Source organism: Jaculus jaculus, chromosome 2, assembly GCF_020740685.1.
Source record: "Jaculus jaculus isolate mJacJac1 chromosome 2, mJacJac1.mat.Y.cur, whole genome shotgun sequence".
NCBI classification, from domain to species: domain Eukaryota; kingdom Metazoa; phylum Chordata; class Mammalia; order Rodentia; family Dipodidae; genus Jaculus; species Jaculus jaculus.
In genome coordinates, this window is record NC_059103.1 from 19,611,591 (window position 1) to 19,683,679 (window position 72,089).

General features: G+C 41.7%; 2 protein-coding genes and 1 pseudogene across 2 annotated transcripts; all 3 read left to right on the forward strand.

The window, feature by feature from the left end:
- The first annotated feature begins 1,333 nt into the window (after nucleotides 1-1,333).
- Nucleotides 1,334-31,185, forward strand: Znf479 (zinc finger protein 479). The gene is given in 8 exon segments (XM_045143489.1): nucleotides 1,334-1,550; nucleotides 4,622-4,717; nucleotides 8,493-9,698; nucleotides 19,704-19,846; nucleotides 27,099-27,225; nucleotides 27,596-27,691; nucleotides 29,570-30,733; nucleotides 30,736-31,185. Coding segments are annotated over 8 exon segments (3,147 nt in total). The 5' UTR covers nucleotides 1,334-1,351; the 3' UTR covers nucleotides 30,852-31,185.
- A 28,149-nt stretch (nucleotides 31,186-59,334) lies between these two features.
- LOC123458595 lies at nucleotides 59,335-59,715 on the forward strand (annotated as a pseudogene).
- Nucleotides 59,716-59,982: 267 nt separating this feature from the next.
- On the forward strand, nucleotides 59,983-70,922 carry LOC101598003 (zinc finger protein 58-like). The gene is made up of 5 exons (XM_045143490.1): nucleotides 59,983-60,001; nucleotides 60,555-60,742; nucleotides 62,052-62,178; nucleotides 62,865-62,960; nucleotides 68,421-70,922. Exons 1-5 carry the CDS (start codon nucleotides 59,983-59,985, stop codon nucleotides 69,938-69,940), a joined length of 1,950 nt encoding a protein of 649 aa, XP_044999425.1. The 3' UTR covers nucleotides 69,941-70,922.
- The last annotated feature ends 1,167 nt before the right edge of the window (nucleotides 70,923-72,089 follow it).

The following is a 72,089-nucleotide window of genomic DNA, read 5'->3' on the forward strand; positions in this document are numbered from 1 at the left end:
TGAAGGCAGGCTAGTTTCTTCTGCCATTATGGAACTTCCCCTGGATCTGGAAGCTTCAATGAATATCCCTTCCTCCAAAACTGTGTCTGGTCTGGAAGTTCATCTCAGTGAACCTGAAACTGTCTGCTACAGTGTGTGTATTTGTTCCTTTTTTATTGTTATTGTTTTTGTCCCCCAGAGCTTCCAGCCACTGCAATGGGACTCTGACACCAGTCACTTTGTGCGTCTGGCTTATATGGGATCGGAGGAGTTGAATATGGGTCCATAGTCTTCCCAGGCAAGTGCCTTAGCCACTGAGTCCTCTCTCCAGCCTCTTTTTTTTTTTTTTTTTGAGGTAGGGTCTTTTGCCCCCCTGCTAGGCCTCATCCAGATTTTTATTATTCTTTTTAACTCAGTGATAATCCTGAACCATGAGGCATGGTGCCACCCCCATCCAAGACTGCACCCTTGAGCCCTAACCCTAACCCTTTAATCCCAGGACTCAGGAAGCTGAGGTAGGAGGATCACTTTGCATTCAAGGCCACCCTGAGGCTACATACCGAATTCCAAGTCAGCCTGGTCTAGATAAGAGATCCTACCTTGAAAAAACAAAACTTAAAAAAAAAAAGATTGGCCTTCTCTTCTCAATTAAACCTCTCAGGAGCCAGCATGGTGGCTCATGCCTTTAATATTAGCAGTCTGGAGGCTGGGGTATGAGTTTTTCCATGAGTTCATGGCTAGTCTAGGGTAGAGTTAGACCTTGCCTAAAAAAAAAAAATGTTTATTACCTTTAAATATCTGCACTCTGGAGGATGAGGTAGAAAGATGGACAGGAGGGCCGGAGAGATGCCTTAGCAGTTAGTGCACTTGCCTGCAAAGTCTAAGGACCCAAGTTCAATTCCCCAGGACCCACGTAAGCCAGATGCACAAGGTAGCAAATGTGTCTGGAGTCCTTTGTAATGGCTAGAGGCCCTGGTGCGCCCATTTTTTCTCTCTCCCTACCTATTTCTCTCTCTCAAATAAATAAAAATAAGGAAAAAGATAGGCATGAATTCCATCCCAGGCTTGGGCTTCTGGGTTTCAGGTTAGCCTTGGATTAAGACTTTATTTGGGAGATAGGTGCTGGAAAATAATCATAACTGCGAAACAACGTTAAGAGTAAATAAACCCAAAGGCTTCATTCCCCAAACAGGAAGACCAGCCTCAAAATGGGCTCACCCAAGACCTGTCACTCTGGCCTTGTTCAGCCTTCCATTGGTTACATACGATGTCACTCATGGCCTCAGGTGGGCGGAGCCAAGGCGCTGTCCAATCAGGCACAGAAGAATGAGTATTGTCCACTGAGGAGCACGAGCAAAGCTGCGAAGGCGGGATGAGCCCCGATGGTCTCTGCGAGTGGTGTAACCGTGATGAAGTCCGTTATAAATTCCGCGTCCACCCGCTCGCTGTGGTGCGGGCTGGTAGGAATTCCCTGAGGAAGTGGAGACGGGAGGAACACAAGTTCCGCGTGCAGGCGGGACCCGTCAGCGGTGACCGTGGCCGACGCCGGCACCGCCCGCAGCCCGGCCATGGTGAGTCCCGCGTGGAGGCCGCGGAGCGTCCCGGCTGGGCCGCGGCCCCGCAGCTCGTCCTTCGGTCCCGAGCTCCCCGGCCCTCCTTCCCCCGAGCTTCGTGCGCGGCGGGCGGGCGTTCCTCGGGGCTGGGCCCGGCCCGCAGGCCGCCGTGCAGAGCTGAGCCGCGGCTCCTGCCGCCTCCGTGTCCCCCGCGGCTCCGCTCGCTCGCTGCTCGCCCGTGGGGAAACTTTTCGCGCCTCTGTCCGCGCTGCTCCAGCGCCGACCCGGGGCGCGGTGGGTTTGGGTTGCGCTTCCCCTGGCGGACTTCCCGAGCCCGGTGCCCAGCGCAGCCACGTCTGTCTCGTTGCTGGCGTCGTGGACGTCAGCTCCCGGGTTCTGTGCTGGGGGAGAGCTGGCTGCGAGCTCGGGGTCCCGGAGTCTGGCAGGAATCTTTCACGTGCTCTGTCTTCGGGCTCTCCTCGGGTTTCCTTATCTTGGCTACTGAATTTGAAGCAGAGTTACAGTGTAAAGCCCAACATTTCACTTCTCCACACGAATGGCACTTTTTGCATTATTTTATTGCCTCTTCTTCACTTTTAAAATTAAAAAGGGGGCGTGGCTACAGAGATGGTGTAGAGGTTAAGGTTCATCTCTGCGAAGACTTAAGGACCAGGTTTGAGTCCCCAGTACCCATGTAAGCCAGATGCTTAAGGTAGCCTATATGTCTGGAGTTCATCTGCAGTAACTAGAGGCCCTGGAGCACCATTCATTCTTTCTTTCTCCCTCCCTCATATATTAATGAATAAAAATATATTTTTAAAAAAGATTGCTGATGAATTCTTCCTTTGCTGTTCTGTCTCTTGTATATTCAAAGATTGCCCCTCAGTGCTTTGGTATGACTGGGGGAGTAGTACATATTCCGCAATTGAGGATCATATTAGGATTACTCAATCCAGATGTGCATGTTAATTACATTTCTTACTAATGGTTGCTTCCATTAAAAGTTGAGAAGTCTCTTAATTCATTCTGATTTTCTCATCATAGTATGAGTGTAATACTAAAAATATACATTTGTGTGTTGATACTTCATTTTTTTTTTTTTTTTTTAAAGAATGAGCAGGCCATGTCCTCTTGCTACTGCAGAGGAACTCCAGATGCATGAACCACTTTGTGCATCTAGCTTACATGGGTCCTGGGGAATTGAACCTCTTTGCAAGCAAGTGTCTTAACCGCTAAGCCATCTCTCTAGCCCATTACCTTAATTTTACATGTAAAGTGAATAAATTGACATCTATCCTGGTCACCTTCTTCCCTCAACTTAAGATACTGTATTAGGGGCTGGAGTGATGACTTAGAAGTTAAGGCATATTTGCTTATAATGCCAAAGGACCCATGTTCGATTCTCCAGGACCCATGTAAGCCAGATGCCCAAGGGGGCTCATGTGTCTGGAGTTCATTTGCAGTGGCTGGAGGCCCTGGCGTGCACATTCTCTCCCTCTCTCTCTCTGCCTCTTTCCCTCAAATAAAATATATGTGTACGTGTGTGTGTGTGTGTGTATATAAAAGATATTGTATGAGAGGATAATATGTTAAAACTTTCTTAGGCTGGGCATGGTGGCGCACGCCTTTAATCCCAGCACTCGGGAGGCAGAGGTAGGAGGATTGCCATGAGTTTGAGGCCACCCTGAGACTCCATAGTGAATTCCAGGTCAGCCTGGGCTAGAGTGAGACCTTACCTTGAAAAATAAAAAAAGTTAAAAAAAAAAAAACTTTCATAGGGGTCCCTATAAGCCAGATGCACAAGATGGCACATGCATCTAGAGTTCATTTGCAGTGGCTGGTGCTCCCATTCTCTCTCTCACTCTCAAATGACAAAAATAAATTTAAAAAAATTCTTAGCTGGTCATGGGGGCTCTCACCTTTAATCCCAGCACTTTGGAGGCAGAGGTAGGAGGATCTCTTTGAGTTTAAGTCCAACCTAAGACTACATAGTAAATTCCAGGTCAGCCTGGGCTAGGGTTAGACACTACCTCAAGAACAACAAATTTCTTTCTAGGCGTGGTGGCCAACGCCTTTAATCCCAACACTTGGAGGATCCCTTTGCATTCAACGCCATCCTGAGACTACATAGTAAATTCCTGGTCAGCCTGGACTAGAGCGTGTCCTGACCTTAAAAAACAAAAAAAAACAAAAAAAACTTGAATGCTTATTGTACTCATGTGCATCACAGTCAGGTCTCCTAACTCATTTCATTGTCTGAAGTTAAATACTGTGCCTGTTATCACATGGTCAGTCTGGTATCCATTTTTATTTCAGGATCTGTTGTCATTCAAGGATGTGTCCGTTGATTTCTCTCCAGAGGAGCTGGAATGCCTAGACCCTTCTCAGTGGAATTTGTATAGGGATGTGATGTTGGAGAACTACAGAAACCTTGTCTTTCTGGGTGAGGATCTCTGCCCTACAGATTCTTTTTTGTGTGTTTGTTAGATTTTTGAAGGCAGGATCTCACTCTAGCCCAGTCTGACCTGGAACATACTGTGTAGCTCCAGGCAGGCCTCGAACTCACAGTGATCCTAACTCAGCCTCCCAGGGCTAGGATTAAAGGTGTGTGCCACCATGCCTGGTGACCTATAGAATTCTTAATTTCCTTCCTTTGAGAATATCTGTGGAGAGTTGCTCCTTTGAATGAAGGCATTTCATATTCCTACACTTGAGGAAAAATATTTGGGAATTGATTCATTGGACAAGATCACTTTAATTGCTTTTCTTCTTTGCAGTCTTCTTGGGGAAGTATCCTTCTTTCACTCTAGTGGTAATTTTAGAAGTTCATTGGCATCATGTAATGTTGAAAGTCCATTTTCTCCTCTCTCGCTTTCATTTGGTCCCATGTGTAGATAATGTGTAGGATCTCCAAATTGAAAATTCTTCACAAATGTTCTAATGTGTACATCTGAAAATGATTGGAGAATTGGTTTCTGCAGTCTTCTATAATACATCCTCTTCTCCCCTAACACCATGCTAGCATAAGCATATTAGTAGCTATTGGGTGAACCCCAAGCACGCATTATTTTCCTTTTTGTAATCAACAGGTCTTGCTGTGTGTAAGCCATACCTGGTCACATTTTTGGAGCAATCAAAACAGCCTTGGAGTGCGAGGAGAAAAGAGCCTGGAATACTATACTCAGGTAGGTAGGAATGAACAGATCACAGGATGCATGTGAGAGGTTTAAAGATTAGGGAGGAAACTAGGTTTTAAAATGTGTATGGGAGATTCTGGCTCCATGGAAACGATTTTTTTTTTCAGAGCTTACATTTACCCTTTTGCTGTCAGAGAAGGACATCTCACCCTCGGTGTTTATTATGTATATATATCGGCTAAGCCCCATCCTTCCAATTCACTGATGTCCTAGCACGCAGATAGTGACAGAGAAAGTTCTTTGTATGGTGGTTTTGCATGGTCTGCAGATTTTTCTATGCTTTGTGAATGACAGATTTATCCACAGTTCTAAAAGCTTTGTAAGTACTGTTCCTTTCCTTTGGTGCTTATATTCTTTTGTTGTTGTTTGTTTTTGTTTTTTTCGAGAAAAGGTCTCACTGTAGCTCAGCCTGATCTGGAATTCACTGTGTAGTCTCAGGGTGGCCTTGAACTCACGGCAGTCCTCCTACCTGTGTCCTGAGTGCTGGGATTAAAGGCTTGTGCCACCACGCCCAGTTGTGTTTACATTCTTTATGCCACCTCTTCCTCAATGGTCCCTGACCTTAAAGGGTATATAAGGGATGTGTTCTTTACTGCTGAACACTCCACTGTCATGTCTTATCCTTTTGTGAGTTTTGCATCACCCCAGTGATCACCACCATCAAATAAGAGAAGCTTCTCTTTCTTACCAACTGAAAGTAGCATTAATATGTGGTCATAAACATAGGTATTTATAGGGCAATTTAGTGGGCTTTAGATCTTGATTTAGCAAGACAGTAGTAGCATGCCATACTTCCTGGCTTTGTGACCTCCCCAAGTAAAGGCATTGACTTAAAATTTCAATACCAGGAAGAAATTTCATGTAGTGAAACAGGCCTCAGAGAGCACTTGGCTTACTCTATAATTTACTTGCCACTATTGCACCTGATTGTACATTTGGCCTCTCTGACTAGTTGTAAAGCTTTCAGGATCCACTGCTGATTAATACGGTTTATGACTTCTTCTGAAACAAGCTACATAGGTCTTTCCAGCTCCCTGACACCTAGTCAAAAGGCAAGAGGTGGACTGGAGAGAGGGCTTAGTGGTTAAGCACTTGCTTGTGAAGCCTAAGGACCCTGGTTTAAGGCTTGATTCTCCAGGATCTATGTAAGCCAGATGCACAAGGGGCTGCACACGTCTGGAGTTCGTTTGCAGTGCCTGGAGGCCCTGGTGCACCCATTCTCTCTTTCTTCCCCCCCCCCACTTTTCTGTCAAATAAATAAATAAAAATAATAATAATAAAGGCAAGAGGCCTCTAGCTCAGCTCATTTGATTTTTTTTTTTGTTTTTTTTTTTTTTGTTTTTAAGGTAGGGTCTTACTCTAGCCCCAGGCTGACCTGGAATTCACTATGTAGTCTCAGGGTGGCTTTGAACTCATAGTGATCATCCTACCTCTGCCTCCTGAGTGCTGGGATTAGAGGCTTGTGCCATCACACCTGGCTCAAGTTTGATTTTTCACTGCCTTGCAGCCCAAGTTTGTGGAGTTTTCAGCAATAGGGTCTTACCATCTAGTTCTGGTGGGCATGCTGTAGTTTTGGCAATAGCTTGTAACGTTTGGCAGGCATAAGGGGTTGCCTAGTAAACAAGGTTCTGGAAGATCTCCTACCCCTGGAACTTGAATTATTCTAATAACAATCTATGGCTTCTGAGCACAGCATTAGCCACTTCCATAAGATATTTCTACCCAAATTTCCATATGGCTTACTCATACATCTTAAATTTTTGTTGTTGTTGCTGTTTTTTTTTTTTTTATTTTTGGTTTTTCAAGGTAGGGTCTCACTCTAGCCCATGCTGACCTGGAATTCACTATGTAGTCTTAGGGTGGTCTTGAACTCACGGTGATCCTCCTACCTCTTCCTCCCCAGTTCTGGGATTAAAGGTGTATATCACCACACTCAGCTTTGCTTTTTTTTTTTTTAAGAGAGAAAAATGTGGGGAGAGAATTGGTGTGCCAGAGCCTCAGCCACTGAAATTGAACTCAAGATGCTTGCACCACCTAGTGGGCATATGCGTGCCTCACCTTTGTGCAACTGGCTTATGTGTGATCTGGAGAGTTGAACAGCGGTCTTAAGGCTTCACATTCAAGTGCCTTAACCACCAAGCCATCTCTCCAGCCCTTAAATTTTAAAAAATATATATTTTTTATTTATTTGAGAAACAGAGGCAGATAGAGAATGGCTCTGCCAAGGCCTCGAGCCACTGCAAACCAACTTCAGATGCATGTTCTACCTTGTGCATAAGGCTGATGTGGGTACTGGGTAGTGGAATGTGAGTCCTTGGACTTCTCAGGCAAATGCTTTAGCGCCAAGCCATTTCTCCAGCCCCACATCTTAACTTTTGATCAACCCTCCTCCAAAATTCTCTTCTCATCCATTCCCTTACCTTTTACCATTTATCTCCATTATTCTGTCCCTCTACTTGCATATCAACTATACCTTCCCCTTAAGCCCTTCCTTGTTTTACCCTCCTCATAGCCCCTTTCTAGCTTCCTTGTCCCTGCAATTGACTTTTTGCTTTTTATTTTTATTTTTTTCAAGGTTTGTCCCACTCTAGCCCAGGCCGACCCGGATCTCACCCTGGATGAGATCTCACCTAGTCTGACCTTGAATTCACAGCAATACCCCCTACCTTTGCCTACTGAGTGTTAGGATTAATGGTGTACATCACCATACCTGGCTCAGAGTACACATTTCTTACTGTGATTGATCTGAGTTTCTCTTTGACAGACTTTAACCTACTGTCAGCAAATGAGTTTTCCATGACTTAGAACACACAAATTCAGTAAATACTCAGGGAGTTTTGTTTTTGAGACGCTGTCTGTCACTGAATGCTAGGCTCTCCAGTCACGTGACATGTAACAAAACTTGATTTGAACTCTTTGTGATACTCCTGTCTCATCCTCACAAGTGTTGGGATTAAAGGTGTGATAGAATACTTGTTCCACTTTTAGTATTTTCTAGCTACAATGTAGATACAAATGCTAGAAAATATAATATATGTATTAAAACTGTTCATGAACCCTCTTGGGTTTTATCTATTTATTTATTTGTTTTTATGTGGTAGGGTCTCGCTCTAATCCTGGCTGACATGGAACTCACTGTGTAGTCTCAGAGTGGCCTGGAATTTACAGTGATCCTTCTACCTCTGTCTCCCAAGTGCTGGGATTAAAGGCATGCACCACCATGCCTGGCAGAGAGCTCTTGGTTTTTACTCTAAATAATTTTTTTTACTCTAAATAATTAGAAGGATATTTATTTTGGAGATAAGGAGTCAAAGTAATAAAATTCAAAACACTAAAATATGTTCATTATTTCTAGAGCACCTTTCCAAATATAACAAATCTGCCAATTACTTTAATCGTTGATGAAAACTAAGCATTCCTAACAATGTCAATATATTTTTTAAATTTTTATTTAATTATTTGAGAATGACAGACACAGAGAGAAAGGCAGAGAGAGAGAGAGAAAGAGAATGGGTGTGCCAAGGCCTCCAGCCTTGAATGAACTCCAGATGCATGCTCCCCTTTGTGCATCTGGCTAACATTGGTCCTGGAGAATTGAGCCTTGAACTGGGGTTCTTAGGCTTCATAGGCAAGCACTTAACAGCTAAACCATCTCCAGCCCAATATCAGTATTTGAGAGAATATTGTAGATAAGACATTCTTAGCATAATGAAATTCACAACATTAATCTTGTTTCAAATTGCATTGTATTCTTTTTTTCCAGCAAACTTTGGCAAATACAGCAAATCTGCAACAGACTTGGAACCTCCAAAAGCATCCAAAAATGTTGGCATCCATATTCAAGAGATGCCTTACAAATATAAAGAATGTAGAAAAGATTTTATCAGTGACTCATCCTCAAACCAACATCAGCAGGCTGGTAAAGCAGATAAGCCCTACAGATGTAAAGAATGTGGCAAAGATTTTAAATATCACTCAGTCTTAAGTATACACCAAGTGGTTCATACTGGAGCAAAACCATACAAATGTGAAGAATGTGGCAAAAGCTTCAAAACTGATGGGAACCTTAGACAACACCATCTAATTCATACAGGAGAGAGACCGTACAAATGTGACGAGTGTGGCAAAGGCTTCAGTAGGCCCATAAAACTTAAAGAACATCACCTCATTCACACTGGAGAGAGACCATACAAATGCCAGGAATGTGACAAAGCTTTCAGGAGTAATACAAAACTTAATCAACATCGTATACTTCATACAGTAAATAACCCATACAAATGTGAAGAGTGTGGCAAAACTTTCAGGAGTAACACAAACCTTAACCAGCATCGTTTAATTCATACAGGGGAGAAACCATACAAATGTAAAGTATGTGGCAAAGCTTTCAGATCTCGTCCAAACCTTATCACACATGAAAAAATTCATACTGGACCAAAACCATACAAATGCAATGAATGTGACAATGCCTTTAAGTGTTCTGTACACTTGATTCAACATTTGAAAATTCACTGGGAAGGACTTCCCTATAGATGCAACCAGTGTGGAAAACGCTTTAAGTATTACTCACGCCTTAATGATCATCAGATTATTCATACTGGAGAGAGACCCTATATATGTAAAGAATGTGGCAAAGACTTTCGTCGTTCTTCATGTCTTAATAAACATCAGATGCTTCATACTAGAGAGACACCCTATAGATGTGAGGAATGTGGCAAAGCCTGTTACTGTTCTTCCCATCTTAAACGACATCAGAAGATCCATGTTGAGGGACGCTACCATTGTCAAGCATGTGACAAAGCCTTTAATAATCGGTCAACCCTTCTTGTACACCAGAAAACTCATACTGAAGCAAAACCCTATAGCTGTCTGGAGTGTGGCAAAGCATATTTCTGTTCTTCCCAGCTTAAACGTCATCAGAAAATTCATACTGGAAAGATACCCCATGCTTGTAAAGAGTGGCAAATTCTTTAATAATTGCTCAATCTTTAATGTCTACCAGAGAACCATACTGGAGAGAAATTCTGTAGTTTGTATGGAATGTGGCCAAGCCCATTACTATTGTTCTCAGATTAAATGACATCAAATAATTCAAATTGGGTTAAGACTATACCTGTAAAAAATGTTGAAAGGGTTTTGTTGCTTCTTCAAGCCTTAAGCAGCACTAGATGATTCTTACTTGAGCAAAACTCTACCAGTGTGAAGAAAGGCAAAGCCTTCAATAGTAGTTCAACCCTTACTCAATGCATGAGAAAATCCCTGTACATACAAAGAAAATATCAAAACCTTTAACATTGCACAGCATTTACCAGAGTCTTAATCAGTACATGAGGAAAACACTACAAATATAAGGACTGTGAGAGAACTTTCAAGACTTAACAATTACTAGACACCTAACAGTCCATAGTGGAGAGGGACCTACAATCCAGTCATGCCTCCTCTCCCAGAACAGCCAAAGGATATACGTGAAGTCCTTTTACACAGTACAGAAGGTTGAAAAGTTGAAACTCCGCTCTTAATATATATGAAATAATTTGTTTACAAGTGAAACCCCATAGCTACATACAGAACGTCAAAGCACTGAGTTGCTTATAATTTACACAACATCATTAGTGAGGTGGAAAGAACTAGAATGTTATAGTTCTTGGATATCTCTTGAAGGATCCTCCTACTGTTTTCTTAACAGACCATAGAATGCGTTTTAAAATACTGTGCACATTTTGTGTGAGTTTTCTTTAATTAATAAAAGTGAATAGGTTAGGTGTGGTGGTTCACACCTTTAGTTCCAGCACTTGGGAGGCAGAGGTAGGAGGATCACTGTGAGTTTGAAACCAGCCTGGGACTACAGAATTGAGTTTCAGGTCAGCCTGGGCTATATTGAAAATCTACACTGAAAAAAACAAATAAAGTAATGGTTCTTATGTGTCATCAGTAGTATACTTTGACTGTCAAAGACATTAAACCTCCTTCCTAAAGGATATAGGTAATGAATCATAATACACATATGGGAAGTAATGACTAATCCACTTGAAATAGGTTGGAACACATTCTTGTATGTGATGTTTGAAGTTGTCACTCCTTTTTGTACTTACACCACAATAAGGGTTATAGATGTATAATAATGTACCACAGCCTCCTGAAATACGATCATACACTTGTTTCCTCCCATGTCAACCCTTTGGTCCCACAAAGCTCACGTAAATTTGGTATTCTTTTACACTGACTAGTATAGTCAACTACTATAGCATAAGGTTAGCCATTTGGAGCAGAATTGTAAGAGCACTCTGTGTTTTAACTTCACCAGAGATTAAGCACACCTATCTACTTGTATGCAAATTTGTCTGGTCTTTAACAAAGGGTCAATTTATATGTCCACCAGACAGCTATTTTAAATAGCTTTTCCTCTTACAGATACTGTTATTTGAGAGATGGAAACAGAATGGGTGCACCAGAGCCTCTTGTCACTGCAAGTGAATTCCAGAGTTATGGGCCACTTTATGTATCTGGTTTCATGTGGCTGTTGGTGAATCTCACCCAGCCTGGTAGGCTTTGTAAGCAAACACCTTTAACCAGAACTGTCAGCCTGGCTCTGAAAAGCTGTATTTAATACTAATACAGGGCTGGAGGGATGGTTTAGCAGTTAAGGTGTTTGCCTGCAAAGCTAAAGGACTCGGGTTCAATTCCCTAGGACTCATGTTAGCCAGATGCACAAGGGAACACACATATCTGGAGTTCATTTGCAGTGTCTGGAGGCCCTGGCACACCCATTCTTTCCCTCTTTGTCAAATAAATAATAATGCATATTTGGTTTGAAACTGTTTTGTTTTTTTTTTTTTTTTTTTTTTTTTTTTTGGTTTTGCCTTGTAGGGACTCAATCTAGCCTAGGCTGACCTGGAATTCACTATGTAGTCTCAGGGTGGCCTTGAATTCATGGAGATTCTTCTACCTCCGCTTCTTGAGTGTTGGGATTAAAGTGAATCACCACACCTGCCTGCATTCCTTTTTATATACCTATCATCCCAACTCAAAAATTTCTCATGTGAAAAGGTTCCAGGGTGATAAACCAAGGGGGAAAAAAAGTTGGGTGTAGTGGTTGTATTAGTCAGGGTTCTCTAGAGGAACAGAATTACTAGAATGAATTATTTTATAAAGGGAATTTATTGGATTAGCTTACAGTAGTCCAATAGCAGTTGCAGGCCTGAGAATCACCGAACCTGGTAGCTGCTCAGTCCACGTGGCCAGATGCCTCAGCAGTCCCGACCGGCACTGCAGATGGTGCCGGAAAACCTGGAGGCTTCCTGAGGAGCCGGAAAGCCTGGAGGCTTCCTGAGGAGCCGCTGGGTTTCGATCCACGTGGGTCTTCATTTGATGCTGGTCTTCAGTCCGCACTGGTCTTTAATCCATGCTAGAAGGTAGGGAGCAGCTCCGGCAGCCAAGTGGAAGGAAGGAAGGAAAAAAAAAAAAGGGAACTCTTCTACCCAGAGCTTCCTTATATCAAGTCCCTCTCTGAGCGGGGCCGCCCACTCTGGGGGAAGGGCTCACCCTGGGAGAAAGACCTCCTCCTTTAGTTGATCCTTCCTAGAAGCAGCCTGTGGATTACTAAACAGATCAAATTGACAACACCTTAACTATCACAGTGGTATACGTGTTTAATCCCAGCACTCTGGAGACAAACCAAACCTCAAAAAAAAAGAAAGAAAAAATGCTGGAGAGCTGGCTTAGTGGTTAATGTGCTTGCCTGCAAAGCCTAAGGACCCATCTTCAACTCTCCAGATCCCACATAGGCCAGATGCAGAGCTGACACAAGCACACAAGATTGCACACATACAGGCAAGGTGGTGGTGGTGCACATGTATGGAGTTCAATTACAGTGGCTGGAAGCCCTGGCGCACCTATTCTCTATCCCCCCCACCACCAAAGAAAAGAAAAAAAACTCCAGAAATAACTTTGGATACTCTACACACAAACATTGTACTGCATTATAATTAAACACTTAAAAATATAGAATAGAAGCTGGGTGTGGTGGTGTACGTCTTTAATCCCAGCACTTGGGAAGCAGAGATACACACACACACACACACACACACAATAGCTGGGAATGGTGGCACGTGCCTTTAATCCCAGCACCTGGGAGGCAGAGGTAGGAGGACTGCTGTGAGTTCGAGGCTACCCTAAGACTCTTGTGAATTCCAGATCAGCCTGGGCTAGAGAGAGACCCTACCTCAAAAAACAAACAACAACCTCAATATAAATCTTAAAAAAAAAAAAAAAAAAACTATTTGAGAGAGAATGAATAGGTGCACTAGGGCCTTCAGCCGCTGCAAATGAACTCCAGATGCATGCATGACCTTGTGCATCCGGCGCTCATGGATCCTGGGGAATCAAACCTTGGTCCTTTGGCTTTGCAGGCAAGTGCCTTAACTACTAAGCTATCTCTCCAGCTCTATTATTATTACTCTCATTATTGGGTTTTTGTTCAAGGTACGGTCTTCCTGACCTGGAATTTACTATATAGTCTCAGGCCGGTCTCAAACTCACAGGGATCCTCCTACTTCGGCATGAGTTCTGTGACTAAGGGTGTGTACCACCATAGCCGGCCAAATCTTTATCTATTTTATATGTGTGTTCACATTTATTCACTGTAGGTGGTTTTCCTCCTGTTTTTGTTTGTTTGTTTTTAGGTAGGGTCTTGCTGTAGTCCACACTTACCTGGAATTTCATTATGTAGTCCCAGGCTGGTCTCCAACTCACAACAGTCCTACCTCAGCCTCCTGAGTACTGGGATTAAAGGCATGTGCTACCACACCTAGCCTAGATATCTTATTCAAAAAAAGTAGAACTTGTTAGAATGGATAATTCTAGGGCTAATGTTGGATAATGTAAGATGAACTTACTGTATAAAGTCAGAATTTGAGAACACTTTGAAAAAAAAACTGATAAAATACGTAAAACACATACACGGAGAGAAAGACCTCTCAGTTTGTGCAAACAGCCCAGAAAATGTAATCAGAGTAGCACTGGATTGTAATTCAAACAGTAAAAAGTCTCTATAGTTCCCCACTGTTGTAAAAATATGAAATAAGTGATATACAAGAGTAATTGGAGATAGTGCAGAGGAATTCCCAATCTTTTTTTTTTTTTTTTTAAGATTTATATTTATTTATTTGAGAGTGACAGAGAGAGAGAAAGGCAGATAGAAAGTGAGACAGAGAATGGGCACGTCAGGGCTTCCAGCCACTGCAAATGAATTCCAGACACGTGCACCCCCTTGTGCAACTGGCTAATGTGGGTCCTGGGGTATTGAGCCTGGAACTGGGATCCTTAGGCTTCACAGGCAAGCGCTTAACCACTACACCATCTCTCCAGCCCCAAATTCCCAATCTTTAATGTAGATTAAAAGCTCATCATTTGGACACCACAGTAAAAAATTATTGTAGGTTGAATGTGAGAAACTACATCATTCCTCTAAATATATGTAGCAGTTGTTCGTGTTATTGGCAGAAAACATCCAACCAAGAGCAGCTTGTGGGGTGGGGGAAGGTTTATTTTGGCTTACAGACTCTAGGGGAAGCTCCACAATGACAGGGGAAAACGATGGCATAAGCAGCGGGTGGACATCACCTCTTGGCCAACATCAGATCGACAACATCAGCAGTAGAGTGTGCCAAACACTGGCAAGGGGAAACTGGCTACAATACCCATAAACCTGTCCCAAAAAATGTACTGCCTCCAGGAGGTGTTAATTCCCAAATGTCCATCAGCTGGGAACCTAGCATTCAGATCACCTAAGTTTATGGTGGACACCTGAATCAAACCACCACATTCTGCCCCTGGCCTCCATAAATTGATAACTATCCATGTTGTAAAATGCAATGCAAGGGCTGGAGAAATGGCTTAGTGTTTAAGGTGCTTGCCTGTGAAGACAAACATAAGCCAGATGCACAAGGGGGCACATGCATCTAGAGTTCATTTGCAGTGGCTGGAAAGCCAGGCAAGCCCATTCTCTCTCCCTGCCTATTTCTCTGTCTCTCAAATAAAGAAAAATAAGAACATATTTAAAATGCCATGCATTCAGTCCAACTTTAAATGTCCCTGCAGCTTTTATCGATCCTAATGTTCAAACATCCCCATAATCCAACGTCTTGTAACTGAGCCATAATACCAAAAGATCCCCCCCAAAAACCCATAATGGCACAACATAAACATTCATACTGCAAAAGATGGCACTGGCCATAGCAAAGAAATAGTCAACCAATACAAGATTTAAATAGGGCAAACATCAGGGCTGGAGAGATGGCTTAGCGGTTAAGTGCTTGCCTGTGAAGCCTAAGGACCCTGGTTCGAGGCTCGGTTCCCCAGGTCCCACGTTAGCCAGATGCACAAGGGGGCGCATGCGTCTGGAGTTCGTTTGCAGTGGCTGGAAGCCCTGGCGTGCCCATTCTCTCTCTCTCTCCCTCTATCTGTCTTTCTCTCTGTGTCTGTCCCTCTCAAATAAATAAATTAAAAATTTAAAAAAAAAATAGGGCAAACATCAAACTCTGTAGCTCAAAGTTCAACAACTCTAGTCAGTGACAAATCTCCAAGCCCAATATTTCTAACCACAAAGTCTCTGGAGTTCCAAATCTGCCTCTCCAGCTAGGCTACTCACAGTCCTGCAAAACTTCGTCTTGGGCTGGCATCTCTCCTCAGCAGCCATCTCATGGTCCCGACATCTCCACTGTGTCTCCACTGCAACCCACAGTTCATCCTCACAGCTCCATTAGCTCTCCATGCAGGCAATCCATCAAATGTTGTACACATTGCCATGGCTGTTTCAAAAACACAAGACTGTGCTGCAAATTCAATGATTCTCTCTTTCCTGCATAATAAATTTTCAGGACATGGGCATAACAGCAAGCCTCTCACACAAGCTGCTTCTGGACTAGTCCAGGCAAAGCACTTTCTCACCCTTATAAGCCAAATTTCACAGTCCATAGTTCTTATTGCATTCATGCCTTTTGACTCTGACCAGAATGGTCCATCAAGCTGTACTTACAACACTGCAAGGAATCTCTTAGGCCATGATTTCAAATTCATCCACATTCTCCTGCAAAGCAGTCCCAGAAAGCCAAAGCCACAAAGTCAGGTTACTAGCAGCAACAATCCCACTCCTCTGGTACCAGCTTTACAGTTGCAGTCAGGTTCACATTGCTGGCATAAATCACCAACATAATATGGACAACATCAGGAGACTGTACCAAGAGTGTGGCAAGGGGGAAATGGCCATAATATCCATAAGCCAGCCCCCCAACAATACACTGCCTCCAGGAAGCATTAATTCCCAAGTCTCCATCAGCTGTGAACCTAGCATTCAGAACACTTAAGTTTATGGGAGACACCGAACTCAAACCACCATAGTATACAGCAGTAACTTTTTACTGTAGTCCATTTACATACCTTACTTGGAAGTCCAAGAAACTGTATCCCAACCAATGTTGATCAAATCAGTTATTTTAGGCTTATACCTTCTATGACTTTCCCATATCCTTTTTGGTCCCTTTCTGTCCTTCACTTAGAAACCTCACTCTCATCTGAACTGGAGTTGAGTGTATCCACCCCACATTCTGCTCCATGCATCAGTATTTGAAAAAAACAAAACCTGTCATGCTGACACTAAACTAATTTTATAGTCATCAAAATATTTTTTAAGTTTGTTTTTATTTATTTATGTGAGAGAAAGAGGGAAAGAGAGAAAGAGTGAGAATGGGCATGCCAGAACCTCTACCCTCTGCAAATGAACTCCAGACACATGCACCACCTGTGCATTTGGCTTATGTGGGTTCTGGTGAATTGAGCATGGGTCCTGAGGCTTTGCAGACAAGTGCCTAAACTGCCAAGCCATCTCTCCAGCCCCCAAATATGTATATTGGTTTTTTGAGGTAGGGTATCACTCTAGTCCAGGCTGACCTGGAATTCACTATGTAGTGTCAGGGCAGCCTCAAACTCATGGTGATCCTCCTTCCTCTGCCTCCCACGTGCTGGGATTAAAGGCTTGCGCCACCATGCCTGGCTCAATTGTTTTTGTTTTGTTTTGTTTTACAAGGTAGGGTCTCACTCTAGCTCAGGCTGTCCTGGAATTCACTATGTTGTCTCAGGGTGGCCTTGAACTCACAGCAATCCTCCTACCTCTGCCTCCCAAGTGCTGGGATTAAAGGCATGTGCCACCACATCTGGCTTTTTCAATTTTTTTTTTAATGGGCATACCAGGGCCTCTAGCCACTGCAAACAAACTCAAGACACTTGTGCCACCTTGTACATTTGACTTATGTGGATACTGCGGAATTGAACCTCAATCCTTAGGTTTCACAGGCAAGTGCCTTAATGCTAAACTATCTCTCCAGCTCCCAAAAAATATATTTTTAAGGTCTTATTTTTATTTATTTATTAGAGACAGAGAGGGAGAGAGAGAGACAATTGGTATGCCAGGGCCTATAGCCACTACAAATGAACTCCAAGTGCATGTGCATTGTCCATCTGGCTTACGTGAGACCTGGAGAATCAAAACTGGGTCCTTAGGCTTCACAAGCAAGTGCCTTAACTGCTAAGCCATCTCTCCAGCCCTCTGTCCAAATATTTTTAAACATATTAATTTATTTGCAAGGAGGAAGAGACAGAAGAGAGACAGACAGGGAGTGAGAGGGTGGCCTCCAGATGCATGCATCTCTTTGTGCATCTGTCTTTATGTGGGTACTGAGGAATCAAACCCAGGCCATTAGGTTTTGCAAGTAAGTTCCTTAACCACTGAGCAGTTTCTCCAGCCCTCATCAAAATATTTTGAATATGTTTTATTATATTAAATTTCACTAATATCTTTTTTCTATAATCTTTCTTGATTTTCAAAATTAAATTTATGTTTTATTGACAGCTTCCATAATTATACACAATAACCCATAGTAATTCCCTCCCTCCCCCCACTTTCCTCTTTGAAACTCTTCTCTCCATCATGCTCCTTGCCCCTCTCAATCAGTCTCTCTCTCTCTTATTTTATTTTTTTGCTCTGTGGATTCCATTTTTTTAAATTTAGTTAATTTTTTTTATTGAGAAACTTCATAGACATAGACAACCTCTGTAGACAATAACTCATCGTAATTCCCTCCTTCCACTCACTTTCCCCTTTGAAACTCCATTCTCCATCATATGCCCTATACCTCTCAACCAATCTCTATTTTGATATCATCATCTTTGCCTCCTATTATGATGGTCTTGTGTAGGTAGTGCCAGGTACTGCGAGGTCATGGATATCCAGGCCATTTTGTGTCTGGAGGAGCACATTGTAAGTAGTCTTACCCTTCCTTTGGCTCTTATATTCTTTCTGCCACCTCTTCCACAACAGACCCTGAGCCTTAGAAGATGTGATAGAGATATTTCAGTGTGAGCACTCTGTCACTTCTTCTCAGCACCACGGTACCTTCTGAGTCATCCCAAAGTCATTGCCATCTGCAAAGAGAGGCTTCTCTGACCAAAAGTGTAAGTAGCATTGATATATGGGTATAAAGATTAAGAAAAGTGCTTACAGTGCAGTTTGGTGAACAAAGTATATACATTTAGCCAGACAGCAGCAGATGTTACACCCCTAGGGCTCATGACTGCTCCTGTTTGTGGTTTTCAGTATCAGGATGGAGTGGGCCTCTAGTCCAATTAGAGAGCAGTTGGTTTTCTGCATAACAGACATGTCACTATTGCACCTGTTGGCTCATTTGGCCTGGCTAGCCAAATTTAAGGCTTGCAGTGTCCACTGTTGAGTATCTCCACTAGTGATTTCTCTCTCTCCCATTGAATTGCATGCAGCATAACTTTTTCTAGCATTCTGTCAGCTGGTCTCCATGGAGGAGGTTTTCAGCTCAGCTCCAGCAGGATTTCTCAGTGACCTTGCAGCCCAAGTATGTGTAGTATTCAGCAATAGGGTCTTACCATCTATTCCTGGTGGGAAACCAAGTGCCTTGGTTATGGCCTGTAATGTTTTGGGATCATCAGTGACCTCCCTGGCAACAATTCACTGGAAGGTATCCTATCCCTGCTATTAAAATTTTTCTAGAAACAATCCAGGGCTTCTGGGTGTTCCATTGTCCAAAACAGTAGGTTTCCATATGACTTATTTATATTATTTTTGATTTTATTAGCCCTCCCTCCACCTTTCCTTTATTCATTTTTCCCCTGACCTCACTTTTCACTTCCATTAATCTGTTCTTTTACTTACATACATACAGTACCATCCTATTAAGGCCCCCCTCCCTCCCTTTCTATTACCTTTTATCCCCTTTCTTACTGGCCTCTGCTACTGAGTTTTATTCCTGCTCACATAGAACTCCAATCATTTGTAGCTAGGATACACATATGAGAGAGAACATGTGACATTTGGCTTTCTGTACCTGGGTTACTGTGGTTGATTCATTTGTCACCATAAACTTAGTTGTTCTAAATGCTAGGTTCCCAGCTGATGGAGATTTGAGAATTAACACCTCCAGGAGGCAGTGTATTGTTGGGGTGGGCTTATAGGTGTTATAGCCAGTTTCCCTTTGCCAGTGTTTGGCACACTCTACTGCTGATGTTGTCTACCTTATGTTGGCCAAGAGGTGATGTCCACCCTCTGCTCATGTCATCATTTTCCCTGACATCGTGGAGCTTCCCCTTGAGCTTGTAAGCCAAAATAAACCTCTTTTTCCCACAAGCTGCTCTTGTTTGAGATAAAAATTTGATGGTAAATTTATGATAATTCCAGCTACATATTTATTTGTGAATAGCAAATATCTATGCACTTAGTTTATAGGTTACTATGGTTTATAAAATCACCATTAAGTGTAAATATGGCAGGTAGCTCTGTTTCTCCAAACTGTTGCTCCCATAAATGTCCCGTAGGCCTGACTCAGCCTTGGGTTGGTACCTTGCACCGTCGCTCAGAGCCTGTTGGCGGCGCTGCGCGCTGTGCGCTGACGCGCAGGCGCAGAGCGGCGGGGCGGGCTCTGCAGTCGCGGGCTTTGGGCGCCGCCCAGACGGAGCCGGTGCGCCGGGAGTCCCGCCTCCCGCTGCGGCCTGTCAGCGGTGACCGCGGCCGACGCCGGCACCGCCCGCAGCCCGGCCATGGTGAGTCCCGCGTGGAGGCCGCGGAGCGTCCCGGCTGGGCCGCGGCCCCGCAGCTCGTCCTTCGGTCCCGAGGGCGCTGCGCCCCGGGCTCCCCGGCCCTCCTTCCCCCGAGCTTCGTGCGCGGCGGGCGGGCGGGCGTTCCTCGGGGCTGGGCCCGGCCCTCAGGCCGCGGTGCAGAGCTGAGCTGCGGCCCCTGCCGCCTCCCAGTCCCCCGCGGCTCCGCACGCTCGCTGCTCGCGGCCTCTCCTCGGGGCCCAATAAAAAGGACCGACCCAGCCTTAATTGCGATTTCTGGTCCATATGCTAAGTTAGCTGTTATTTCAAGAACCTTCGTACAATTTTTTTTTATTTTGTTTTATTTGCAAGCAGAGAGAGACAGAGATTATAGACGCCCTCTAGTCACCACCAGTGAACTCCAAATGCATGTGCCACTTCGTGCATCTTGCTTTCCGTGGGTCATGGAACTCAAACTCAGTTCTTTAGGGCTTAAAGGCAAGCTTTTGAATTTATTGGCTTATCTGTCTTGATTCCAGTGGGTATAAATGTGTGATAGCACTACGTTGTCTTTTGTCTTGGAGAGGCTTGTGCATGGTTAGTCCCTACTCCCACTCAGTTTTAGGGGAATGAAGGTGCAATTCTAGTGGCTGGGGAGGTGGATCGTTTTTACATAGCTTTCTGCTCAAGCCTGAATACCTGAGTTTAGTTTCATAGCATTCATGTCAAATGCTAGGCATGATGGTGTGTACCTGTAATTCAGCAGTGGGGAGTCAAAGACAAGAGAATCCTGAGGGCTTGTTGCCCTCATATAGAGCCTGATTGATGAGTTCTAAGTTTATTATGAAACCCGGTCTCAAAAAGATAAAGTGGAGCACCATTGAGTAAGACACCCAGTGTGGACCTCTGGCCTCCATACGTATGCCCACACACTTGCACATGCTCTGCTCACAAGTGTGTACAAATGATTAACTTCTTTCAAAGGGACTTGAAAGACAGTTACGTGTTCATTTTGTGTGTCCATACTTTGCCATTTACTATTTACTCATTTGCAAGCCAAGAGAAACAGAAAATGAGAATGGACATGCCAGGGCCCATAACTACTGCATACAAACTACAAATAGATGGGTCACTTTGTGCATCTGGCTTTAGGTGGCCACTGGAAAATTGAATCTGGGTCGTTAGGCTTTGCAGGCAAGCCCCTTAACCGCTGAGTCACTCTCCAACCCTCATTCACAATTTATAACAGCACCCTGTCCCCATAACCTTTTTTGGTGTTGAAGATTCAATCCATGGCTTTGTACATTCTGGGCATGCACTAAGCCACTGCGGTACACCCCTAACATGCCAACATCTGCCTTTTTTGGTTTTTCTTTGATTTTTCTAGGTATGGTCTTGTTCTAGCCCAGGATGACCTGGAATTCACTATGTAGTGTCACGCTGGCCTCAGACTCACAGTGATCCTCCTACCCCAGCCTCTCGAGTGCTGGGATTAAAGGTATGTGCCACCACACCCAGACACATCTGCCTTTTGCTTAGGATCTATCAGTTCACATTTTTTGTTGTTCTGGATATGACTGAATTTATACAGGCGTTTCTGTTACGTTTCACAACATGAACAATTCTTACAGGGTATGGGTTTTGCTTATATTATGACTGTTTTTTTAGAAAGCTTTAAAAATACTTTATTTGTTTACTTGAGAGAGAGAGGGGAAGGCATATAGAGAGATTTTGGGTGCCTCAATGGCATCTGGCCATTGCAAACAGACTCTAGGTGCATGTGCCTCATGCATCTGGCTTAGGTGGTTACTGAGGAATTGAACCTTTGTCCTTAGATTTCGCAGGCAAGTGCCTTAGCCAATGAGCCATCTCTCCAGCTCATGATTATCTTTATTTATTCGAGAGTGTCAGTTTGGGCACAACAGAGCCTCTTGCTGCAGCAGAAACACTCTGGATATATGTACTACTTTGTGCATCTGGCTTTACATAGGTACTGGGGAATCAAACACAAGTTGCCTGGCTTTGCAAGCAAGTGCCTTTAGCACACTGAGCAATCTCAGCAGTCTATAATTATCATTTTTAGTTTTAAGTTATAATTTCTTTAAAAATATTTTTCTTTTTTTCTTTTAAGAGAGAAAGAGAGACAGAGAATGAGTATGCCAAGGCCTTCAGTCACTGCAAATGTGCTCCAGACGCATGCACCCTCTTGTGTACATGTACATGAGACACTTGTATCACTGTATCTGGCTTACTTGGGACCTGCAGGTTTGAACATGAGTTCTTAGGCTTTGCATGCAAATGCCTTAGCCACTGACCCATCTTGCTAGCCCTCCTTCTTCTCTTAAATTATTTTCAGCAATGGTGCTGGCCATCTCCTTCCTTAATCTTAATCTTATTAGATCCACATTGTAGAGATACTGTGTCTATTTCAGTACAATGTTATGAATTCAAATGTTAGGGACTGGAGAGATGGCTTAGTTGATAAAGGCACTTGCTTGCAAAGCCTAACAGCCCAGGTTAGTTTTCCCAGTACCCATATAAAGCCAGATCCACAAACTGGCACATGTATCTCGAGTTGGTTTGAAGTGACAAGAGGCCCTCATGTACCCATTTCTTCTCTCCCTCTTTTTCTCTCTTGTCTCTTCAAATAAATAAATAAAAATATTTAAAAGAGGCCTGGGGTGGGAGAGATGGCTTAGTGGCTAAGACACTTGCCTGGGAAGCCTAAGGACCAATGTTTGACTCCAGATCCCACATAAGCCAGATGCACAAATGTGAGGCAAGGGCAAAGTTGCACATGCCCACTAGGTGGTGCAAGCGTCTAGAGTTTGGTTGCACTGGCTGAGGTCATAAGGCTGTATATGAGGGCAACAAGCCCTCAGGCTTCTCCTGTCTTTGCCTCCCCACTGCTGAATTACAGGTACACATCATCATGTGTAGCATTTGACATGGATGCTGTGAAACAACTCAGTTATTCAGGCTTGAGCAGCAAGCTATGTAAAAATGATCCATCTCCCCAGCCACTTGAAATTCACCCCTCTCTCTGTCTTGTTCTCTAGAAAATGAAAAATGAGAGCTGGAGAGATGGCTTATTGGTTAAGGCACTTGCCTTCTGTAGTAGACAGCCTCAGGTCACTGAGATGAACTTCCAGACGAGACACAGTTAAGGAGGAAAGGATATTTACTGAAGCTTACAGGTCCAGGGGATGTTCCATAATGACCTAAGAAGCTGGCCTGCTTTCAGTGGTCCAAGCAGAGAGAAGAAAAGCCACAGGGCCAAACCCAAAAGCCACACCACAAGCAAGCACACTTGGGAAACTCCAGGCATAACTCTGGCACTTTGCATATCTTTAGACTGGAATTCCAAATCCACCACCACACTTTAGAGCTGGATCTTAAGATCTACCCAGTGACACCTCTTTCAGCCAAGTGGCTGCAGATCTAAATTACAAACTTTAATAAAATCCTGAATATATTGGGGCCATCCATTGAAACTGCCACATTTGGTCCCTGGCCTATGGTAGATTCATAACTATCTCACATTATAAATTGTATTCAGTTCAAATTCAAAGGTTTCCAACTGTGTTTACCAACTCAGGGTAGTTCTAAAGTTCCAAGTCTCCTCTGATATTTAAGATTACCTCTTAGCTATGAGTCCTGTAAAACCAAACAAGTTATATACCTTTATTATATAAAGCCACAAAGTAAACATTTCCAACTGCTATAAAGTATATCAAGGAGAGACTACAACAATGCAAACTCTACAACCATCAAGAAAACAAACATTGCCAGGCATGAATTCAAGGCCACCCTGAGACAACGTAGGTAGTGAATTCCAGGTCAGCCTGGGCTAGAGCGGCACCCTACCTCTGGGGAGAAAAAAGAAAAAAAAAAAAAAAAGAAAGCCTTACAAGGAATAAAAGACATTATGCATTATAAAAGGACCAATATGGCAAGAAGACAGCAATTAAAAAAACACACACATCTGCAATTCAAGTCTGATATCATATCCAGTGACTGATAAGCTCTGGAGTTTCCAATTCCCCTTCTCCAGCTGGGTTGGATAGCCTGGGAAAACTTCCATCCCTAGCCAACAACCTCCATGGTAGCCCTTGTATAGTCCTGGTATATCCAGAACATCTTTGGGTCTCTATGCAAACCCTGGTCCATCTTCCAGTTGCTTGGCCAGGCTGTTCATTAGTGTCATCATGCCCCTCCTGTATACTGCACCTCAACAGTGGCTCCAGGAACCGTGTGCACTTCATGCCCACTCAACACATTTTTCATGTTCTAAAACCAATTAACAGGTGTGCAAGTTACAGTCATATTCTTAATTCAGGGATGAAATAAATTGCTTGAAAAGCAGGTTCCTTCTCCAGTTAACTTTGCATTTCTATCATAGTGTTTCTGTTGTGGCATCACTTTAGGCATCCTCTCATTGTTTTAATGTAAAGCAGTTAGGCCATCTTCCTTAAGATTGCAAATGAGTTTGACAATCTAAAACCAGTCTCAGTGCCTGTAATTTAACTTGATTTTTTCCAATTTAACATCTGGAATCTGTCAGTCCAATTTATTTAGCCGAGCACATCAATCCATTACAAATTTAACCTTCATCAAACTCTCTGGGCTTGGGCAGCAGAATGTGGCCATCCCTTATGCCAGCAACCCAGTGCCAACAAAGTCCTTGGCAGTCTTTCCTTCTTTTTAGGAAGTTCATAAACCAGCCAGACATGGTGGTGCACACCTTTAATCCCAGCACTCGGGAGGCAGAGGTAGGAGTTCAAGGCCACCCTGAGATTACATAGTAAATAAATTCCAGTTTAGCCTGAGCTAGAGTGAGACCCTACCTCCAAAAAAAAAAAAAAAAAAAAAAAGAAATTTCATAAGCCAAGCCTCAAAACACAATTGTCTTTACACTTAGAATTTTCAATCTGAAATTATAATAGTCCATTATACTTGGATTACCATACCAGAAGGCATGTTCAGTTGCAAGCACCAAGTCCATGCCCATTCCTTCAAACCAAAATTCCAAAATATCAATATCCCTATGGTCAAATTCATCTCACTGCACTCTGTACCAGTTCTATACTAGACAGCCTCGGGTCACTGAGATGAACTTCCAGAGTAGGCACAGTTATGGAGGAAGAGATATTTATTGAAGATGGAAAAGAAGTTCAATAATGGCAGAGGAAGCTGAGCTCCCTTTCCCAGGCCCATGCCAAGAGGGAGAAAAAAGCCACAAGCCAAAACCCAAAAGCCACACCAAAAACTAGCACTCTTCAGGAACTCCAGGCAGAACTCTGGCATTTTGCATATCTTTACACTGGAATTCCAAAACCATCACAACACCTTAGGGCTGGATCCTATGATCCACCCAGTGATCTCTCCTCCAGTCAAGTGGTTGCAAATCTAAATTACAATCTTTAATAAAATCCTCAATATATTGGGGGGGGGCGCATCCATTCAATCTATCATACTTGCAAAGCCAGAGGACACGGGTTTGTTTCCCTTGTACCCACATAAGCCAGATGCACAAGGAGTCACATGTGTCTGGAGTTCATTTACAGTAGCTAGAGGCCCTGTTGCACCCTTTTTCTCTCTGTCTGCCCCCCCATAAATAAATAAATAAAAATTTGCCAGGCATGGAGGCACACGCCTTTAATCCCAGCACTCAGGAGGCAGAGATAGGATTGCTGTGAGTTGGAGGCCACCGTGAGACTACATAGTGAATTCCAGGTCAGCCTGAGCTAGAGTGAGAACCTACCTCGAAAAAAGGGAAACAACAACAACAAAAAATTTAAAACTTTAAAAAAAGAAAACATTTTAAAAGAGAAAAGGGGGAAGAATTCAAATGTTGGAATCATAAATTGACTGTGATCTTGAATAAGTAATTCACTTCTCTGCCATCTTGTTTGCTCTTCACAATGATCTGTGTGGTGGTGCCCGTTTCCTTGTTCACAGTCAGTCTCCAGCACCACAAAAAGCCATAAGATGAGATAGGGAACTGATATACAACATGTCTGAATGTGGAGTTATAGAATAGTGGTAGCTGCTGACAACTGCCCTTTCTTCACTCCCAGTGTACTAGAAGCTTTTGTACTTTTCAGGTTGGATCAACTTTGCCCCCTTGAGGGTGATATCTGTCTTTAAGGAATGCAAGAAATTACTTTTTTTGTTTTTCGAGGTAGAGTCTCATCTAGTCCAGGCTGACCTGGAATTCACTATGTAGTCTCAGAGTGGCCTCGAACTCATGGTGATCCTCCTACCTCTGCCTCTCGAGTGCTTGAATTAAAGGTATGCCCCACCACTTCCAGTGAGATAGAGAATTTTTTAAAAATTCAATTCAATTTATTTGCATGCAGAGAGAGAGAGGAGAGAGACAGACATAGAAGGAACTCCAGACACATGTACCACTTTGTATGTATAGCTTATGTGGGTAATGGGGAAATCTAATCTGTGTCCTTAGGCTTTGCAACCAAGTTCCTTAACCACTGAGTAATTTCTGCAGCCCATGGCCTTCATTTTACATTGTATCATCCACTACAGGGAGAATGAAAATCTCACAATTGTGAGGAGGCACGTTATCCCATACCACAGAGGGAAAGGTAGCTGTATCAAAATTGTCTACAGAAATTCTGTTATTACATAGATCAACCTCAGTTGAATACCTCATCACCTACTTCAGGAGCCATCCAACTGCTTCTCTCCAACCCCTTTTTAATTCTTTTAATTCATGTTAGGGCATCAATTATGTCATATGACTATTCCTAGGGAGACATGCTCAAAATGTATTTACACACCTTCACAAGGCACTGATAAAAGACAAAATAAATAATTCTTCCCAAGAGTGACTTAGTGAACCAATGACATTATTGAGTTTCTTACAGGAGTATGGGTGAGGTATTATTTACAGGCACATGAACAACACAAAAAGCTGTATCTTTGAGGTTGGAGAGATGGATTAGCAAAGCCTAAGGACCCATGTTTGACTAGCCAGATCCTTTGTAAGCTAGATGCACAAAGGTGAGTCAAGGGCAAGGTCACACATGCCCACTAGGTGGCGCAAGCATCTGGAGTTTGATTTTAGTGGCCACTGCCTAGGCATACCAATTCTCTCAAGCCCTGTCCCCCCAGGAAAATAAAAAAACAGTATCTCTGAAAAGCCCACCTAAACATGAGTAATGACTCATGAAAGCTGCAGTGCTGGAACCTATAATTAATTACATGATAGGTGTGAATGTTTTGTTTTTAATTGCAGGAGCTGTTGTCATTCAAAGATGTGACCATTGATTTCTCTCCAGAGGAGCTGGAATGTCTAGACCCTTCTCAGTGGGATTTATATAGGGATGTGACACTGGAGAACTACAGAAACCTTGTTTCCCTGGGTGAGGATCTCTTCCCTACAGAATTCTTTAATCCCTACCCACAGCTAACTTCCTTCTTTTACAGAATATCTCATGAGAGCTTCTCCTTTTCTTGAAGGTATTTCAAATTTCTACACTTGAGAAAGTATTTGGGGGTTTGGACAAGACAATTTCAATTTAATTTAATTAATTTAATTTCTTCTCTGAAAACTCCTCCTGTCTTGATGAGGTATGTTTCCTTCATTCTAGATTCAACATAATTTTAGGAATTTGGTGTCATAAAGTATTGAGGCCTATATTTTAAAGTCCAGTTTCTCCCCTTTTGCGTTGATTTAGGGTAGGAATGTTAGTAGTTCTTAAGCAAGCATCATTTTTATTTTCAAATCAACAGGTCTTGCTGTGTGTAAGCCATACCTGGTCTCAGTTCTAGAACAAAGAAAAGACTCTTGCACTGTGAAGAGACAAGAGCCTGGAGCCATATACCCAGGTAGGTAGGAATGAAGGAATCAGAGGTGAACTTGGCAGTTTATATTAAGAAAACAATGGAAAGTCTGAGTGAAAGTGGAAGTTACAAAGCACAGTATAATGAACATAATCAGTGTGACAACTGTTCACAAGAAAAACCACACAGCCAACATAAATGGAAAGCATACAGTGTCCCAAAAAATAACTCAGTTTGTGGTAGTTCCTACTAAGAAATCATGTGTATAAATAAATAATATATGTTTTGAAACACAACATTTTGCACAAAGGTATGAGGAAGTCTTAAAATGAACTCATTCTAAGCTTGAACTAATACCTTGAGCAATTTTGTTTTTGGCTTTTTGTGTGTGTGTGGTTTTTTCAAAATAGGGTCTCTCTGTAGCCCAGGCTGACCTGGAATTCCCTATGTAGTCTCAGGGGGGTGGCCTTGAACTCAAGACAATCCTCCTACCTCTGCCTTCTGAGTGCTGGGATTAAAGGCATGTGCCACCATGCCCAGCTCCTTGAGCAATTTTAAGTTTAGGATTGGATTAAATGTGCATTTAAACATTTCTATATAAAAGAGATTTAAAAATGAATAGACAGGACTAGAGAAATGGCTCAACAGTTAAGGCAGTTGCCTGTAAAGCTTAAAACCTTGGGTTTAGTGGGTGTGGTGGCTCATGCCTTTAATCCCAGAACTCTAGAGGCAGAGGTAGAAGGATTGCCATGAGTTTGAGGCCATCCTGAGACTACGTAGTGAATTCCAGGTCAGCCTGGGCTAGAGTTGAGACCCTACCTCGAAAACCAAAACAAAGCAACACACCTTGGTTTGACTTCTTAGTACCCATGTAAAGTCAGATACACAAAGTGACACATGCATCTGAGTTCATTTGTACTGGCAGGAGGCCCTGGTGTGCCTATTGTCTCTCCCTCTGCCTCTTTCTCTCTTTATCACATAAATAAATAAAAGTAAATGAAGAAATAATTCCAAATGTGACATGATCTCTCCCTCTGTCTCTTTCTCTCTTTATCAAATAAATAAAAGTACATGAAGAAATAATTCTAAATGTGATATGATTAATAGATTATCATTATTTTATTTTGTTTTAATTTTATTGGTTTTGCAAGTTAGGGTATCACTCTAGTACAGGCTGACCTGGAATTCAGTATGTAGTCTCAGGCTGGCCTCGAAAACTCTCAGTGATCCTCTTACCTCAGTCTCCCTAGTGCTGTGATTAAAGTTGTATACCACCAAGCCAGGCCTGTAATAGATTATTTTTGAAAGTCTCATTTGGCTGTCAGCAATTGTGTCTTTCCTGTGCCAAATGTACAAATTTAATGTAGGAAGTGGCTGCTGTCTTCATCACTCCTCTCTCTTGTCACTGCTTCTTTTTCTTGGCATATAGTCTCACTGTGTAGCCCAGGCTGTCGTGGAACTTGTTACACAGCCCATGGTGGCCTTGAACTAACAGTAAGTCTGATACCTCCGCCTCTTACATGTTGAGATTACAGGTTTGCTTCTTGTGTATCTCACCAATCTTTTTGTGGTTTTTCAAGGTAGGGTCTCACTCGCCCATGCTGACCTGGAGCTCAATATGTAGTCTCAGAGTGGCTTTGAACTCATGGTGACCCTTCTACCTCTGCCTACCAAGTTCTGGGATTAAAGGCATGAGCTACCACACCCAGCTACCAATCATTACTGCATATCCAGAAATCCATATATAGACATATTGAAGGTCTAGTTATCTTCAATGAGTATGAGAAGGTTGTTAGTGAGGGTTCTACCCTTAATAGTTATACAGATAGTTATACTGGAGATGAAAACTTGCCAGTGGAATGAAATTCACAGCTTTGAACCATGTTTGAAGTCTTAATAAACCACAGTGTATTCTATTTCTAGAGAACCTCTACAAATATAACACACCTGGGAAAGATGTTAATCAACACTCAAGACCTACTATCCATCAACATGTCTACATTGAAAAGGACCTTCATAAAAACAAAGGATATGACAAAGATTTTACTGATGATTCAATCTCTGATCAAGAGAAAAGAGTTCATAAAAGAGAAAAGTCCTACAAATGTAAAGAATGTGGCAAAGCCTTTAATAAATGTTCAACTCTTACTCAACATGAAATAATTCATACTGGAGAGAAGCCGCACAAATGTAAAGAATGTGGGAAAGCATTTAATAATCGCTCAACCCTTACTAGACATCAGATAATTCATACTGGAACAAAACCCTACAAATGTAAAGAATGTGGCAAGGCCTTCAATAATAGTTCAACCCTTACTCGGCACCAAATAATCCATACAGGAGAGAAACCCTACAAATGTACAGAATGTGACAAATCCTTTAACTGTTCTTCTTATTTTAACCAACATCAGAAAATTCATTCTGAAGACATTCCCTATAGATGTAAAAATTGTGGTAAACCCTTCAGCTGTTTTTCACAACTTAATCAACATCAGAGAATTCATACTGGAGAGAAACCATATCTATGTAAAGAATGTGGCAAAGCCTTTAACTGCTCTTCACATCTTAATCAACATCAGAGAATTCATACTGGAGAGAAACCATATATATGTAAAGAATGTGGCAGAGCCTTTAACTGTTCTTCACACCTTAATCAACATCGGATAAGTCATAGTGCAGAAAAGCCCTACAAGTGCAATGAATGTGGTAAAGCTTATATCTGTTCTTCATACCTTAATCAACACCAGAGAATTCATACTGGAGACAGTCTCTACAAATGTAAAGAATGTGGCAAGGCTTGTAACTGTTCTTCACACCTTAACCAACATCAGAGGATTCATACAGGAGAAAAACCCTATAGATGTAAAGATTGTGGTAGAGCGTTTAATTGTTCTTCACACCTCAGTCGTCACCAGGTAATTCATACTGGGGAGAAACCCTACCAGTGTAAAAAATGTGACAAAGCCTTTAATGATAGCTCAACACTTTCTCGACATCAAAGAATTCATACTGGAGAAAGACCTTATAAGTGTAAAGACTGTGGGAAAACGTTTAACAATTGCTCAACCTTTACTCGACATCAAAAGACTCATATGAGGGAAACTTGACAAATTTAAGGAATATAGCTAAGTCTTTTAACACGTGCATACCCCTTCCTGGCCTCCAAACAATACTTAGTAGACATATAAATGTAGTAATGCAGTGATCAGAGTCACAACCTGTAATCTAACTCAGTTATATAGAAGCAGATAATTCATACTGGATAGAAATTTTATGGGTTTGTTGACTTAGGAGAGGACATATGCACACCTCAGTAAACATTTCTACTAAAAAATCCTTTAATAATATAATGAATGTAGCAAAGGGGCTGGAGAGATAACTGGTTAAAGTGCTTGCTTCCAAAGCCTGACAGCCTAGGTTCTATTCCCCAGTACCCATGTAAAGCCAGATGCACAAAATATCATATGCATCTGGAGTTCATTTGCACTAGCTTGTGGTCCTGTTGTGTTCATTCTCGTAATTCTCTTTCTCTTCATTCTCTGCTTGTAAAATAAATAAATAAAATATATATTTTTAAAAAATGTAGCAAAGCTTTTACTCCTATCTCAGATATTAGTATCCATACAGGAATTAGTATTGTAAGGAATCCTGCAAATATGTGGGATGTGACAAAATCTTGAACTGGCTATAACTTACTGGACGTCGTTAATTGATTTGGTTGGAAGAAATACACCATGGTGTCAGTCATTAGATAATTCTTCCCTAAAGAGGTATAAATTTGTTTTAAACACAATTTTACTAAATAGTTTCAAAAACTGCACAAAGCATGACTCAGCTCATTCTCAGAAGAACAAGACTGCTTTCTGATGATTTTCCTACTGTTGTTTTTATAGACTGCACAGAGGATGTTGCAATACAATATTTTAGATTTTGTGTAGATATGTCTTAAGAAATAACGTGAATGTTTCTTAATTTGTTTTCATGGGTATGCATTGAATGGCATGCTATTTTCTCAGAGGCATTTAACCATCTTGAGAATGCGGCTTACAGATTTTAATATTGAGGAATAGCAATTGACTGGTAACCCTTTTTTTAGTGTTATCATACTGGAAAACATTTGGGAGTTTTTCTTGTATGTTTCATTTTTATAATATCTTTTGTAATGACCCAGTAGTGATGAGGTTATATGAATATAATGTTTGTGAGCATTTGATTCTTTTTTGTTGTTGTTGTTTGTTTTTTGAGGTAGGGTCTCACTCTGGCTCAGGCTGACCTGGAATTCACTATGTAGTTTCAGGGTGGCCTCGAACTCTCGGAGATCCTCCTACCTCTGCCTCCCGAGTGCTGGGATTAAAGGCGTGCGCCACCACGCCCGGCATTTGATTCTTTATAAATACTTTTATCCCTTTACCACCTCTTTTTTTTCTAGCAAAGTGCATGTTAATTCATGTATGTATTTTCTCATTCATTAATTCACTCATTCATTCATGTTGTCTTGGGAAAATAAGTTTATTTTGTATATATTGCATTCATTTCTCCAAAATGACATGGTTCCTGGTTTAGATAATCTGCATACTGATTCTATTTTTTTTTTTTTTCTTGAGGTAGGGTCTCAATGTATCCTAGGCAGACATGGAATTCACTATATAGCCTCAGGCTGCTGCCAAACTCATAGCAGTCCTCTTCACTTGACATCCTGATACTGGGATTAAAGATGTGTGCATTTGCTCTATAGTTGGCTTTTTTTTTTTTTTTGGTTTTGTAAGGTAGGATCTCATTCTTGCCCAGACTAACCTGGAATTCACTCTGTATTGTCAGAGTGGCCTTGAATTCATGGCGATTCTCCTACCTCTTCCTCCCAAATGCTGGGATTAAAGGTGTGTGCCACCATGCCCAGCACATCTGCCTTTAATTGGTACTGAGGAATCAAACCTTGATCATTAGATTTTACACACAAGAATCTTAGCTACTGAGCAATTTTTCCAGCCCCTGATTCTTTTTTTTGTTTTAGCATTTTTAAAAAAAAATTATTAGCATTTTCCATGATTATAAAAAAATATCCCATGGAAATTCCCTCCCTCTCCCCTGATTCTTTTTGATCTGCCTCTTATCCATCAAAGGCAGTAAGTAATATGTAGCTTATTTCATTGAGGTTTACAATATTATTTGAGGCAAGCCCAACAGACTTGATTTTTTTTTTTTTTTTAATTTGAGAATGACAGAGAGAAAGAGGCAGATAGAAAGAGAATGGGTGCGCTAGGGCCTTCAGCCACTGCAAATGAACTCCAGACACGATTTCCCTCTTGTGTATCTGGCTAATGTGGGTCCTGGGGAATCGAGCCTGAAACCAGGGTCCTTAGGCTTCACAGGCAAGCGTTTTACCACTAAGCCATCTCTGTAGCCCAAGATTTGTTTTTATTTATTTATTAAAGACAGGGGAAGAGAGAGAGAGAATGGGCACACTTGGGCTTCCAGCCACTACAAATAAACTCCAGATGCAGGCACCACTATGTGCATCTGGCTTACATGGGACCTGGAGAATTGAACCTGGATCCTTAGGCTTCTCAGGCATGTGCCTTAACCACTAAGCCATCTCTCCTTTTATTTTTTTTATTTTTGAGATAGGGTCTCACTCCAGCCCAGGCTGACCTGGAATTCACTCTGTAGTCTCAGGGTGGCCTCAAACTCACAGCAATCCTCCTACCTCTGTCTCCCAAGTGCTGGGATTAAAGGCATGTGCCACCATGCCCAGCTGCCTTTTTTTTTTTTTTTTTTTTTTTTTTTTAATGGGAGACAGACACAGAATTGCTACACCAGGGCCTCCAGCCACTGTAATTGAAATGCAGACGCATGTGTCCCCTTGTGAGCGTGTGTGAATATGCACACTTGTGTCAGTGTGCGTCTGGCTTACGTGGGGCCTGGAGAAATAGAACACGAGTCTTTGGGCTTCATAGGCAAGTGCCTTAACTGCTAAGCCATCTATCTCTGCTGCCCAAGGTTTATGAATTTTATATGTTTAAGAAATAGATTTTGGGCTGGAGAGATGGCTTAGCAGTTAAGCGCTTGCCTGTGAAGCCTGAGGACCCCGGTTCAAGGCTCGATTCCCCAGGACCCACGTTAGCCAGATGCACAAGGGGGTGCATGCGTCTGGAGTTCATTTGCAGTGGCTGGGGGCCCTGGCATGCCCATTCTCTCTCCCTCTTTCTCCGTCTGTCTCTCTCAAATAAATAAATAAAAATAAACAAAATTTTTTTTAAAAAAAAAAAGAAAAGAAGTAGATTTTAAGAATGTTTTAATCAGCCAGCCATGGTGGTGGTCGCCTTTAATCCCAGCACTCTGGAGACAGAGATAGGTGGATTGCTGTGAGTTTGAGGCCACCCTGAGACTACATAGTGAATTCCAGGTTAGCCTAAGATAGAGAGTGAGACCCTACCTTGGAAAACCAAGGGTGTGGTGGCATATACCTTTAATCCCAGCATCTGTGAGGTAGCAGTAGAAGGATTGCTGTGATTCCAAGGCCAGCCTGGGACTACAGAGTGTGTTCCAGGTCAGCTTGGACTAAACTAAAACTGTCTCAGAAAACATAATAAAGTCAAATAGAATATATAGTGTTAAAGTTTGGCTACCTACTTAGTTTTAAGCACTCAAAAATAAATGTATAACCAGGAAGCACTTAGTCAAAATGACATCTATGACATTCAAGGTTATGTGTTATTGACAATTATGATAATGTCTCATCTGCTTTACAACATCTACAAGAACAAGTATAGAGCATGCCTGACACTGTCATGCCATTAGTGCCAACATTAGAAATGGATTTCTAGATTTTCATAGTGAAGCATTCTAATCATTTCTGGCGTTAGTAATTTTATATTTTCTTGTTTAAAGCTAGCCCACACTCAGGTGGTCAGCTCCTAAACCTTGGACTCATGGCTGCTGAGCTCAGCCCTAATTCAGAACCAATAAATGACCTCAATTTGGGTCCCTAGAAAGGCTTTACCCATTCCTGTCTAAGAATGGATAGGAGGTCTTCATACTGTTTCTTCTTTCCTTAATCTAGTATAGTTTCTTTAAATTTTGAAAAAATAAAAATAAATATAGCTGGGCATGGTGGTGCATGTCTTTCCAGCACTTGGGAGGCAGAGATAAGTGGAATGCCATGAATTTGAGGCCAGTCTGGGACTACTGAGTTCCATGTCAGCCTGGGCTAAAATGAGACCCTACCTTGAAACAACAGCAAAAAATAAATATAGCTCAGGTTAAAGGGGAGAAACTACCAAGAAGAAAGTATGGGAATGAACAGCACAAAATAGTAATGAGAGTATTTCTGATGGACCTTACCAATAACATTTCTGAGAATATTGACTGAATTGCTTTGTCTGCTAAATTCCCTAGTTGTAACTTGCACTGAAGTTAGTCTTACAACCATGTAATCCACCTGTTTAGAGCAGTGCAACTAGGGATGTGCAGGTATCCCAAAGAGAAAGAGATTGGGTAATGAATTAAAAGCAGAAATGCCAGAACTTTATCTTGCTTTGATTGTTTTATGAGCTTGTATAGAAGTAAATACTTTTCTTTCTTTTCTTTTCTTTTTTTTTAAGCAGGAACTCCCTCTAGTCCAGGCTGACCTAGAACCCAGGGTGGCCTTGAACTCATGGTGATCTTCCTAACTCAGTCACCATAGTGTTGATATTAAAGGCATGCACAACCTAGAAATAATACTTTTATACCAGAAGCAGTTTCTGAGTGTTTGTTGTAAGACTTAAATATGACCCAAAAGACAAATAATTAAAGTGTCATTCAGTGTTGATGTTTCTTGTAGTGTAGCAGTGAAAAACATGTACCTCATATACTAGTGTGTTCTGAATGCTTAGTCCCCATTTGGTGGAATGTTGGGTGGTGGAGCCTTGCTAGAGGAGATGTGTTGTTGGGGTGGGTTTAGGAGTGTTATAGCCAACTCCCCATTACCAGGGTTCAGCTCACTTTCTGCAGTTTTTCCCTGCCATCATTACATTTTCCCTGAAGACTGTAAGTCAAAACAAATGCTTTCCTCTCATCTGCTGCTTTTGGCCAGTTGCTTTGTTCCAGCTATGTGAAGGTAACTACAATAGGAAATGTGTACCAGTGGAGTGGGGTCATTATGGGGGAAACCTGACTGTAACCTTTGGTCTTTTTGAACTGATTTGCAGGAGAAATATGGATGCATTTGAAACCTTGGCCTAAGAGATACATTTCAGTGCTATAAACAAAAGTTTGATGGACCTTCCGGTCAGAGCTGAGAGACCTAAATATGGTAAGAACTATGAACTCTGCCAGCTTGGCTTATAAAGGGGAAAAAGGAGCTTTTTTTGTATGAAAAGCCTTTTGCATTGTGCCTGTGTCATGACAACTTGAACAAGGTTGAATCTAGAAAAAATAGGTGTGAGCAGATGGATATGGCACAGAAAGAAATTAAAACTTTGGGCCAAAAATGCTGCATGATCAACCTGCAGCTTGATTGCTACTTGACAGATTCATTTCAGTTTCATTGAGTGGTACTTGAACAGTGTTCATATGCTTCCTGGTTAATCACAAACAAGTTTTTAAATTCTTCAGTTCTATGTCTATTTATCACAGTCTCTTCTGTCCTGAAGTAAATAGATCAAGTCTATAAGTACTTAGTATTTTTCTCTAGTATTTATCTAGTCTTGTGACTGGATTGTGCTCGAGAGAAGTAGGTCACTGGCTGTGAAGTATCTTTGAACATTATGCTAAATACCAGAAAATGTGAAGAAATAATTAAGAATATAAGAAATTTCATGAGGTGTTATAAATGTGGTTGATAATACAGTGTAAGATGCAATTATGAGTATAAATAAATTTTGTGACTTATTTACACAAAAAAGGTATTGTGTGAGAGGATATATTACTGTGTTAAAAGAATTATTGACTATTTATTGTCAGTCATCTACATCATAGTTAGGTCTCCTAAGTCATTGCATTGTGAAATTAAATACTGTGCCAGTGATCACATGGTCAGTGTGGTCTCCACTGTTATTTCAGGAGCTGCTGTCATTCAAGGATGTGTCTGTTGATTTCTCTCCAGAGGAGCTGGAATGTCTAGACCTTGATCAATGGAATTTGTATAGGGATGTGACATTGGAGAACTACAGAAACCTTGTCTTCCTGGGTGAGGATCTCTGCCCTGCAGAATTACTGTTGTTTGTTTGTTTTTTTCAAGGCAGGGTCTCCAGATAGACCAAGCTGACCTGGAATTCACTTTTTAACTCAGCCTCCAGAGTATTGAGATTAAAGGCTTGCACCACTGAATTCTGAATTCTGAATTCCCTGTCCACATCTAATTTTCTTCCCTTGCAGAATATCTCCTGATAGTTTCCCTTTGCATTGAAGGTATTTCAGATTCCTACACTTGAGAAAAAATTATTTTGGAGGTGGTTCTTTGGACAAGATCATTTTAATTGCTTTTTTTCTTTATAACCTTCTTTATTGGGCAAGTATGCATTCTTCAATCTAGATTAGTGGTAATTTTAGGAATTAAACGGCATGATGTAATGTGACCTACATCTTTAAAATCATTTTCTCCCCTTTTGCTGTCATTTGGCCATGTGTGTAAGTGAAGTTTAGGATCTCCAAATTGAAGATTTCTCACAAGTGATGTAATGTGTATGTTTTCAAGTAATTGGAGAAATTATTTTCTTGCATCTTTTGTTATCTCCTCTTCTGCCCTAACGCCATGCAAGTACAAAAATGTTAGTAGTTAATGGGTAAATCTTAAGCAAGCATATTTTTCTTTTTCTAATCAACAGATCTTTCTATGTGTAAGCCATGCTTGGCCACATTTCTGGAGCAATCAAAACAACCTTGGAGTGTGAGGAGAAAAGAACCTGGAACGACATTCAGGTAGGTAGGAATGAACGAATCACAGGACACATGCGAGAGGTTTAAAGATGAAGGAGGAAGGCAGGCTTTAAAATGTGGATGGAAGATTCTGGGTCCATGGAAATGTTTTTATTTTTTTTTTTAACCTGTGTTTATTCCTTTTGGTGTCAGAAGGACATCTGCCCTGTGTTTATCATGCTTCTGTGTCTTCTAAGTCTTGTCTTTCTGCTTCACTGGTGTGTTAGCACATTGACGGTGACACCAAAGGTTCTTTGTTTGATGGCCTTGCATGGTCTGAAGATTTTAAGTTGCTTTGTGGCTCACAGAAAATTTGACCACAGTTCTAAAAATCTTTGGGTCAAACCATTGTTATATGCTAATGTCATCAAAATTTCGCTAATGTCATTTACATGTTTATTATATTTATCTCATCAGAGCTTTGTATGCATGACTATAATGTAGTTTTGCAATATTTTGCCTCATGCCCTTAATATGAATCATTTAAAATGTATGCTTTTCATCGTTATATTGTACCTAAGAATAGCAGGCCTGTTGGTGTTCTAATTTAGTGTTGAGTTCTCTGCAGCTTCTGGATTTCTGTTTGGATAGGTCTTGATTGATCACCATATTTGTCACCATCAACCTTGGGCTGGTTGTCAGGCTAGCAGTAAGAGCAGTGTTCATGTCATCACTTCCCCTGCAATTTCTGCTTGCCATAGCAGAGGTAGTACATGAACAGTCAGCTTACTTCTTGTCTTTTTTTTTTTTTTTAAAGTTTTTCGAGGTAGGGTCTCACTCTAGTCCAGACTGACCTGGAATTCACTATGGAGTCTCAGGGTGGCCTTGAATGCATGGTAATCCTCCTACCTCTGCCTCCCCAGTGCTGGGATTAAAGGAGTGTGCCACTACACCTGGCTCTAACTTCTTGTCTTATTGCTGGATCTTGGTTCTCCTTCATTTTTGCTGCCATCCGTAAATTAAAGTAGATTTAACAAACAAGAGTGAGAGCAGCTTGAATTAAGGGGGTGGGCATGCAAATTTGAGAGGGCTTTTTTTGTGTGTGTGCAAGTCCACTCTTTTCCAAAGAGCAATGGTTCTTCTCTCCAGAGTCTATGAGTTTCCTGACAATGGGATTCTGCTTTGTTGTCCAGTATCAGATATGAGTTCCCTCACAGTGAATGAGCAGGCCTCATGCCCAATCAGAGAACAGTTGTTTACCCACAGAGGCATACCACTATTGCACCAGTGTGTACTTCTTGACCACTGGTTGATTTCATATTATATAAGGTCTCCTACTTATATATGCTTTTGGTGATCATTTTCCTCCAGCCACTTCATAGGGTGTTTTAACACCATGAGGGTTAGCCAGATGGAAGCTAGTTTCCCTAACTATTCCAGCATGATATTCCACTGTCCTGTGACTAGAAACAGTGGTGTCTTCAGCAATAATGTCTTATCTTTTAGCTGTGGCAGGAAATCAAGTATTTTGGCAATGGCCTACATTGGAGACCTCATGGGTGTCCCTGGCCAACAGCTCACTGTGGGGGACAGCCCAGTTCTGGGCCTGTGGATTTACCAGCCAGAGTCCATGATTTTAAAGTTAAGCTTTTCTAACTTCTGCCCAGACTGTCCCTTCTTCCCCTTTATTGGTGGTTTTATCTTATAGAATGGCAGCCAGAATGAGGGTTTCTGTGGAGCTGATCCACGCTGTCTTAACTTTTGTGTAATTCTTCCCTACTCTTCCTACCCACTACTCTTCTTTTTTTTTTTAAATTTTTTAAATTTTTATTAACATTTTTCATGATTATAAAAAAAATCCCATGGTAATTCCCTCCCCCCCCCCCACTTTCCCCTTTGAAATTCCATTCCCCACTACTCTTCTTACTCACACTCTTGTGCTGACCTTGTTTTATTAACTTGATTTCCTGTATTCACTTTCAGAAGTTTGTTTTCTTCTTTCATTCCTTTATTTTTTTAAATATTTCATTTATCTATTTATTTGCAAGTGTGGAGAAGAGGGTAGAGGGTGAAGAATGGTCATGCCAGGGCCTCTAGCTGTTGCAAGCAAATTACAGATGCATGTGCCACTTTGTGCATCTGGCTTTACATGGATACTGGGGAATCAGACTCATTAGGTCTTGCAGGCAAGCGCCTTAACTACTGAGCCATCTCTCCAGCCCTTCTTTGATTTCTTTACACATACTTGCAATCATTCTTTTGAATTATCTGTGTGTCATTTCACCTGTCATTCTCACTGGAAGTTATTTCTGGTTCCCTCTTTGGTGCACTGCGGGCTCCACTCCGCTGGCTAGGTGTGTAGATCTGCTCCTCAAACCAGCTGTGCTGACTTTTGTGTGGAGGAGGGGTGGCTCTGATTGCTTGGCATCCTGAGATCTCTGGTGTTTCCTGGTGTGGGCCAATGGGGGAGGAGATGCTGTGAAAGCTGTCTAAAGTTGTTCTGGAGCTGCACAGGTAAAACTGTTTTCTTATTCAGGTTTTTTGATTTTGTGGGGCTGGTATGAGTGAAGAATACCTTTCCTGTACTTCTGCTCTGGCTAGCTTAGACAGGGCCCTGCACCTGGCACACATCTGTGTCTTGTTATGACTTTCAAGGAAGTAGAGTATGACAAAAGTCTACTTTAAAAAAAAAAATTTATGCGAGAGAGAGAGAGAGAGAGAATTGGTACACCAGGGCCACTAGCCATTGAAATTAAACTCCAGACATGTGTGCCACCTTGTCTGCATTCATAACTTTGTGTGCATGGCTTACATGGGTTCTGGCAAATCGAACCTGGGTCCTTAGGCTTCACAGGCAAGAGCCTTAACTGCTAAGCCATCTCTCCTGCCCCAAAATCTACTTATTTTGAAATGTTAAGGGTAAGATATGGAAAGTAATGGTTTGATAATTTGTACTTAAATGTAGAATAGTAAGTTTGAATCTGAAGAGCAGAAAGTTTGGTATGTCAGTGTTAAACTTTTGTTTACAACTAATACTTTATGGCCAACTAAGATCAAAAACATACAGCATTACAGAAAATAACTTAATTTGTACATTTACTATTTAGAAATCACATGTTAGCTGGACATGGTGATGCACATCATTTTTTAAAAATTTGTTTATTTTTATTCACTTATTTGAAAGCAACAGAGAGAGAAAGAAGCAGAGAGAGAGAGAGAGAATGGACACACCAGGGCCTCCAGCCTCTGCAAACGAACTCCATACACGTGCGCCCCCTTGTGCATCTGGCTAACGTGGGTCCTGGGGAATCAAGCCTCGAACTAGGTCCTTAGACTTCACAGGGAAGCGCTTAACCGCTAAGCCATCTCTCCAGCACATCTTTATCTCAGCACTCAGGAGGCAGAGGTAGGAAGATTGCTATGAGTTTGAAGCCAGCCTGAGACTACATAGTGAATTCCAGGTCAGCCTGGGCTAGCGTGAGACCCTACCATGAAAAGCAAAAAATAAATAAATCATGTGTTTAATTTGGGAGTGGTAGCTTATGCCTATAATCTCAGCAGTGGGGAGACTGAGGTAGGAGGATCAGCATGAATTTGAGTGCAGCCTAAACTGCAGAGCTCGAGGTCAGCTGAAGCTAGATTGTAACCCTAAAAGAAAGATGAGGTAGGGAGTAAGCTCATGTGTTTATATTTAAATTTTACATCAGTTTTTTAAAAAATGACTTTACTAACAGAATTTTAGAATTCTCCAAATGGACCTATTTTATTCTGTAATTATTATCTCAAAAAATTTGACATATAGCAAGCAGTCAATTAAACTTTGAATCATATTTTCCTTCAGAGTGAGATTTAAAGATGGATATATTTTTTGTTCTCGTTTTTTAAAATTTTACTTTTGGTTTTTCGAGGTAAGGTCTCATTCTATCTTAGGCTGACTTGGAATTCACTATGTAGTCTCAGGGTGGACTTGAACACATGATAATCCTCCTGCCTCTGCCTCCTGAATTCTGGGATTAAGGTGTGTACCACCACATCCAGCATTTTTTTAAAAATTTATTTATTTATTTATTTGAGAGCGACAGACACAGAGAGAAAGACAGATAGAGGGAGAGAGAGAGAACGGGCGCGCCAGGGCCTCCAGCCTCTGCAAACGAACTCCAGATGCGTGCGCCCCCTTGTGCATCTGGCTAACGTGGGACCTGGGGAACCGAGCCTCGAACCGGGGTCCTTAGGCTTCACAGGCAAGCGCTTAACCGCTAAGCCATCTCTCCAGCCCTCCAGCATTTTTTTTAAAATAATTTATTTGCAAGCAGAGAAGGAGAGAATATGAAACAGGTAATGGGCATGACAATTCCTGTTGTTAATGGAAATGAACTCTGGAGGTATGTGCCATTTTGCATCTAGTTTTATGTGGGTATTGGAAAATCACACATTGGTAATCAGGTTTTATAAGCAAACACCTTTAACTGCTGAGCTATCTCTATAGCCACAGCCAGAAGTACTTATTTATTAATGTGATTGATCTGAGTTCGTCCCTTCCTTCCTTCCTTCCTTCCTTCCTTCCTTCCTTCCTTCCTTCCTTCCTTCCTTCCTTTTTTCTTTCTTTCTTTCTTTTTTTTGTTTGTTTGTTTTGTTTTATGAAGTATTGTCTTGCTATAGCCCAGGCTGACCTGGAATTCACTATGTACTATAAGGCTGGCTTTGAACTCACACTGGGGACTTCCGGTTAAGATGGCGGCGTAGGTACCACGCCAAAGCAGCCTGGGGGGAAAAAAAGACCAAAAAACCTCAGCAAAATACACACTTTTACTAAAAAGTGAGGTGTATAGGAAACTGAAGCGGCAGCGGAGAAGTAGGAGAGATCCAGAGCATCCAGAGCACGCAAAGGCCGGCAAAAGCGGCCCCGGCAGCTCCGCCAACCGCCGCGGCACACCAGAAAATCGCCAGACTCAGCTCCAGCAGGAGAAGCCAGGTGTGGGATTTTCTCCCCACACCGCGCTCTTCGCAACTCAGGACACGTGAAGGGAGAGTGGCAGCGAGCAGCGGAGGAGCAGACCGCGAGGTAGAAGAACACGTGGAGCAGTGAGAGAACCAGAGCAGCTGCCGCTCCCTCCCCTCCCCCACCGCCTGAGCCCAGCTCCAGCGAACAGAGCAGCGTCCTGGGACCCGACCACACCAACTTGAGCCAACAGCGGGACCCAAGCAGGAGCAGAGTTTGGCAGCAACATCAGCGGCTCTGGAACCGGTAACAGCGGCCCCAGCAGCAGCAGACCCTGGAGTGGCAGCAGCGGCGGACCCAGGAGCGGCAACAACAGCAGACCCAGAAGCAGCAGCAGTTCCAGCAGCCAGGCTTGGTTAGCCCCGCAGGAAAAGCCAGTGCTCAGCTCCAGAAATCACAACAGCAGCCTGATGACCCAGGCAGCAACTTGCCTGAGACCAAACTCATCCAAGGTAACTGGATTTGCACCAGGGAAGGGTCTCACTTGGTCACAAGCTGACTGAAATCCCTCAACAGACCAGAAATCTTAACCTCTGTGTTGATAGAGGATCTGGTTGTTATAATAAGTACTCTGGCATACATACTTGGGGCTGTTTTTGACTGAATGGGTACAGTGTTTAGTTAACTTTTAGAATCTACCGGTGTTTTATTCCACTCAGCCTACTTGAATACTCCCATAGCAGGGAAACTCAACCCCTAGGAGCACCTTTGTAGATACTCTCAGAGTCTTAAGAGCCACATCTAACACCTTAAGCTCCTACCCTGAAAATATATAACATCAAATCAATTGATACAGCTAAGAATACCCAGCTAGCTAGAAAATCCAAGCATTAACATAATCCAAGATGCAAAAATATATACATTATAACACAAGAAACACTAAAAAGCAAGACGATAGATATAAATCCACCTAAAAGTATTAATGCATCAGAAATGACCTCCAGTGAAAACGAGTTAGAGGAAATGCCTGAAAAAGATTTCAAAAGAATGATTGTAAATATGTTCAAAGAAGTCAGAGAAGAAATCAAAGGAGTCAAAGAGGAACTTAAAGAGGAAATCAAAGGAATCAAAGAAGATGCAGGACACCAATTTCATGAAATAAAGAAGGCAATACAAGACATAAATAAGGAAATAGAAATAATAAAGAAAAACCAGTCAGAATTACTAGCAATGAAGAACATAGTTAATGAAGTAAAAAACTCTGTAGAAAATCTCACCAGTAGAATGGATGAAGGAGAGGACAGAATATCTAAGCTAGAAGACCAGGTGGCAGATCTAATACAGTCCAACAAAGAGAAAGACAAACTTATAGAAAAGTATGAGTGGGAATTTCAAGATATTTGGGACACTATGAAAAGATCAAATATAAGAATTCAGAGCATAGTAGAAGAATTCCACTCCAAAGGCATAGTAGGCATCTTCAACAAAATCATAGAAGAAAATTTCCCCCAAATTGGGAAAGAGGTGCCAATACAGATACAGGAAGCCTTTAGAACCCCAGCCAGACAAAACCTGGAAAGAACCTCTCCTCACCATATTATAATCAAACTTCCAAACACACAAACCAAAGAAAAAATATTGAAAGCAGTTAGAAAAATCAAGTTACCTACAAAAGTAAGCCCATCAGGATTACACCATTGCTTCTTAAGCTTTTCCAGGAAATAGAAAAAGAAGGAATTCTACCAAACTCCTTCTATGAGGCCAACATCACCCTGATACCAAAATCAGGATTATTCAACACAAACTTTTAAAGCCAGAAGGGCTTGGGGTGATATATTACAAGTTCTGAAAGATAACAACTGTCAACCAAGGTTACTTTATCCTGCAAAGCTATCCATTCAAATAGACGGAGAAATAAGGACATTCTATGACAAAAGCAGGTTAAAGGAGTATTTGAAGACAAAACCAGCTCTACAGAAAATACTTGATAGACTCCTCCATGCTGAAGAAAAGGAAAAGCACACATATAAGGAACCAAGAAAAAACAAGCAATACTCAAATACTAGTTAACACAAGAGAGCACAGGTAGAACCAGAACCACACACACAAAAAAAATGGCAAACATAAATACACACCTTTCAATAATATCTCTTAATATCAACGGCCTCAATGCCCCAACGAAAAGACATAGATTTGCAGACTGGGTTAAAAAGCAGGATCCTACAATTTGTTGTCTCCAAGAAACTCACCTTTCTACAAAGGATAGACATTACCTTAGGGTGAAAGGTTGGAAGACGGTGTTTCAAGCAAACGGGCCTAGAAAACAAGCAGGGGTTGCTATCCTAATATCGGACAGGGTAGACTTTAGTCCAATGTTAGTCAAGAAAGATAAGGAAGGTCACTTTATATTGATTAAGGGCACACTCCAACAGGAGGACATTACAATCCTAAACATATATGCACCTAACTTGGGGGCTCCCAAATTCGTCAAACAAACACTATTAGAACTAAGGTCACAGATAACACCAAACACAGTGGTGGTGGGTGACTTTTAACACCCCACTCTCATGAATTGACAGGTCATCCTGGGAAAAAAAATAAACAGAGAGGCATCTGGACTAAATGAGGCCATAGAAGGAATGGACTTAACAGATATATACAGGACATTTTATCCAAAGGCTGCAGAATATACATTCTTTTCAGCAGCACACGGAACATTCTCTAAAATAGACCATATATTAGGGCACAAAGCAAATCTTAACAAATTCAGGAAAATTGAAATAATTCCTTGCATTCTATCTGACCACAATGGAATTAAACTACAAATCAGTAGCAAGAAAGGCTATAGAGCATACACAAAATCATGGAAACTAAACAATACACTACTAAATGATGAATGGGTCAATGAAGAAATCAAAAAGGAAATCAAAAAATTTATAGAGTCAAATGATAATGAGAACACAACATACCAAAATCTCTGGGACACAATGAAGACAGTTCTAAGAGGTAAATTTATAGCCTTAAGTGCCTATATTAAGAAATTAGAAAGGTCACAAGTAAACGACCTAATGCTTCGCCGTAAAGCTTTGGAAAAAGAAGAACAAGGCAAACCAAAAATCAGTAGACGGGAAGAAATAATGAAGATTAGGGCAGAAATTAATGAAATAGAAACAAAAAGAACAATTCAAAGAATTAATGAAAGAGTTGGTTCTTTGGAAGGATAAACAAGATTGATAAACCCTTAGCAAATCTGACCAAAAAAAAGAGAGAAGAGACACAAATTAATAAAATCAGAGATGAACAAGGTAACATCACAACAGATTCCAGAGAAATTCAAAAAATCATAGGGACATACTATAAAAGCATATACTCCACAAAGTATGAAAATCTGAAAGACATGGATGATTTCCTTGATCTATATGACCTACCTAAATTAAACCAAAATGAGATTAATCACTTAAATAGACCTATAACAAACATGGAGATCCAAATTGTTATCAATAATCTCCCAACTAATAAAAGCCCAGGCCCAGATGGATTCACTGCTGAATTTTACCAGACTTTTAAGGAAGAGCTAACACCATTGCTGCTTAAGCTTTCCCAGGAAATAGAAAAAGAAGGAATTCTACCAAACTCCTTCTATGAGGCCAACATCACCCTGATACCAAAACCAGGCAAAGATAGAACAAAAAAAGAAAATTACAGACCAATCTCCCTCATGAACATAGATGCAAAAATTCTCAACAAAATATTGGCAAACAGAATACAAGAATATATCAAAAATATCATTCACCCTTACCAAGTAGGCTTTATTCCAGAGATGCAGGGATGGTTCAACATACGCAAATCTATAAATGTAATACATTACATAAACGGTTGAAGGACAAAAATCACATGATCATCTCATTAGATGCAGAGAAAGCATTTGACAAAATCCAACATCCCTTCATGATAAAAGTCCTACAGAGACTGGGAATAGAAGGAACATATCTCAATATAATAAAGGCTATTTATGACAAGCCTACAGCCAACATATTACTAAATGGGGAAAAACTAGAAGCTTTTCCATTAAAATCAGGAACAAGACAAGGGTGTCCACTGTCCCCACTTTTATTTAATATAGTTTTGGAAGTCTTATCCATAGCAATAAGGCAAGAGACACACATAAGAGGGATACAAATTGGAAAGGAAGAGATCAAGTTATTATTTGCAGATGACATGATTCTATACATAAAGGACCCTAAAGACTCTACTAGCAAACTGTTAGAGCTGATCAAAACCTACAGCAATGTAGCAGGATACAAAATAAACACACAGAAATCAGTAGCCTTCATATATGCTAACAACAAAAACACAGAGGATAAAATCAATCACTCCCGTTCACAATTGCATCAAAAAAAATAAAGTACCTTGAACTCACACTGATTTTGCTATCTAAGTCTTCTGAGTGCTAGAATTAAAGGTGTGTACCACCATTCGCAGCCTGGGTTTCTTTTTTAACAGAATCCATATTCTTCTACCAGTAAATGAATTTTCAAGACCCTAAAACATAAAAATTTAATAAATATGATCAAGTAGTATTGTGGTATTTTTGTGTTTGCCTTTGAGGCATGGTCTCTCACTGTATCTTAGGATCCCTTGGCACTTGCTGTGTAACCAAGACTGCCCTGAACTCATTGTCTCAACCTCCTGAGTATTAGAATAGAAGGTATGAGTTACCATAACTGTTTCACCTATCAATATTTTCTAGCTATAATCCTGATACAAATATTACAAGTACACACACACACACACACACACACACACACACACACACACACACACAAAATGAGAATGGAGACCTGGTCATTCATGAAGCCTTTTAGGTTGTTGTTATTTTTTATTTCCAGGCAGGGTCTCTCTCTAGCCCAGGCTGACTTGGAATTCACTATGTACTCTCAGGCTGGCCTCACACTCATGGCAATTCTTCTACCTTCTACCTCTGCCTCCTGAGTGCTGGGATTAAAGGTATGTACCACAATGCCTGGCTAACTTTTAGATTTTGTCCTAAATAATAATAAGGGAAATTATATTGGAAATCAGATGTTAGCAATGTAATGAAATTCATAATATTAATCATGTTTCATTTCATAAGCTCAAGTGTGGTCTTTTTTTTTTCCAGAGAACCTTTGCAAATATAGCAAATCTACCAATCACTTTCCTCATTTCTCAAAACTAACCACTCCTCATGATGTCAATATTCGAGAGAAGCCTTACAAATATAAAGAAAGTAGAAAAGCTTTTATCAGTGGCTGAACCTCAAATCAATGTCAGTGGGTTCATAAAGCAGATAAACCCTACAGATGTAAAGAATGCGGCAAGATTTTAAATATCATTCTGCCTTGACTTGTACACACCAGCTAGTGCACACTGGAGAAAAACCATACAAATGTGAAGAATATGGCAAAACGTTCAATAGAAGTACAAACCTTACTCAACACCAGACAGTTCACAAGAGCGAGAAGCCCTACAAATGTGAGGAATGTGGAAATGCCTTTAAATGTTCTACATACTTGACAAAACATAGAAAAACTCATTTTGAAGATTATGTATCTAAAGAATATTGCAAAGCCTTTAAAATTCACTCAACTGTTACTTGACTCCAAATATTTCATACAGAAGCTAAAACCCTACAAATGTGAACAATGTGGCAAAGGCTTTAGTACTGGTAGAAATTTTAGACATCATCGAATTCATATAGGTGAGAAGTTACACAAATGTAAAGAATGTGGCAAAGGCTTCAGTAGGCCTATAAAACTTAAAGAACATCATCTAATTCATACTGGACAGAGACCGTACAAATGCCAGGAATGTGGCAAAGCTTTTAGGAGTAACGCACCTTAATCAACATCATACTTCATACAAAAGAGAATCCATACAAATGTGAAAAGTGTGGCAAAGCTTTCAGGAGTATCACATACCTTAATCAGCATTGTTTAATTCATACAGGAGAGAAACCACATGAAGGTAAAGTATGTTACAAAGCCTTCAGGTCTTGACCAAACCTTACCACACATGAAAAAATTCATACTGGACCAAAACCTTACAGATGTAATAAATGTGACAGTGCATTTAACTGTTCTGTACACTTGGTCCAACATTTGAAAATTCACTGGGAAGGACTTCCCTATGGATGCAACGAATGCAGTAAACGCTTTCAGTATTATTCACGTCTCAGTGCTCATCAAATGAAGTTCAGATGCAGACCACTTTGTGCATCTGGTTTTCATGAATACTGTGGGAGCAAACGCAAGCTGTCAGACTTAGAAAAGAACTGTTTTAACTACTAACCCATCTCCAGTACCTTGTATATGATATTTTAAGTCATCCCCTTTTTCGTACTTGTTCCAAAATGAAGGTTATAGATGTATAATAATGTGCCATAGCTTTCTAAAGGTTTATATATATTTACCCCTAGATACTACCACATTGGTCCCATAAACCACAAATATTTGGTATTTATTTATATTGACTGGCATATACAAAGTATTGCAATGCAATGTAAAATATTAGGAGTAGAGTTTTAGTAGCACTCTAGAAAAGCAGTGATAAAACCAATACACAGGAGTTTACAATTTGTAGCAAGGTAGAAGCTATGTATTCTGTGCCAGTACTAATCACAACCTTCCTCCCCAGACTGGCTACAAGGTCTACAGGTTCATAGTGAAGGATCAACATGGACAGTTTCAGGCAGGCATGGTGGTGCATGCCTTTAATACCAGCACTCAAAGAGATAGAGGTAGGAGGATGTTTGTGAATTCAAGGCCAGCCTGTGAGTAAGCTCCAGGTCAGCCCAGGCTAAAGTGAGACCCTACCTTGGAAAAAAAACAAAAAAGTTTCTTGGATCCAAGACCATATTGTAAGGAGGAAGAGAGAACAAGGAAAGAGGTGGTATATGCACTGGAGAGGGGAAGAAAAGGGGAGTGCATACAGACAATGGAAGAGCTCACTGTTGTGGAAAACAGGCCACAGAAATGGTCATGGTAGAATTAGAGTGTAATTCAAACAACAAACAAATCTCTGGGCTAAGATGGTGGTATACTAGTCATGCCAAAGCAGCCTGCGGAGGAAAATAAGCAGAAAAATAGCAAAATACACGTTTCTACTGAAAAGTGAAGGTGTGTAAGTAATCAACCACAGCAGAGAAGTGGGAGAGACTTAGATCTTCTAGAAAGGAAGAAACTGGCCAGAATCCCACCAAGGCACTGGGCCACCTGCTTGTCCAGTGCAGAACTTCAGGAGCAGAAACAGCGTGGAGGTATTTTCCAATCACATCAGCATCCTCGCAAAGCAAAGAAACCTGAGGGGGAAGGCAGCAGGGACGAGCTGAGCAGCTGCTGAAGGAGAACACAGATGGGACCAGCTGGGCAGCTCCGGTACAACTCCAGGCATCCTGCACAGTCTCCCACCCCCCCAAGTGCCAGAGCTACCCCGAACCACCAGAGAACTCATTCAGCCCCTGGCATCCAGCAAGCTGATCAGAACTCGACATCCACAGCGCAACAGAGAGGGATTGATGAAGCACTCATCATTGGTGAGATTGGAAGCCATCCCAAAAGGTAAGAGGACCTACTTACACAAAGACAGGTACGTAGAGCTGCACTGAAAGTACTATTCTCTCTTCCCATGTCAGGGCAGGTGTTGCAGTCAGGTTCGCAATGCTGACAGAAGTCACCGAACCAAGAGCAGCTTTTGGGAAAAAAGGCTTTATTTTGGCTTACAAACTAGAGGAGGCACTTCATGAAAGCAGGGAAAATGATGGCATGAGCAGAGGGTGGACATCATCCCCTGACCAACATAAGGTGGACAATAGCAACAGGAGAGTGTGCCAAACACTGGCAAGGGGACACTGGCTATAATACCCATAAGCTCACCCCCAATAGTACACTTCCTCCAAGAGGTGTTAATTCCCAAATCTCCATCAGCTGGGAACCTGGTATTCAGAACACCTAAGCTTATGGGGAATACCTGAATCAAACCACCACGTTCCACTCCTGGCCCCCAGAAACTGATAACCATCCATGATGTAAAATGCAATGTATTCAGTCCAATTTGAAACATCCCCATAGTTTTTATCAATCCCAATGATGTTCAAACATTCCCATAGTCCAAGATCTTTTAACTGAGCCATAATATCAAAAAATTCCCCCCAAACCCATAATGGCACAGAATAAACATTCACACTGCAAAAGATGGCAATGGGCATAGCAAAGAAATACTCAACCAATACAAGATGGAAAACAACCAGGGCAAACATCAAACTCTGTAGCCTCAAGTCAAACAACTCTAGTCAGTGACAAATCTCCAAGTGCAATAATTCTAACCAGCAACAATTCTCTGGAGTTCAAATTTGTCCCCTCCAGCAAGGCTACTCATAGTCCTGGCAAACTTCATCTGGGGGTGGCAGCTCTCCTAGGCAGCCATCTCGTGGTCCTGGCATCTCTGCTGGGTCTCCACTGCAATCCACAGTTCATCCTCATGGCTCCATCGGGTCTTCATGTAGATATACAGCAAACCTGCTTCATATGGCCCATGGCCATTTCCAAAACACAAGACTGGGTTACAAACTCAGTGACTCTCTTTCCTGTATTTCTTATACTCCACAATACTAGGGAGAGTGGCAATTTGTTAATCCAGGAGGAATAAAGCAGACTTTGAAGAACAGGACACTCCTTTAGCATTTAGGCCCCATCAGAAGACTGCATTCTTAGCTGGGTGTGGTAGTGCATGCTTTGAATTCCAGCATTCAGGAGGCAGAGGTAGGAGGATTGCTCAACTAAGAGGAGCTTGTGGCTTACAGACTCAAGGGGATGCTCCACAATGGCAGGGAAAATGATGGCATGAACAGAGGGTGGGCATCAACCCCTGGCCATCATAAGGTGGACTATAGCAACAGGAGAGTGTGCCAAACACTGGCAAGGGGACATTGGTTATAATACCCATAAGCTCATCCCAACAATACACTTCCTCCAGGAGGTGTTAATTCCCAAATCTCCATCAGCTGGAAACCTAGCATTCAGAACACCTAAGTTTATGGGGGACACCTGAATCAAACCACCACATGTGGCTTCTGGGGAATAGAACCTGGGTCCTTGGACTTTTTTTTTTTTTTTTTTAGATTATCTGTTTGTTTTAACACCACTCTTGCATAAATACTGTGTGCTGGTTTTGATTGAATGTGTATATTGCTCAGTTGAATTTTAGAATTTGCCAGTAAATTGCTCTTGGAGCATTAGAGCTACATATATCTTAAAACCCTACCCTGAAGATATATAAAATCAGATCATGGCTAAGAACCCTGAAGATAGTTGGAAAACCCAAGCACTACGGTAACTCAAGATGCAAAAATCTCTATACATTATAATACAAGTAACACCAAAAAATCAAGATAATATGATCCCACCAAAAATTATAAAACCATCAGAAATGACCTCCACTGAGACTGTTTTAGATGAAATGCCTGACAAAGATTTCCTAAAAAATTATTTTATCTATACTCAAAGAAATCAAAGAAGGGAAATGAAAAAGAGAATAAGTCAACTAGAAAACTCAATAGAAAGTTTCACCAGTAGGATGGATTAAGGAGAGGACAGAATACTAAACTAGTAACCAGGTGGCTGATCTAAACAGACCATAATTAAACTACAAAGCACACAAACTAAAGAAATACACTGAAAGCAGTTAGAAAAATCAAGTCACATACAAAGGCAAGCCCATCAGAATAACTGCAAATACTCAACACAAACTTTAAAAGCCAGAAGGGCTTGGAATGATGTATTCCACATTCTGAAAGATAACAGATGTTAACCAAGATCACTTTATCCAAAAAAGCTATCCATCAAAATTGCTGGAGAAAGGGCTAGAGAGATAGCTTAATGGTTAAGTGCTTGCCTGTGAAGCCTAAGGACCCCGGTTTGAGGCTCAATTCTCCAGGATCCACGTTAGCCAGATGCACAAGGGGGCACACACATCTGGAGTTTGTTTGCAGTGGCCAGAGGCTCTGGTGTACCCATTCTGTCTCTCTCTCAACTGCCTCTTTCTCTCTCTCTGTCTGCCACTTTCAAATAAATAAAAATAAACAAAATGCAGGGAGCGGCTACAGACGCCATTACAAGATGGCGCTGACTTCCTGCTGAGAGTGGTGACGAACAACCCCCTACTTGGTCATATCCTGGCGACAGTCTTGCTTGATGCTGCGCGTGCACATGATGTAATGCATCCTGGGCCTATCCCGTGGCCCTGGGTGGTGGGTGAGCAGGTGGCAGCCAATCCGTAGGTGACTTGTAGTATTACACCCTATAAAAGCAGCTACACTCCTGCGCCCTGGCCCCTTCGCCATCAACTTTCCTGTTAACCAAGAGGCTCACCAATAAAGTGTGATCGAGAAGGATCTTTGTTTGCTGGTCGTTCTTATCCTGCTGGTCAGGGAGGTCGCAGCGACAAAAGTTAAAAAAAAATTGATGGAGAAATATGAGCATTCCAGAACAAACATGGGCTAAAGGAATATAAGAATATTAAACTAGCTCTACAGAAAATAATTGAAAGGATCCTCCATGCTGAAGAGTAAGAAAAGCACTCACAGGAAAAACTGGAAATATTCCAAACCAAGAAGAATGACAAGAACAAATACATACCTTTCAATAATAACTCTTGGGGTTTTTTTTGTTGTTGTTTGTTTGTTTTGTTTTGTTTTTTTGTAGTTTTGAGGTAGGGTCTCACTCTAGCCCAGGCTGACCTGGAATTCACTATGGAGTCTCAGGGTGGCCTCAAACTCTTGGCACTCCTCTTACTTCTGCCTCCCAAGTGAAGGGAATAAAGGCATGCATCACCACACACAGCTTCAATAATAATATCAAAGGCCTCAATGTCCAAAAGACACAGGTTTGGTGTTAAAAAGCAGGATCTTGGGCTGGACATGGTAGCACACACCTTTAATCCCAGCACTTGGGAGGCAGAGGTAGGAGGAAAACTAATGAAATAGTAATAAAAAATCAATACAAACAGTGAAACAAATACTTGGTTCTTTGAAAGAATAAACAAGATTGATAAACCCTTAGCAAATCTGGCCAACAGAAAGAAGAGACACAAATGAATAAAATTAGAGAAGAAAAAGGCACCATTACAACAGATACCAAAGACATTCAGAAAAATCATAATGACTTATTTTAAGAACATATACTCCACTAAGTTTGAAAATCTGAAAGAGATGGATGATTTCCTACATTTATATGACTGACCAAAATTAAATCAAGATAACATTAACCACTTCAGTGGAGCTGTAAGAAGTATGGAGATCCAAGCAGTTATATATATATAAAAAATCTACCAAATTAAAAAATTGTCCTGAAGCTGGGCGTGGTAGCACACGCCTTTAATCCTAGCACTAGGAGGGCAGAGGTAGGAGAATTGCTGTGAGTTCAAGGCCACACTGAAACTACATTGTGAATTCCAGGTCAGTCTGGGCTAGAACAAGACCCTACCTTGAAAAATCAAATAATAAATAAATAAATAATTATAAAAGTCCAGGCCCAGATGGATTCACTGGTGAATTTTTCTAGATCTTCAGAGAACTAACCCCAAAGCTTCTCAAATTTTTCCATGAAATAGAAGAGGAAGGAATTCTACCAAAATCTTTTTATAAAGCTACTATCACCCTGATACTAAAACCAGACAAAGACAGAACAAAGAAAATAACATAACAGTCTTCACTCGTGAACATAGATGCAAAAATTCTCAACAAAATATTGCAAACTGAAAGCCGGGCATGGTGGCACATACCTTTAATCCCAGCACTCAGGAGGCTGAAGTTGGAGAATCACCATGAGTTTGAGGCCAGCCTGAAAATACGTAGTGAACTCCAGGTCAGCCTGAGTTACAGTGAAACCCTACCAAAAAGTAAAAAATAAAATGCAAACTGAGTATACAAGAAAATATCAAAAAGATCATGCACCTGACCAAGTAGGCTTTATCCCAGAGATGCAGGAATGATTCAACACATAAAAATTGATAAATGTAATACACTATATAAATGGACTGAAGGACAAAAATCACATCATCATCTCAATAGATGCAAAAAAAGGCATTTGACAAAATGCAACATCCCTTCATGATAAAAGTCCTATAGAAACTGGGACTGGAAGGAACATTCTCAACATAATAAAGACTATTTGTGACAGACAGCCAACATAATACTAAATGGGAAAAAACTGAAGCTTTTCCACTAAAATCAGGAATAAGATAAGGGTGTCCATTGTCCCCACTTTTATTTAATATAGCACTGGAAGTCTTAGCTATAGCAATATGGCAAGATACACACAAAAAAGGGATAAAATTGGAAAGGAAGGAATTAAATTATTATTATTTGCAAATGATATGATTCTTTAGATAAAGGCTAAAGACTATCAGCAAACTGTTAGAGCTGATAAACACTTTTAGCAAGGTAGCAGGTTACAAAATAAACACACAGAAATCAGTAGCTTTCCTATATACTAACAACAAACATGCTGAGGATGAAATCAGGGAATCACTTCCATTCATAATTGCCTCAAAAAAAAACCCAAAAAGTACCTCGAATAAACCTAACCAAGGAAGTGATCTCTACAATGAAAACTTTAAAACACTCAAGACAGAAATTGCAGAAGACATTAGGAAATGGAAAGACATCCCATGTTCTTGGATTGGAAGAATCATTATTGTGAAAATCTCAATCTTACCAGGTGTAGTGGTGCATGCCTTTAATTACAGAACTCAGGAGCCAGAGGTAGGAGAATGGCCTTAAGTTCAAGACCACCCTGAGACTACACAGTGAATTCCAGGTCAGCCTGGGGTAGAGACCCTATCTAGAAAAAAAAAAAAAAGTAAAAATAAAAGTTAAAAAAAATATGAAAGAAAATCTTACCAAAAGGAATCCACACATTCACAATTCCAATGGCATTCTTCATGGAAATTCAAAACAAAACAAAACAAACAAACAAAAAACCTAAAATTCACTTGGAAGCAAAAAATGAATAAAGTGAGGTAACCCAGGCCCAGAAAGCCAAGCATCACATGTTCTCCCTCTTATGTGGACCATAGCTACAGATGACTGGGCTTCTGTGTGAGATGGAAAAAACTCAGTAGCAGAGGCCAGTAAGCTAGAAAAGAGATATAAAAGGGAAAAGAAAGGAAGGAAGGGGGTACTTAATAGGATGGTATTGTAGATATGTAAGTAGAATAGATTAATGGGGGTGAAAAGGTCCAAAATGAGGTCTAGGGAAGAGACTGAATAAAAGAAAGGTGGAGGGACAGCTAATCAAAATCTAAGAGGAAATAAATAAATCATATGTAATCCTACTTTTTGGACAATGGAACACTCAGGAGCCATAGATTGTTGCTAGAAATTTTTCAGTGCCAGGGATGGGATATCATTCCAGTGAGTTGTTGGCCAGGGAGATCCCTGATGCCCCTAAAACATTATAGACAATTCCTGAGGCCCTTGGTTTCCCACCAGGAATAGATAGTAAGACCCTACTGCTGAAGACTCCATATACTTGGGCTGCAAGGCCACTGAGAAATCCTGCTGGAACTGAGCTGATAACCTCCTCCATGTAGACCAGCTGACAGAAAGCTGGAAGAAGCCATTCTGCATGCAGTTCAATGGGAGAAAGAGAAATCACCAGTGAAGATACTCCACAGTGGACACTGCAAGCCTTATAATTGGCCAGCCAGGCCAAATGAGCCAACCGCTGCAATAGTGGCACGTCTGTTATGGGGGAAACCAACTGCCCTCTAATTGGACTGTAGGCCCGCTCCATGGGAGGGAATACATCTCTGCTACTGAAAACTTAAAATGGGTAGTCATGAGCCCTAGGGGTGTAATATCTGCTGTTGTCTGGCTAAATGTATATACCATGCTCATCAAATTGCCCAGTAAGTACTTCTGTTAATGTTCACACCCTTATATTAATGCTACTTTCACTTTTGGTAGAGAATCTTCTCTTTTCAGATGGCAGTGACCTTGGGACAACTCAGAAGGTATCATGGTGATGGAAAGAAATGATCACAGTGCTCAGTACTGCAATATCTCTATCACACCTCCCAAGGCTCAGGGTCTAATGTGGAAGAGGTGGTGGAAAGAATGTAAGAGCCAAAGGAAGGGCAGGACTCCATACAACATGCTCCCTCCAGGCACAAAATGGCCTCACAGTGCCTGACAATACCTGCACAAAACCATCATAAGAGGAGGAAAAGATCAAGACAGCAAAAGTAAAAGAGAGACTGATTGAGATGGGGAGGGGATATGATGGAGAATGGAGTTTCAAAGGGGAAAGTAGGGGAAGGGATGGTATTACCATGGGGTATTTTTTATAATCATGGAAGTTGTTAATAAAAATTTGGAAGAAAAAAAAAAACCTTGAATAGCCAAAACAATTTTGAGAAACAAAAATAGGCTGGTGGTATCACCATACCTGATTTTAAGCTATATTACAGAGCCATATTAACAAAAACAGCATGGTACTGGCACAAAAGCAAACACCTAGATCAATGGAACAGAGCAGAGGACCTAGATGCAAGTCTGGGCAGCTACAGCCACCTGATCTTTGACAAAAGTGTCAAAAATACTCATGGGAGAAAAGCTAGCCTTTTCAACAAATGGTGTTGGGAAAACTGGATATCTGTATGTAGAAGGATGAAAATAGTTCTTTATCTCCATGCACAAGAATTAAGTCCAAATGGATCAAATATTTTAATATCAGACCTGAGACTCTGAAACTACTATACAGAATAGTAGGGGAAACCCTTCAATATATTGGCCTAGGCAACAACTTCCTGAATATAACCCCAGTTTCTCAGGAAACAAAACCACTAATCAACCTCTGGGAACTCATGAAATTACAAAGCTTTTGTACGGCAAAGGACACTGTGAACAGAGCAAAGAGGCAACCTACAGACTGGGAGGAAATGTTTGCCAGCTGTACATCTGACAGAGAACTAATTTTCAGGGTACACAAAGAACTCAAAAAACTGAATAATAAGAAGTCAAATAACCCAATTAAAAATGGGCTATGGAACTAAGTAGAGAGTTCTCAAAAGAAGAAATACAGATGGCCTATAAACATCTAATAAAATGTTCCACATCCATAGCCATCAGGGAAATGCAAATTAAAACTACTTTGAGATTTCATCTCAGTCCTGTCAGAATGGCTATTATCAAGAAAACAAATGACAGTAACTGTTGTGAAGGATGTGGAAAAAGAGGAACTTGAGCCAAGTGTGGTGGCACATGCCTTAATCCGAGCACTTGGGAGGCAGAGGTAGGAGGATCACCATGAGTTTGAGGCCACCCTGAGACTACATAGTGAATTCCAAGTCAGCTTGGGCTACAGTGAGACTCTACCTTGAAAAAAATAAATAAATAAAATAAAAAAGAAGAACACTTCTACATTGTTGATGGGAATGTAATTTGGTACAGCCATTATGGAAATCAGTGTGTAGGTTCCTGAGATAGCTAAAATAGATTTGCCATATGACCCAGCTATACCACTTCTAGACATATATCCTAAGGAGTCATCTCACTACCTTAGAAATACTTGCACATCTATATTTATTGCTGCTGTATTCACAATAGCTAGGAAATGGAATCAGTTTAGCTGATCCTCAACTGATAAGTGGATAATGAAGATGTGGTACATTTATACAATGGAGTTCTATTCAGTGGTAAAGAAAAAATGAAATTTGCAGGGAAATGAATGGATCTGGAAAGGATTATACTTAGTGAGTGTAGTGGTTTGAATAGAATAGGTGGCTCCCAATATATTCAGTTGTTTGTTTATAGTTTGCACCTGCTGGCTACCTGGCTGGAGGCAATGTCACTAGGTGATCTTAAGGTGTTGTGGTGGGTTTCAGATTTCAATTTAAAGATATACAAAGTGTGCCTTCCTGGAGTTCCTGAAGTGTGCTGTGTGGCTTTTGACCTTTAGGCTTGTACTTCCCTCTCTCTGCTTGGACCTGTGAAGGCAGGCCAGCTTCTTCTGCCATTATGGAACTTCCCCTGGATCTGTAAGCTTCAATAAATATCCCTTCCTCCATAACTGTGCCTGGTCTGGAAGTTCATCTCAGCAAACCTGAATCTGTTTGCTACAGTGAGGTAACCCAGGCCCAGAAAGCCAATCACCACATGTTCTCTCTCATATGTGGATCCTAGCTATAAATATTTGGACTTGTGAGTTGGAATAAAACTCAGTAATAGAAGCCAATAGGGTAGAAAAGGGCTATAAGTGAGCAAGTAGAGGGGAGGATTTAAGGCGATATTATTGTATATTTGTAAGTAGATGAACAGATTCCTGGGGTGGAAAGGCCTAAGTGAGGTCAGGGGAAGGGATTGAGTAAGGGAAGCGTGGGGGGAGGGTTAATCAAAATCTAAAAGGGTATGAATAAGTCGTATGGAAATATACTTTTTGGACAATGGCACATCCAGAAGTTACAGGTTGTTAGTAGAAAGTTTTCAGTGTCAGGGAGGGGATACCTTCCAGTGAGTTGTTGGCGGGGAGGTCCCTGCTGCCCCCAAAACATTATAGGCCATTGCCGAGGCTCTTGGTTTCCCCCCAGGAATAGATTATAAACCCCTACTGCTGAAGACTCTACATGCTTAGGCTGCAAGGCTGAGAAATCTTGCTGGAGCTGAGCTGAAAACCTCCGTGCAGACCAGCTGACAGCTGGAAAAAGCTACACTACTTGCAGCTCCATGGGAGAAAGAGAAGTCATCACTGGAGATTAAAAGCAACAACAACAACAAAAAACAAAAAACAGTGGATACTGCAAATGCATGAGTCTGGAGTTCTGCAGTCACTGGAGGCCCTGGCACACCCTTTCTCTCCCCTCCCCAACTTGCCAAATGGGGCCAAATGACAGTCCCTACCAGGGTGGAGTATTTTTCTGGACAATTCATTTCCCAACAGATTGCCTTCAAACCACCTAAGGTTGCATTTACAACAAGAATTTATCATCCAAATATTAACAGTAATGGCAGCATTTCTCTTGATATTCTACGGTCACAGTGGTCTCCAGCACTATTTCAAAAGTACTTTTGTCTATCTGTTCTCTGTTGTGTGATCCCAATCCAGATGATCCTTTAGTGCCTGAAATTACTTGGATCTACAAAACAGAGAAAAATAAAACAGAATAGCTCGGGAATGGACTCAGAAGTACGCGATGTAATTAAAGAAATTATTGGATAACCTCTACAAATAAAGATAGGGGAACTCTGAAAGACAAAGTCCCTTTGATTTCCATTTTACTGCTTTCTGTGAGCCCACGCCTCATCTTCCCCTGTGCACATGTTTACCTGATACAGCAGTGCTGCGTGTTTACATACTTGGAACAACAAACTAGAAGTACTGTACTTCTGCACTAACATTGCCTCCTAGCAGAGAAGTGTGTGTGTGAGAAGCCAGTTCTCCAAGTGTAAACTAGTTGTGAGACTAAAAGCTTTCCTTATTGATTTAAAATTGGATAACAGCAAGGTGTAGGGGGTGGTGGGTCCATGCTATATGCTTGGTTGGGTAAAAAGGTCCACTGACCTGTAGGATTTTAAGTGGATTACATCTAATCTGAAAACAATTATTAAAAAAGCAAGGTTGAAGAACATGAAGCTAATTCTGTATCCATTTTATCCCGAAGGACCTACAACTTAGATGGAAGTTATGACCAACTAGAGTAAACTCTACCCACATCCTGTATTTTATAATCTTAAATTTAACTGGTCAACACTTAAGTGAATTGGAGCTATTAATACATAAAAGTGTGACTGGCCTAGCTCCCAACTCTTTTACATCTCCCTATCCCTTCAACTCCTTTAAGCCTCTTTCCATAATTTTTTGGTTTGTATGTGGTTTCTCAGTTAATACATAGCTAATAGCTCTTATATTTCCTGTGTTTTTAACTGCATTAGATCTGTTTGTATGTAAGGGTGAAAGTTCATTTGATACTTGTGTATATTTAAAGACCCAGTTGCTCAAATCTGTGGAATAAAACTGATTACTACAGTCATTACATATTAAAAAAAAAAAAAAGAACTGTCCCGTCGGCCTGACTCAGCCTTGCACCGTCGCTCAGAGCCTGTTGGCGGCGCTGCGCGCTGTGCGCTGACGCGCAGGCGCAGAGCGGCGGGGCGGGCTCTGCAGTCGCGGGCTTTGGGTGCGGCGCCGCCCAGATGGAGCTGGTGCGCCGGGAGTCCCGCCTCCCGCTGCGGCCTGTCAGCGGTGACCGCGGCCGACGCCGGCACCGCCCGCAGCCCGGCCATGGTGAGTCCCGCGTGGAGGCCGCGGAGCGTCCCGGCTGGGCCGCGGCCCCGCAGCTCGTCCTTCGGTCCCGAGGGCGCTGCGCCCCGGGCTCCCCGGCCCTCCTTCCCCCGAGCTTCGTGCGCGGCGGGCGGGCGGGCGTTCCTCGGGGCTGGGCCCGGCCCGCAGGCCGCCGTGCAGAGCTGAGCCGCGGCTCCTGCCGCCTCCGTGTCCCCCGCGGCTCCGCTCGCTCGCTGCTCGCCCGTGGGGAAACTTTTCGCGCCTCTGTCCGCGCTGCTCCAGCGCCGACCCGGGGCACGGTGGGTTTGGGTTGCGCTTCCCCTGGCGGACTTCCCGAGCCCGGTGCCCAGCGCAGCCACGTCTGTCTCGTTGCTGGCGTCGTGGACGTCAGCTCCCGGGTTCTGTGCTGGGGGAGAGCTGGCTGCGAGCTCGGGGTCCCGGAGTCTGGCAGGAATCTTTCACGTGCTCTGTCTTCGGGCTCTCCTCGGGTTTCCTTATCTTGGCTACTGAATTTGAAGCAGAGTTACAGTGTAAAGCCCAACATTTCACTTCTCCACACGAATGGCACTCTTTGCATTATTTTATTGCCTCTTCTTCACGTTAAAAGTTTTTTTAAAAGCCTATGAATTATTCTTTGTACATTCTTCTAGTATATTCAAATACTGCCCCTCAGCACTTTGGTATGACTCATGGGAGTGGTACATAATCCACAATCCAGGATCATAGTAAGACTACTCAGTCCACATGTACGTTTCATGTTAATTAAATTGCTCGCTCTTGGCTCCTTCCATTAAAAGTTAAGGAGTCTCTCTTAATTCATCCTCACTTTCTCATCATGTTGTTAATACTAAACTTTTGCATTTCTATTTTGATCACTTTAATTTTAGATTTATTTATTTAAATATCTTATCTATTTGCAAGCAGAGAGAGAAGAGAAACAGAGAGAATGGGCACACCAGGGCCTCCAGCCGCTGTTAACAAACTCCATATGCATGAACCTCAGTTTATCTGGCTTTATATGGTTTCTGGGCAATCGAACCCAGGTATTAGGCTTTGTAGGCAAGCACCTAACTGTTGAGACATCTCTCCAGCCCCAATTTTACATAGAGTGAATAAGTTGTCGTATCTTTTCCACCTTCCCTCAGCTGAAGATACGAATAAGGGGTTATATTATTATGTTAAAGCATTTCTTCATTACTTCCGGGCACTTGTCTACATCAAAGTCAGGTCGCCTAAATTCATTTCATTGTCTGAGAAATTAAATACTGTGCCTGTGATCACATAGTCAGTTTGGTATCCATTTTTATTTCAGGATCTGTTGTCATTCAAGGATGTGTCCGTTGATTTCTCTCCAGAGGAGCTGGAATGCCTAGACCCTTCTCAGTGGAATTTGTATAGGGATGTGATGTTGGAGAACTACAGAAACCTTGTCTTTCTGGGTGAGGATCTCTGCCCTACAGATTCTTTTTTGTGTGTTTATTCTTTCAAGACATGGTCTCACTCTAGTCCGGGCTAACCTGGAAGTCATTCTGTACCTCAGACTGGCCTGGAAATCTTGTATATCATCCTACCTCATCCTCCACAGTGCTGGAATCAAAGGCATGTGTCCCTGTGCCAGGCTGTACTACAGAATTCTGAATTGCCTGTCCACATCTAATTTCCTTCTTTTCTTTTGTAGAATTTTTCTTGAGATTTTCTCCTTCCTCTGAAGGTATTTCAGATTCCTACAATTGAGGAAAAATACTTTGGTGTTGGCTCTTTGGACGTGATCATTTTAATTACCTTTCTTTTTTATAATTTTCTTTCTAGGCAAAGGATCCTTCCTTCACTCTAGATTAGTTCTAATTTTAGAAATTAATTGGCATCATGTAATGTGGCTTATACCTTTAAAGTTTATTTCTTCCCCTTTTCTTTTCTTTTGTTCATGTGTACAAGTTTAGAATCTCCAAATTGAAAGTTCTGCGCCAGTGTTCTAATGTGTATGTTTGGATGTAGCTGCAGAAATAATTTTCTACAACATTCTGTTCTGTCTTCTTTTCCTACAGAACACCATGCTGGTGTACAAATGTTAGTAGTTATTGGGTGAATCCCATGCAAGCATCATTTTTCATCTTCAAATCAACAGGTCTTGCTGTGTGTAAACCATACCTGGTCACCATTTTGGAACAATCAAAGCAACCTTGGAATGTTGAGATTAAAGAGCCTAGGACCACATATCCAGGTAGGTAGAAATGAATGAATCAGAGGACACAGGTGAGAGGTCTGAAGGACAGGGAGGAAGTTAGGATTTACAATGTGGGTTGGAGGTTCTGTGTTCATGGAGATGACTTTTTAAGAGCCTAGTTATTTCTCTTGGTATTAGAGGAGGACATCATCTGCCCTTTGTTTATCATGCTACTAAGTTTTCAGAGCTGCCTCCTGCTGCTGCCCGGATGTCTTAGCATACCAACAGTGTCAGCCTAAGTCCTTCATGGGATGATCTGCCTGATCTGAAGAGTTTTTTTTTTTTAATTGCTTTTTGTATTACAATAATATATTTTTTCTTTCTTTTTAAATTTTATTTATTTATTTATTTACTTGAGAGGGGGAGAGAGAGGCAGGTAGAGAATAGGCACACAAAGGCCTTCAGCCACTGCAAACAAACGCATGTGCCACCTTGTGCATTTAGCTTATATGGGTACTGGGGAATCAGACCTGGGTCCTTAAGCTTCACAGGCGCCTAATGCCTTAAGCCATATCTCCAACCCTTAATTTAAAAAAGTATTTATATATTCATTTGAGTGAGAGAGGAAGATATATGGAGAGAGAGAGACAGAGAATGAGCATGCCAAGGCCTCTAGTTACTGCAAACCAACTTCAGACTTATGTGTCACCATGTGTATCTGGCTTATGTGCATACTGGGGAATCAAATCTGAGTCCTTAGGCTCCACAGGCAAGTGCCTTCACAGCTGACCATCTTTCCAGCCCCCTGCCCCTTTTAAAAAAAATATTTTATTTTTATTTACCTATTTGAGAGAGAACAGAGAGAGTGGGTGCACCAGGGCCCCCAGCTGCTTCCAACGAACTCTAGATGCATGTGCCACCTTGTGCATCTGGCTTACATGGGTCTTGGGTAATTGAACCTAGGTCCTTTGGCTTTGCAGGTAATTGTCTTAACCACTAAGCTATCTTTCCAGCCCCCTTATTTTATTTTATTTATTTATTTTATTTTTTGTTTTTTTGAGGTAGGGTCTCACTCGGGTTCAGGCTGACCTGGAATTAACTCTGTCATCTCAGGGTGGCCTTGAACTCATGGTGATCCTCCTACCTCTGCCTCCTGAGTGCTGGGATTAAAGGCGTGCGTCACCATACCCAGCTCCCCTTAGTTTTTTTTGTTAGGTAGTGTTTCACTCGAACCCAGGCTGACCTAGAACTCACTCTGTAGTCCCAGGCTGCCCTCAAGTTCACAATGATCCCCCTGTGTTAGTCTCTGGAGTGCTGAGATTAAAGGCATGCACCATGCCTGGTTTCATTGCTTTTTTTTTAATTTGAGAGACCTCTAACCACTGCAAGTGAACTCCAGATGCATGTGCCACCTTGTGCATCTGGCTTACATGGGTCTTGGGCAATTGAACTGAGGTCGCTTGGCTTTGCAGACAAATGCCTTAACTGCTAAGCTATCTCTCCAGTCCCTTCAGTGCTTTTTGAGTTTCAGAAAATTTAGGAAAAAAAGAAAATTTGTTTACAATTTTTAAAAGCAATGTTAAATCATTGTAATATGTTAATAGCATTAAAGTTTCTCTTATATCATTTATATGTTCATTATATTTATTTGAGCTTTGTATACATGATTATAATGAAGGTTTATGAATATTGTATGTCATCCCCATAATGTCAATCATTTAAAATGCATGCTTTTCTTTCTTTTTTTTTGGGGGGGGGGTGGGTCTCACTCCAACCCAGGCTGACCTGGAATTCACTATGTAATATCAGAGTGGCCTCAAACTCATGGTGATCCTATTTCTGCCTCCCAACTTCTGGCATTAAAGATGTGCTTTCAGGAGGCTGGAGAGATGGCTTAGCGGTTAAGGCACTTACCAGCAAAGCCTAAGGGTGCAGGTTCGATTCCCCAGTACCCACATAAGCCAGAAGCACAATGTGTCACATGCATCTGGAGTTTGCAGTGGCTGGAGGCCCTGGCATGCCTGCACACACTTATCAATCTGCCTGTTTTTTTCTCTCTCTCTCAAATAAATAAATAATTAAAAAAAACAACAGATGTGATTTCACCAGTTTATACTCCCTCCAACAGTGAATAAGAATTCTCCTTCCCCATATCTTTGCAAACATTTATTGTCATTTGATCTGATGATAGCCATATGAATTAGAGTGCAATGGAATCTGAAAGTACTTTCAATACTTATTTTACTGATTGTTTAACATTTTGAATATTTAAAAAATGTTTTTTAGCTATTATATGTGAATACATATATAGATATAGACACAAATGTAAGTATTTAGAGGACAGTTTGGTGGTCATAATATATCTATTTAGCAAGGCAATAGTAATATTCCATCTACCCGTAGGCTTATGACCTTTCCAGCCTTACACTTTTGATTAGGTTTTCAGTTTCAGGTAGGAATTACTTCCCATGGAATGGGCCTCCAGTCCAAATTGAGAGCTTGGTTTCCCTTATAATTGACATACCACTGTTGCACCCGTCCACAATATGGCCTGGTTGGCTAGTCATAAAGCTTGTAGGGTCCATTGCTGGTTAACACAGTTTCATGACTTCTGCAACAGGCTGCACAGGTCTTTCCAGCATCCTGATAGTCAACAGGAAAGAGTCTTCCAGCTCAGCTCCAGCTTGATTGCTCAGTATCCTGTGACCGAGCATGTGCAGTCTTCAGGAATAGGGTTTTACCATCTAGTTCTCTTAGGCAGACACAAGGGGCTACTTGGGTAACAACTCTATAGAAAGTATCACACCTCAGGCACTCAAATTGTTCTAGTGACAATTTATGGCTTGTGGAAACATTACCCATCTTCACAAGATATTTTTATCCAAATTCTTTTCTTTTTGGTGGGGGTAGTGGATTTAGGGGTTGGGAAAGTGGTTTTGAGATGGGGGTCTCATTTTAGGCCAAGTTGACCTGGCAGTCATTCTGTGGTCCAAGATTGGCCTCAAACTCAAAGCAATTCACCTACCGCAGCCTCCCAAGAGCTGAGAAACTCTATTAATTAATTAATTTATTAATTTATATGCAAGCAGAGAGAAAGCATGTTAGGGCTTCAAGCCATTTGTAGTAGTCAGCTTCAGGTTCGCTGAGATGAACTTCTAAACCAGGCACAATTATGGAGGAAGGAATATTTATTGAGGCTTAAAGATCCAGTGAAGTTCCATAATGGCAGAAGAAGCTAGCCCTGCTTTCACAGGTCCAAGCAGAGAGAAAAAGCCCCAAGCCAAAAGCCACACAGCACACTTCAGGAATTCCAGGTGGAACTAGGCACTTTTCATATCTTTAGATTGGAATTTTAGGCCCATCACCATACTTTAGGGCTGGACCCTAAGACCTATCCAGTGACATTGCCTCTAGCCAGGTGGCTGCAGATGCAAGCTACAAACTAATAAAACACTAAATATATTGGGGCCTTCTATTCAAACTACACACCATTACAAACAAACTCCAGATGCATGGACCATTTTGTGGATCTGGCTTTACATGGGTACTGGGTAAATGAACCTGGGTCCTTTAGGCTTTGCAGGCAAGTGCCTTAACCATTTAGCCATCTCTAGTCCAAACTGTCAATCAATCAATCAATCTCTCTCTCTCTCTCTCTCTTTGGAGGTAGACTCTCACTCTAACCCAGGGTGACCTGGAATTCACTATGTTCCAGGCTGGCCTTGAACTCATAGCAGTCCTCCTACCTCAGCATCCTGAGTGCTGGGGATAAAAGCATGTGCCACCACACCTAGCTTTCATTAGCCCCTTTCTAGTTTCTTGGTCTCTACAATTGACTTTTATTATAGCTCACCTATAAGTCAAATTATTGGAAGCTAGGATCCACATGTGATGTTTCACTTTCTGAGCCTTGGTTTCAACATTTAGGATAATCTTTTTCAGATCCATCCATTTCTCTTTTATTTCACAATTTTATTTTAAAGAATACATTTGTTAATGTAGTCAATCAGGCTCCCCCCACCCTTGGCCAGGTAGGGTCTTACTAGAGCCCAGACTGACCTGGAGTCAAGGAATGCACCATCACACCTGGCATGAGTTTCTTTCTGACAGTTCCTTTATTCTGTCATCAGCAATGAGTTTTTCATTCCCTAAAATAAAATAAACATATTCAATAGTAGTATTGTGGGTTTTTGTTTTTTGCTTTTGTTGTTCTTTCTTTTTTTTTATTTTGTTTTGTATTTTTTTTTTTTTCAAGGAAGGGTTTCACTCTAGCCCAGGCTAACCTGGAATTCACTATGGAGTCTCAGGGTGGCCTTGAACTCATGGCGATCCTCCTACCTCTGCCTCCCAAGTGCTGGGATTAAAGGCATGAACCACCACGCCCAGCAGTTGTTTTGTATTTTTTGAGACTAATTTGTTATTTAGCAAAGGCTGACCTTGGATGCCCTGAACTCATTTGATCCTTTTGTCTTGGCCTTCCAAGTATTGAGATTAAAAGTATGAGCCGAGGGCTGGAGGGATGGCTTAGTGGTTAAGACGTTTGCCTGCAAAGCCAAAGGACCCAAGTTCAATTCCCCAGGACTCATGTTAGCCAGATGCACAAGGTGTCACATGCATCTGGAATTTGTTGTGGCTGGGACCCCTGGCATGCCCATTCTCTTCTTTCCTCTCTTCCTCTCTCTCTCAAATAAATAAATAAATAAAACTAAAATGTTTTAAAACGAAAAGTGTGGCCTGCCTGCATGGTGGCACACACCTTTAATCCTAGCACTTGGAGGCAGTAGAAGGAGGATCACATGAGTTCAGTGCCACCTTGAGACTACTTATTGAATTCCATGTCAGTCTGATATCTTACTAGAGTAAGTCCCTACTTCAAAAAAAAAAAACAAAAAAACAAGGGCTGGAGAAATGGCTTACAGTTAAGGCTCTTGCCTGCAAAACCTAATGACCCAGGTTCAATTCTCCAGATTCCACATAAGCCAGATGCAGATGGTGGCGCATGTGTCTGGAGTTCGCCTGCAGTAGCTGGAGGCCCTGGCATGCCCATTCTCTCTTTCTCCTTCCTTCTGTCTCAAATAAAATCAGAAAATAAAAAAGTGTGAACTACCATATCTGTTTTGTCTATAAGTATTTTCTGGCTGTAATACAGATACAAATATGAGAAATATATATATATAATAAATATATATGTAATGAAAACTGATCATTCATGAAGTCTGTTCAGTTTTACAGTAAATAACTTTAGGGATATTTATACTGGAGATAAGTTCTCAATGTAGTGAAATTCAAAACAATCATATTTCAATTCATGAGTCCAAATGTGTTATTCACCCCCACCAGAGAACCTTTTTCAAATATAGCGAATCTGCCAATTACTTTTATCATTGCTCAGAACTAACCATTTCTCACAATGTCAGTATTCAAGAGAAATATGGAGGTAAGAACTTCTTAATATAATGATATTCACAACATTAATCATATTTCAAATTGTGAATCTTGGTGTATTTTTTTTTCCAGCAAACATTGGCAAATACAGCAATTCTGCAGAAGACTTTCAGCAGTCCTCTAAAGCATCCATCATTCAGGGTGTCCATTTTCAACAGAACCCTTACAAATACAAAGAATGTAGAAAAGCTTCTCTCAGTGACTCATCCTCAAACCAACATCAGTGGGTTGATAAAGCAGATAAGCCCTACAGATGTAAAGAATGTGGCAGACATTTTAAATCTCATTCCTCCTTAACTATGCACAAAGTACTTCACACTGGTGCAAAACTGTACAAAAGTGAAGAAGGTGGGAAAAGCTTCAAAACTGATGGTAATATTAGACAACATCATTTACTTCATACAGGAGAGAAAACATACAAATGTAAGGAATGTGACAAAAGCTTCAATAGGCCTATAAAACTTAAAGAACATCATCTAATTCATACTGGAGAGAGACCATACAAATGCCAGGAATGTGGCAAAGCTTTCAGGAATAAAACAACCCTTAATCGGCACTGTATACTCCATAGGGTAGATAATCCTTACAAATGTGAAGAATGTGGGAAAGCTTTCAGTACTAATACACACCTTAATCAGCATGGTATACTTCATGCAGTAGATAATCCATACAAATGTCAGGAATGTGGGAAAGCTTTCACAAGTAACACAAACCTTAGTCAGCATTATTTAATTCATACAGGGGAGAAACCATACAAATGTAGAGAATGTGGCAAAGCTTTCAGATCTCGTCCAAACCTTATTACACATGAAAAAATTCATACTGGACCAAAACCATACAAGTGCAGTGAATGTGACAAAACCTTTAAGTGTTCTGTTCACTTGATTCAGCACTTGAAAATTCATGGAGACGGGCTTTCGTATATATGCAACCAGTGTGGCAAACGCTTTAAGTATTACTCACAGCTTAATGTCCATCAGATCATTCATACTGGAGAGAGACCCTATATATGTAAAGAATGTGGCAGAGACTTTCGTCGTCCTTCATGTCTTAGGAAACATCAGATGCTTCATACTGGAGAGACGCCCTATAGATGTGAGGAATGTGGCAAAGCCTGTTACTGTTTTTCCCATCTTAAACGACATCAGAGAATCCATTATGAGGGACGCTACCATTGTCAAGCATGTGACAAAGCCTTTGATAATCGGTCAACCCTTCTTATACATCAGAATGCTCATACTGGAGAAAAACCATATAGTTGTAAGGAATGTGGCAAATCCTATTATGGTTCTAAACAGCTTAAAGTGCATCAGAAAATACATACTGGAGAAAGACCCTATGCATGTAAAGAATGTGGCAAAGCCTTTAATAGTCGCTCAACCCTTATTGTACACCAGAGAATTCATACTGGGGAGAAACCGTATAGTTGTAAAGAATGTGGACAAGCCTTTTACTGTTATTCCCAAGCTTATCGACACCAGAAGATTCATACTGGAGAGAGACCACATGCATGTAAAGAATGTGGCAAAGGTTTCATCACTTGCTGGCATCTTAAGCAGCATGAAAAGACTCATATTCAAGGGAAGCCCTAGCAGCATGAAGAAGGGCAAAGTCTTCAATAGTAGTTCAACCCCTTCTAAAGACCAGATGATTCACACAGGAGAAAACCCTTCTGAATACAAGGAATCTGGCAAAACCATTAAAGAATTGCACAGCCCTTGAATCTATCAGCCCACGAAGGAAACAATACAAATGTAAGGATTGTGGACAACTTTAAGGAGTTACACAACAGTGACTGAACACCTACAATCCAAGCATATGTCCCCTCCCCAGAACAGCCAGACGATATACTTGAAATCCTTTTATATGGTACAGAATGTAATGATTTTTTTGTCTTATTTTTTAAATTTTTATTTATTTGCAAGTAAGAGAATGTGGATGGGTGTACTAGGACCTCCAGCTGCTATAACCAAACTCCAAATGTATGTGCCATTCTGTGTATCTGGTTTTACGTGTGTACTGGGGAACTGAACCTGATTCATTGGGTTTTTGCAGGCAAGTGCCTGAACTGCTGAGCTGTCATCTCTTCATCCCTGTAACAAAGGTTTTACTCAGACTTTAATATGCATAAAACAATTAGTATAGGACAGCAACCCCATCGCTCTATGTGGAATGCAAAATGTTAGACTTATTGAACATCATTAATGTGTGTGAAAGAAATAGAACACAAATGTCAGTCTTTAATTAGCTCTGAAAAGACATAAATTTGTTGTAAATCCAAATTTACTAAATTTTGCAACTGTCAGAAACTACACAAAGCAAATTCTCAGGTCATTCTCTCTGAACAATAAGTTAATAGACTATAGAATGGATTTTGAAATACTCTGTATTTTGTGTAAATTATTTTTAGTTAAAAGAGAATGGTTGGATTTTGAAATACTCTTTTGTGTGAACTATTTTTAGTTAAGCAAAAGAGAATGGTTCTTGGGGCTGGAGAGATGGCTTAGCAATTAAGGTGCTTGTCTACGAAGCCTACAGACACAGGTTCTATTCCCTAGTACCCCTATAAGCCAGATGCACATGGTGATGCATGCATCTAGAGTTTGTTTGCAGTACCTGGAGGCCCTGGTGTGTCTATTCTCTCCCTCCCCCTGTCTCATAAATAAACTATTTTTAAAGTGAATGTTTGTTAATGTGTCATCAATGGTATGTGTTGAATGTCACAGACATTGAACATCCTTCCTCAAGGACATGGAAACATAACACAATTGGGAATATTGTGACCTATAAATTAAAATAGTATGGAACATATTCCTGTGTTGTTTTTTTTTTTTTTTTTTTTTGAGGTAAGATCTCCCTCTAGTCCATGCTGACCTGGAATTCACTATGTAGGTGTAGGCTGGCCCTGAACAGACATCTTTCTACCTCTGCCTCCTGTGTGCTGGGATTAAAGGTGTGTGCCACCACGCCCTACACAGAGAGAATGGGCACACAAGGGCCTACAGCCCCTGCAAAGGAACTCCAGGTTCATGTGCCACCTTGTGCATCTGGCTCTACATGGGTACTCGGGAATCAAACAATATTGTTGCTCCCAGAACTGTCCCTTCCGCCTGACTCAGCCTTGGGTTGGTACCTTGCACCGTCGCTCAGAGCCTGTTGGCGGCGCTGACGCGCAGGCGCAGAGCGGCGGGGCGGGCTCTGCAGTCGCGGGCTTTGGGCGCCGCCCAGACGGAGCCGGTGCGCCGGGAGTCCCGCCTCCCGCTGCGGCCTGTCAGCGGTGACCGCGGCCGACGCCGGCACCGCCCGCAGCCCGGCCATGGTGAGTCCCGCGTGGAGGCCGCGGAGCGTCCCGCCTGGGCCGCGGCCCCGCAGCTCGTCCTTCGGTCCCGAGGGCGCTGCGCCCCGGGCTCCCCGGCCCTCCTTCCCCCGAGCTTCGTGCGCGGCGGGCGGGCGGGCGTTCCTCGGGGCTGGGCCCGGCCCTCAGGCCGCGGTGCAGAGCTGAGCTGCGGCCCCTGCCGCCTCCCTGTCCCCCGCGGCTCCGCACGCTCGCTGCTCGCGACGTCTCCTCGGTGCCCGGACGACCCTGCACGGGACGGCGGAGCCCACGGCCGTCTCGGGCGGGGAAGCTTTTCGCGCTCTGTTTCCCCTGCTCCAGTGCCGACGCGGGACGCGGTGGGTTTGGGTTGTTAGGCTTTGCAGGCAAGCGCCTTAACCACTGAGCCATCTCTCCAGCCCCGATAG

Coding starts and splice junctions, on each gene's coding strand:
- LOC101598003 (XM_045143490.1), top strand. Junction 62,179..62,864: donor CAGAAACCTTGTCTTTCTGG/GTGAGGATCTCT, acceptor TCAAATCAACAG/GTCTTGCTGTGTGTAAACCA. Junction 62,961..68,420: donor GCCTAGGACCACATATCCAG/GTAGGTAGAAAT, acceptor TTTTTTTTCCAG/CAAACATTGGCAAATACAGC.